Source organism: Phocoena phocoena, chromosome X (genome assembly GCF_963924675.1).
Source record: "Phocoena phocoena chromosome X, mPhoPho1.1, whole genome shotgun sequence".
Classification (NCBI taxonomy): Eukaryota; Metazoa; Chordata; class Mammalia; order Artiodactyla; family Phocoenidae; genus Phocoena; species Phocoena phocoena.
This window is the reverse complement of record NC_089240.1, coordinates 857,382-927,573: the sequence shown is the minus strand read 5'-3', so window position 1 is coordinate 927,573 and position 70,192 is coordinate 857,382. Positions and strand designations below refer to the sequence as shown.

The 70,192-nt window shown below is 54.6% G+C and overlaps 3 protein-coding genes across 3 annotated transcripts; all 3 read left to right on the top strand.

The window, feature by feature from the left end:
- The first annotated feature begins 7,067 nt into the window (after positions 1–7,067).
- Positions 7,068–8,129, top strand: P2RY8 (P2Y receptor family member 8). The gene has a single exon (XM_065901378.1). It carries the CDS (start codon positions 7,068–7,070, stop codon positions 8,127–8,129), a length of 1,062 nt encoding a protein of 353 aa, XP_065757450.1.
- A 6,249-nt stretch (positions 8,130–14,378) lies between these two features.
- On the top strand, positions 14,379–41,109 carry LOC136142635 (probable bifunctional dTTP/UTP pyrophosphatase/methyltransferase protein). The gene is made up of 13 exons (XM_065900919.1): positions 14,379–14,471; positions 16,026–16,157; positions 17,255–17,302; positions 19,295–19,359; positions 20,107–20,168; positions 21,624–21,732; positions 23,621–24,008; positions 26,770–26,932; positions 30,365–30,552; positions 32,768–32,903; positions 33,700–33,843; positions 37,127–37,249; positions 40,907–41,109. Exons 1-13 carry the CDS (start codon positions 14,379–14,381, stop codon positions 41,107–41,109), a joined length of 1,854 nt encoding a protein of 617 aa, XP_065756991.1.
- A 5,066-nt stretch (positions 41,110–46,175) lies between these two features.
- Positions 46,176–49,310, top strand: SLC25A6 (solute carrier family 25 member 6). Its single transcript, XM_065901031.1, has 4 exons — positions 46,176–46,425; positions 47,046–47,532; positions 48,195–48,335; positions 48,768–49,310. The coding sequence occupies exons 1-4, from the start codon at positions 46,315–46,317 to the stop codon at positions 48,923–48,925; spliced, it is 897 nt and encodes a 298-aa protein (XP_065757103.1). The 5' UTR covers positions 46,176–46,314; the 3' UTR covers positions 48,926–49,310.
- The last annotated feature ends 20,882 nt before the right edge of the window (positions 49,311–70,192 follow it).

Here is a 70,192-nt window from a genome sequence, read left to right as displayed (position 1 = left end):
GGATGGATGGATGGATGGATGGGTGGATGGATGGATGGATGGATGGGTGGATGGATGGGTGGATGGATGGATGGATGGATGGATGGATGGATGGGTGGATAGATGGATGGATGGATGGGTGGGTGGATGGATGGATGGATGGGTGGATGGATGGATGGATGGATGGGTGGATGGATGGGTGGATGGATGGATGATGGATGGATGGATGGATGGGTGGATGGATGGATGGATGGATGGATGGATGGATGGGTGGATGGATGGATGGATGGATAGATGGATGGATGGATGGATGGGTGGATGGATGGATGGATGGATGGGTGGATGGATGGATGGATGGATGGATGGATGGGTGGATGGATGGATGGATGGGTGGGTGGATGGATGGATGGATGGGTGGATGGATGGGTGGATGGATGGATGGATGGATGGATGGATGGATGGATGGGTGGATGCATGGATGGATGGATGGGTGGGTGGATGGATGGATGGACGGGTGGATGGATGGATGGATGGATGGGTGGATGGATGGATAAACAGCATGGGGTCCATCCACACAGTAGAATATGACTCAGCCATGAAACGGAGTGAAGCTCTGACACAGGCGACCACGTGGATGGACCTTGAACACACGGTGCTCAGTGAGAGAAGCAGACACCGAAGGACACACAGTGTGTGATTCCGTTGATAGGAAACGTCCAGAACAGGCAAATCCATAGACACAGAAGGCAGATTAAGGGCTGGGGGAGGGAGATAGGGAGTGACTCTTAATGGGGACGGGGTCTCCTTTCGGGATAATAAACACTTTCTAGAAACAGATAGAGGCGATGGTCCCAAAACCTTGTGAATGTGCTCCGTGCCACCGAATGGTCCACTTTAAACATAGTCACTCGCACGACACGTGAATTTGAACTTAGTTTGTAAACCTGTATCCATGTGCGCTGGGGCAGGGGAGTGTGGGGTGATGGCCGTGGTGTGCAAGGTTTCTTTTCGAGACAATGAAAATGTTCTGGGATCACGTGATGGGGGTGGATGCACATCTGCAAATCTATGAAAAACTGCTGCAGTGTGCGTTTTAAAAAAATTTTTATTTTATTTACTTATTTTTGGCTGTGTTGGGTCTTCGTTGTTTTGCACACAGGCTTTCTCTAGTTGCGGCGGGCGGGGGCTACTCTTCGTTGCCGTGCGCGGGCTTCTCATTGCAGTGGCTTCTCTTGTTGCGGAGCACGGGCTCTAGGCGCGCGGGCTCAGTAGTTGTGGCATGTGGGCTCTAGAGCGCAGGCTCGGTAGTTGTGGCGCACGGGCTTAGTTGCCCTGCAGCATGTGGGATCTTCCCGGACCGCGGCTCGAACCCGTGTTCCCTGCGTTGGCAGGCGGATTCTTGACCATTGCACCACCAGGGAAGTCCTGAGGTGCCCATTGTAAATGGGGGAACTTGATGATATATAACTTACAGCTCAATAAGACTATTAAGAAAAAAGAGACCAAGACGGGGGGCGGGGGGCCTGCAGGGGGGATGCACGGGAGCCCTGGACACCTGAGACGCAGCTGAGTCTGTGTCTCAGAACTGCCTGCGGTTTCCTGCAGAGAACAAGCCAGAACTTCCCACCCGCCGTCTCCAGGGCGCCTGCTTCGGGCAGCCCTGTGTCCGGTGCCTTTTGCAAGAGCCACCTCTGCTCGCTCAGCGCCTGGGGAGCGTCTGGCGGCCACCAGTGGCTGTTTGTTGCTCGTTTCACAAAATTTCCATCCTGTCACCGCCCAGACCTCCTCCAGGTCCAAACCACAAACGCCGTGGGTTTCAGAGAAGCCGGCATCTGTTAGAGGTGATTTCTTTATTAATCAGCCGTGATCTCTGCAGCCGGCGGCAGGCTGGGCTTCCGGAGCCCCAAGGGGGCTGCCTGCCCTCCCCTGAGATGGTACAGGTGAAAGCACCGGGGGGCCCACGGCGGGGGGAAGGCAGCAGCTACAGGGCTGCAGAGGGTGGCCGGAGCCTCCTGATATCCACATGGGTTTTCTGCAACCCATGCAGGGCAGCCGCGTGTTATGCAAATTCACACTCTTTTGAAGCTCCCACCTGGAGGTTAGGACAGATCAAAACCCCTGGGGGGTGGGGCTGGCATTCATAACTGTTTGAGCAGAAATGGAAAAAGGCCTCCCAAATGCCGCCCCGCCCTCGGAATTCCACTCGAGGGGGATGGGTTCCCTGTCTGAAGCTCTGTCCATCATCGATCTTCTCAGACCACCACCCCCATCCCCCGGGGACACACAGCAGCCTCCCAGGTCACCACCCCACCCCCTACCCCGCCTACCCCCCCCCCCCCACCCGTCTTCTGTAAATTATTGGCATCTCTCCCTTCCATGGGTCCCGCTGCAGCATCCACGGGAATCCCAAGAAGTACGGCTCCCTTTTCCTCCTGAAGCCGAGGATGGATGGAGGTGGGTGGCTGTGAGGAGGGGCCAGTACCCACCCCCCGCAATGACCATAGGATGGCACCTGGCCGTGAGCCAGCAGAGCAGAAAGCTTCCCACTCAAAGTGAAACTCAGGCCATTTTTAAGTGGGTTTGCGGAAGCTCGCTGTGCACACACTCACCACAGATGGCACGTCTCCTGCAGAGGAAGAAAGACCAGGACAGGAAGGCTTGAAAGGGGAGTTGCAATCAGATCAGAGTCGAAGCTGGGTCCTGGCCTCGCCGGTGGCTCAAGGACCACGTTTCCCGCTAACGGACATCCAGGGATGGACGCCCCTGTGACCATGTCGGGACAAGTCAAACTGCAGTGCGGATGGGAGCCGTGGGTGTCTTAGGGTCCTGATGCCCGGCTGAGCCCCACGCCCTGATTTCAGGAGCCCCGGCATCGTACACACTCGCGGTCAAATGCAGAAGGGACAGCCTCGGCCAACGGCAAAATAGCAATGCGGTCATCCCCGGCGGGATCTCGAGAAGAGAAGTAAGAGGTACGGTGAGAAACACAGACCTCGAAACCCCAAGCCAATGGCAGAGTTTCCTCTCGTGGGGTGTACGCTGGGCTCCAGGGAAAGCCCCCAGGCTGGCTAAGACCCGGCCAACTTTTACACGATGTGCTGTTTGCACCAGCTTGCAGCTCCGGTTTCCGAGTCCCAAACCCTCGGGGGCAAAGGGCTTCTCCAGGTGACCCCAGCCAGAGGGAAACTCTGGATTCAAGTGGAGCGAGTCAAAACCCAGGTGAACCCATCAGGGAGACCTAAGAGCCAGATGCGGGGTCCTGTGAGGTGCGGTGCAGGGAATACACACCTGTGACCACTGCCGTGTCACCACCACAGCTCACATGGTGCTGAGGTGCCTGCAGCCACGGGCTGAGGCCATCAGTATAACGTCTGTCTGGGTCAGTTCGGGCAGCTATCACAGAATATTGCAGACGGGGCAGCTTAAACAACAGACATTTACTTCTCCTAGTCCCGGAGGCCGGACGTCGGGGATCAAGGTGCCAACGGGGTCACATTGTGGTGAGGACCTCTTCCTGGCTTGCACACGGCCCCTTACAGGAACGTGGCATCCTGGGCGGATCCTCAGCACAACAGCACACCTAACGGTCCCTTACAGCATCCTTAAGCCATGTCCTTGACCCCCACCAGCTGTCCCCACCCCGTGGACTCCAGGTCAGGTGCCATCTTTGAAAGTGAGAAAACGTGCACGCCGTGCTTCTCTTTCTTTCTTTTGTGTTTGTTTGTTTGTTTTGTTGGGGTGTTTTTGTTGCTGGTTTTCCTACTTTAAGTGTTAAAGCTCTTTTGTCCAGCATTCGAAGAAAGAGAAATCCGGTGTCCTCCAGGTCGATAGGGCAGCAAAGCCGTCACCCAGACTTTGAAAACCAGCAGAAGTGAACAGTGAGCCGCCTTTGGTTTGCATTTACATAAGAAATTAGAAAGAAAGTGAAACGGGGACCCGCTGTGCCCAGAAGGCGGGGTGTAGGCAGCCCCAGGGATCCCTTGTCACCGCCGGGCCCGGGCCCTCCCTCTCTGCGGGTCTGAGGGGCCGGCAGTCAGGAGTGGGGTGTGCGGAGAGCTGGGTGGACTTCTCTGTCACGGGGGCGGGGGGCAGATCAGCGGGAAAAACAGAAGTTCAGGAGTGCGAGGCTCAGGTGCCAGCAGCTCAGAGCCCACTGGCTCCGGAGGGCATCCAGGGCATCTGCCCACACCTCAGTTATGCCCATATTTGCAGGAGGGACCCGGCGTGTTGGGACCTGGCATCGGCATGGCTGCCCAGCCCAGGGCTCTGGGGCTCTGGCTCCAGACTCTGCTCCGTGAGCTCTGAAGGGCAGGCTTGGTGCTCCACAGCGGCTCCAGGCAAAGAACAGGGGCTTTCGTGCCATGAACGTGGGCAGGAGACCCAGCCACTTGTTGCCAGCTGGTTTTGGTTTTAACGTTTCTGATAAAGCGTGGCGTGAGGACCCGGTGGGAGGTGTCGCCGTGGGCAGGGCCCTCCCACCTCTGTTATCCCGAGCGCTCTATGGAAGGGTCTGGAGATGCAAACCCACTGTCTCTTAACATGAGGGTCAGCATAAAAGTAACGAGCATCTCGTCATGGTCCCCCAGCCCCAGGAGGGCCCTCAGGACCATTGGCTCTGTATCATCAGTGTTCTTCGGAGGAACAGAAACCAAAGGATGGAGAGCTACAGAAGTATGTATCTATACACGTGTATATTCAATTGCATGTACATGTATGTGTACACATGTACCACTGCACAGATGTGTATGTATATCTATACAGACATCCTAAGACATGCATATATATACGCGCATACACACACACATACCCTATTGCATTTATATACATACTTATGTCTACATATATACACATAAATTGTACACACATACTTGTGCAATTGTATATACATGTGTATATATATACATACACATGCATGGATATGCCATAGGATATATATCTGTGTGTGTACACACATGCGCACACACACACACACACACACACACACATATATTGGGTTGGCCAAGAAGTTTGCTTCGGTTTTCCCATAAGACCTTACAGAAGAATCCGAACGAACTTTTTGGCCAACCCAGTGTATGCAGGCAATAGGGTTGTATGTGTAGACACGTGTGTATACATGCAATATGATATATATGCGACCGGATACGTGTGTATATACACACACACCCATACATACAACTATATGCAAGAGGATATATATATACATAAGTGTACATGTGTAGACAAACACACATGCCTATATTTGCACATATACGTACCTACAAATGTAAAATACAACATATACATAAAGACATGTATCTCCAGGAATTGGCTCACACTGGGTGTGGGGCTGGTGAGTCTGAAATCCGCAGGGCAGGGGGCGGGGCTAGAGACCCAGGCACCAGCTGACCCTGCTATCTGGACTCAGAATTCCTTCTTCTCCGGGAAACCTCAGCGTCTGCTCCTAAGACCGTGACCTGATGGGCAGTTTCCCCCACTCCTGTAACACATATTCCGATCGCATCCTCCTTTGCCCACAAAGAGCCCGTCCTATGCTTGGGAAAAGCCCTGGGAACTCACGGGGGGGGGGGGGGGTCAAGACAAGAACAAAGATGCCCCACACCCGCCCGGCAGCCGTTCCATCTTCCCCATGGTTTGCAGGGAATGGGCTGCCAGCCCCACGAGGTACCTGGGCCTCTCCATGGGCTCCTGTGTTGCTGTGCACTTCCCACGAGGCAAGGAGGCCGCTGGGGTTCCAAAACCACGTCTGGCGGGGACGGCGGGGACGTGGCACCTGGAAGCAGGTGCTTGCAAGACAAACACCGCTCCCTTCAACCGTGGTCCCCGGCTCCCTCGGCTGGGAGCAGCCCGGGGGAGGTTCCTCTGTGGGATCATTGGGGAGGAGCAGGGGATGCTCTGTGTGGTCTGCGGGAGGGAACCCCCAGGACCCCCCATCAGGGCCGGAGCCGGGCAGGGGATCCACTCCCCTTTGAAGTTTAGGAACGTGTCACCAGCACACCTCCAAGCCCCTTTTCTATCTTCATGTCCTGCTGGTGCTACCGGTGATGTCACAATAAGAGGATTATTGTGACATCACCGGGGAGGGAAGGAGGGAGGGAAGACATGGGGATGATGTCTCAGGGGCCCCAACATCCCCCCCCGCCCCAAAGGAGCAGCCACAACGGGTGCTCTGGGATCGGGGTCCCGAACTTGGAAGGGAGTGGAGCTGCGGTGTTGGGGTGATGAGCGGTTATGGGCCAAAGGCAGGAGGCCAGGCGCAGGGTGACAGTTACTATCCTGCTGGGACCACGACGCCAGCAGCACAGCACACCCGTGTGGTCGGGGAGGGCAGCCTGCGATACCCAGCACAGCCCTGGGGTGGGGGGACCCTGACTTCACTGTGTGCCAGTGAAGAAATTGGGGCTCAGAGCATCCGAGGGAAGCTACTTTGCAGGTTGGAAACAGAGTCATTCCCTTGGTGACTTTGTAACCTTGTACCTCGGCCTCACCGCCCTGCATCCTCATGGCCCCAGCATTGAAGCCTCCGCACCGTGCCTCACAGCACGCTCCCCATGCTTCCAAGTCACAGGAAGGAAGGAAGTTGCCAGGGGAGGGGCAGGAGTGCAGTGACCCAGGTGCAGCTGGGCTGTGGGCAGTTACAGGAAGAGTCCTATGTCCTCTGGCCCCAGCAGACCTGAGCCCACACCTGCTGCCTGCAGGGACAGGACACGGGGTCTCCACGTCCCGGTGTGGGGTCTCTTTCCCCCTCCACCACCCGGTGCAGGATGGAGGGGCAGGTTTGTGACCCCCATGCTGGGTCAGGAGCCTGGCAACCGGTGGTGGGTGTTTTCAAATGGTTCCTTGTAGCTTTTGTGGGTGATGCAGCCCTTGAGGATTTAGCATCTATTGGGTCTGGGATACAGGTGGAGGGCGGGAAGAGGGACCAGAAGGGAGGGAGGGCCAGCAGAGGAGGAACCGGGAGCTGCCCGCCCCTCGGGCGCCAGGGACCCTCCCATCTCTCCGTCCCTGTGCAGGCAGACCCCGTCGTCTGCCCGTCTCACCCCTGGTGCCCCTTTTCTCTTCCAGATCGGCCCCCAACCCCCGGCTCCAGGATGGACATGAACGTGACGCGTCCGGACAACGCCACCCTCCTGATGCTGCGGGACCCGGCCATCGCGGTGGTCCTGCCGGTGGTGTACTCGCTGGTGGCACTGATAAGTATCCCTGGCAACTTGTTCTCCCTGTGGGTGCTGTGCCGCCACATCGGACCCAAGACACCCTCGGTCATCTTCATGATCAACCTGAGCGTCACGGACCTGATGCTGGCCTGCGTGCTGCCCTTCCAGATCTACTACCACTGCAACGGCAACCACTGGGTGTTCGGCGAGCTGCTGTGCAACGTGGTGACCGTGGCCTTCTACGCGAACATGTACTCCTCCATCCTCACCATGACCTGCATCAGCGTGGACCGCTTCCTGGGCGTCGTGTACCCGCTGGCCTCCGCCCGCTGGCGCTGCCGCCGCTACGCCGTGGCTGCCTGCGCCGGCACGTGGCTCCTCCTTCTGGCCGCCCTGTCGCCGCTGGCCCGCACGGACCTCACCTACGCCGTGGAGGTGCTGGGCATCGTCACGTGCTTCGACGTGCTCAAGTCCAGCATGCTGCCCAGCGTGGCCATGTGGGCGGTGTTCCTCCTCACCCTGTTCGTCGTGCTCTTCCTCGTTCCCTTCGTGGTCACCGTGGCCTGCTACACGGCCACCATCCTCACGCTGCTGCGCTCGGCCGACCGCCACGGGGAGGCCCGGAGGTCCCGCGCCGTGTGCCTGGCGGCCGTGGTGCTCCTGGCCTTCGTCACCTGCTTCGCGCCCAACAACTTCGTGCTGCTGGTGCACGTGGTCAGTCGGCTGTTCTTCGGCCGCAGCTACTACCACGTGTACAAGCTCACGCTCTGCCTCAGCTGTCTCAACAACTGCCTGGACCCCTTCGTCTACTACTTCGCGTCCCGCGAGTTCCAGCTCCACATGCGGCACTACTTGGGCTACAGGCCCCTGCCCACCGGCGGCCCCGAGGGGCACCTCGAGAGCCTCGTCTCTGGACGCACGCTGTCCGTGCGCTCCGTGGAGGGGCTGGACGCCGCCGGCCGGCCCGGCGTCAAGCGGCAGGAGAGCGTCTTCTGAGCCGGGCGCCCCTCGGGGGCGGGGCAGCCGGGAGAGGGCGGCACGGTCCTTCCCCCGCCCTGCGACAATCCACCCGCGGTCCCTCCGGGCACTGGGATTTGGCCACGTGCCCGTGGACAGGCGACCTCGGGCCCCGTGCTCTGGGGGCCCATGGGTCCCTGCGACATCACCTGTTCCCCCCGACATCACCTGGTTCCCCCCGCCCCCCGGAGCCAAGCAAACACGGGGGCTCCCCGGCGGGGATCAGGTTCTCCTTAAATATCCCCAAGCCACAGCCCCCAGACCGGAAGGTCGTCCGTCCCGGAGGTGTGGACCGAGGGTCTCTGGGCGGATGACAAGTTTCTGAGTGTTCGCAGCTACAACTGCACCTCCCTGACCCGCCTCGGGGTGCAGCTTGCCTCGGGGGGCCCCCTCCGGCCCGTTCTCTGGCTCCGCCTCCAAGCTGAGAACCCCGGGCCACGGCAAGTCGTCCTGGGGGTCTGGAGAGGCTCCTGGCCTGACCCGTGGGATCCTTGGAGGACCAGGGGAGAGCACTGACCACACGAGCCCGTAGCAGGTCTCCTCAGCACCTGGGACACACCTGTACCAGCCCCACTACCTGGGCTGCTTTGGGAAGATAAGGGGCCCAGTCCCTGGACTGCCCAGGATGCTAAACCAGCAGGTTCCCGGGAGGCCGGGATTTGCCTGAAAGAACAAACTTTTGGGTGCTTGGCACATCACAAGGAGATGCACAGGACTGGGCTGTCTTGGGAAAGGAAAACAGCCCTGCAGCCTATAAGGTGAGACCTTGGAGGGGCTGGCAGGCGGGGGCTCAGGGACCTCCAGGGTGGCTTGGCTGTGGGGCAGGTGACGTCCCCTCCGTGGGTCAGAGATGCAGATGGGGGTTGTGAGCTGATGTTCTGGAAGCACCTGGTCACATTGGAAGAGAAGCAGACATACGTACGCTGGGGTGAACGGTGTCTCGCCAAAGTCCATGTCCGCTAGGAACCACAAAGTGTGACCTATGGGATCAGGGTGGCCCTACATCCAACGACAGGGTCCTTCTAAGGGGCAGAAGAGGAGAGACCCAGACACACAGGAGAAGAACCGGGAAGACAGAGGCAGGGACGGGAGGGACGCGGCGACAAGCCCAGGGAAGCCCAGAGCCCCCAGAAGCTGGAAGAGGCGGGAAAGACCCTCCCCTGGAGCCTCTGGAGGGAGCTCGGTCCTGGGACACCCTGACCTCAGACGTCTGGTCCCCAGGATGGGGGAAGATGCAGGTCTATCCGGGGTTTTAGCCTGCAGTTTATGGGAACTTGTTATGGCTGCCCTCAGACGTCTGGTCTCCGGGCTGGGGGAGGGTGCAGGTCTGTCCAGGGTTTTAGCCTGCAGTTTATGGGAATTTGTTACGGCTGCCCCAGGAGACACACACACTCTGACATTCTGAGACTGAGCCTCTGGCTCCTGCTTGGGTGGCTGCAGGAGGGCCCGGTGCCTGGTGCTGGCTCCCAGGGTGGGACCTGCTTTGTGGAATCCAGTCCCTCGGCTTGGAGGTGCAGCCTGGAGGGCCCCTTCACCATCCTCCACCCCAGGCCACGCAGCTGGGACACTCCACAGAGGACGGTGTCCGAGCCAGTGTCTGTGTTTACAGGGAGCTGAGAGCCACCCTCGGGAGCCTCAGAGGGACAGCCGGACATGCCCCTGGGGAAGGACTTGAGCCCATGGGCGGAAGGGACGAGAAAAAGGCACGTGTCCGGGAGCTGGATGGTCCGTGCATGGCGTGCTGTCCCCCCACTCTCCCCAACTGTCCCCAAGGCGAACCCTAGAAAGCCAGGGTTCGAGGGAGCCCTCGAGGGAGCAACAGTGAGGGGTGGAAACCCTGAGCCGGAGAGACAGTGGCACCCACGTCTGGGTGTGGGCTTCCAGTGTCTGATGCTACAAAAGTGCGAAAAACCTCAAACCACCCTCACAGGACGTTTTTCTGCTGCTTTGTTATTAAGCATCACAGTTTGAATTCAGAGGAAGCCAGTCTAGGTAGTAATACCCTCCCCCAGTGGATGTCACGTCCCTCCAGCCTTTGGGTCACAGAGGGCTGTGCCAGCCCTTATTTGGTTGGCGGCCACTCAGCCATCCAGGGCTGTCGACGCCCCCATGACTTCTGCATTCTAGGGGCCCCCAGTTCCACCGAAGTTCAGGAGGTCCGACAGGGTCTTTCGAATTGCTGGGAATTTCCATCCAGAACTTCAGGTGACCGTCAGCCTGTCCGAGAGGTCCGTCAGATCACCTGAAATCCCAGGGCAGGATTTGCCCCTCTTTCGGCCTTTTAATAATGTTGTGTGTGTGTGTGTGTGTGTGTGTGTGTGTTCTCCCCACACACTCCTTCAATCTGTTGCCCTCTTAAGCCTCCCGTAAAATGGTAACACATTCGCATGTACATAGACATGAGAAAAAAACCAAGATGTGATTCTGTGATTCAGCTCTTGGGAGGGTGTGGGAAGAAGAACGCAGAGACCCACATCCCTGACTTCTCCCCGTGTGCTGGGCGGACGGGTTTCTCCCTCGGACTCCTGAGACCCCTGCCTGACCAAGACCCTCCCATCTCACGACCGAGCCGTCCCATTACCCTCCCACCAGGCTCCCTGGAATTTCAAGGATGGCAGAATCATGGTGTTCTGGGCTCCTGGCGTGAACCGGGCCAGCAGAACACGAATGGGGCGCGGGTGGAATCCAGGATTGGTTGGGTGGGATGATGGGGCTTTGGCTTTGTTAAAAGAGATCCTAAAATGCTGAAGGTGTAAATGAAAATAGTCCTGGGCGGAGTTACGATGGTTGATGCTTGCTTTAAGATACGAGAGCAGATACAAGCATGCACATGTATACCTGCGTGCATACCCGTATGTGCACACTTCACACACGTGTACACGTGCATGCGCCCACGTCTTTGTGTGTGCACGCACGTGTGTGCATTTGTGCCTGCGTATTTGGGGACTGGATAAATGAAAACTACCAGAATGCCGATAGCTCATAATGCTTGAGCCTCGGTGAAGGGAACACAGGGTTTCATTATGTCATTCTCTTTACTTGAGCCTGTTTTAAAATATCCATGCTAAAAACAGGTGGTTTGTTGGAAACTCTCGCACGGAGACATTGATTTATTTTTTCTTCCAGCGTCCGATCTGTCTTTGGAAACCTATACGATTCTGTAATGCCAATGAGATTCCTTAGTGCTGTTAAAATACCTCTAGGGTAGGAGTGGATGTAAATAAACGTGCAGGGCGGGTTCCTAAATGGGATGAGATGTGTAAGATTACTGCTGTGGGACTCACCGATAAAGTCCACAACGGTGGCCCGGAGCTGGTGAGTTAGCCAGCAGGGAGTCGAACCCAGCACCTGCCTCAGAATCCCATCCCACACCCGTGGGGACCCAGCTTTGGCTGGTAACCCCTGCCGGACGTCCCTGGCTAAATCCCTAGTTTACAGAGTGTCCCGTGCCAACCACCGTTCCTTTCTTGCCTCCCTCGTCACCTTGTTGAGTTTGTCTGTCACCAAGACCTTCCTACAGCGTAAGTCAAAGCCATCAAGACATCCGTCAGCCTGCTCCCCTCCTTGTCCACAATCCTGAGAAAGATGGAAGCTGGAACATCTAAGGAAAATGAGAGGATCGCAGGCTGGATCCCAGAAGAGCACGGGGAAAACGGGAGAGATTCCAACACCGATCCCTCCTCGGAAACGGACCGATGTCGGTTCTTCGTTATAGCGGGGATGTCGGGTGTTAACATGACGGGGAAGGATGGGGGAGGCGGCTGAGGAGCCTCAGTATCATGCTGACAAGTGCCCTGTACACCTAGAACTTCCTCAGAATAAACCGTCTATTTTTGTAAGCAAGATGTTCGGCTTGTGCATTGAACTGAACAGGAGCCTTCAGGGCTGGTTCTGGAGATTCGGGGGGAATTGACCCCATCGGACAGTGATCCTTCATGAAATGGTTTTCCAGTTTGCCTTTGCAATACCTCCTCTGATGTCTTCATCCAGATAAAACTCAGTGACACCAGCATCGACAGAGGAGAACCAGTAAGGGGGCCTCAAGCTCGGCTGGAGGGCGGGCAGTTTGACACCTTTTCTGCTGTGCAATTTGAAAACAAGTATTTGTGCCTCCATCCTGACCTTTCGAGCTAAATATTCATTGTCACTGTCCAGGGGAAGATGATTCAGTGATAAGGATGCTTCCTGACTGGTTGAATAGTTACATTTCCTTGAAATGCCTAGAATTAGTAAGAAGAAGAAGAAAAAGAATTATTTCTAACCCCAGACATTTGAGGGAAACGTAAAGTTCAACCAATCAGGAAATGACTCCCCCCAAATGGGTAAAGTTTGGGGCAGGGTGAGTCCACACGGTGAATCAGAACTCACTGTGGAGGGGCTTGCTGGTGGGTGGTCAGCCCTCTGATGGGTTAACCAAGAGGGGGTTAGGGTGGGGACTTGGTGCACAGGGACCTGGTTTGCACGACCATCTGATGTCTTGTGCGGGATCAGCCAGCACAGAAGATTAAGGGGGAAAAAATAGGACATTACGATGCCATCAAAACATACATTAGGGGGCTTCCCTGGTGGCGCAATGGTTGAGAATCTGCCTGCCAATGCAGGGGAGGCGGGTTCCAGCCCTGGTCTGGGAGGACCCACGGCATGCTCCCACATGCCGTGGAGCAACTAGGCCTGTGAGCCAGAACTACTGAGCCTGTGCGTCTGGAGCCTGTGCTCCGCAGCGGAAGAGGCCACAGCAGTGAGAGGCCCGCGCACCGCGATGAAGAGTGGCCCCCGCTCGCCGCAACTAGAGAAAGCCCTCGCACAGAAACGAAGACCCAACATAGCCAAATAAATAAATAAAATTAAAAAAAAACATACATTAGGATGTCATGTTGATATATACCACATACCATGATATACCATATATATATACAGACACATGTACATCTACATAAACATAGGTATGTATTAGTTTATATATATGTGCTATGTATTAGTCAGGGGTCATTTTGGTTGTCACCGTGGTGGCGAGGGGTGCTCCTGGCACCTGGTGGGGGGAGACCAGGGATGCTCCTCCACAGCCCACAGTGCATAGGACGCCCCGTATCAGAGAGTCACCCAGCCCCCAATGTCAGTAGTGTGAGGCTGAGATTTCTGACTAGAATGACTCTATCTGTAATCTATCAATTATCTGTGTATCTATCTATGTATCCATCCATCCACCCATCCATCCGTCATATCTATTTGTCTCTATATTAATAAATAATCTATCTCTAGCATTTATCCATCTCGCATTTATCTAACATCTATTTATCTATCTACGATCTATGTATCTGTGGCCATCCATCCATCTAACTGCCCATCCATCCATTGTATCTATCAATCATCTATTCACCTTATCTATCCATCATCTATCTATCTATCTATCTATCTATCTATCTATCTAGTCTATCTGTGTATCATCTATCTATCTATAGCCCTGGCACACAACGAGGGGCGATTCGGTCCCCCAGTGGACAGGACATGCGCAGACGGTCGGTTGTCCCCAACTTGGAGGGCAGCTACTGCCATCTAGTGGACAGAAACCAGAGATACTGCTAAATACCCTGCAATCGCCCAGGGCAGCCCCACAAAAATGAATGACCTGCCCCCAAACAGCACTAGCGCTGAGGCTAAGTGCCGCATGCCCACTGCGCCCCGTCGACCCCATCTCCGCCCCCCACCGCGCCCCGGGGACCCCTCATCTCCGTCCCCCACAGCACCCGCGGGGACGCCTCCACCGATTCGCACGGACACTCCTTTTTTTTCCCCCATCGCCCTCTTAGTGCTCCCAAGGTGCCCCTTGGTCTCCGGGTTCTGAGGACCTGGAGACCGCCCTCGCCCCAGGCCCCCAGCCCGCGCCCAGCTCGCGTCGCCGGCTGCAGGACGCGGACGGGGCGAGCGTGGGGGCGGGGCTTCGTGGGTGGGGCGGGGCTTCGTTCGGGGCCGGCAAGGAAGAGGTCCGGATGCGCTTCCTCCGAGGGGGGGCGGGCCCTGGGTGGGGCTTCGTGGCGGGGTGGTGGTGGTGGTGGTGGTGGTGGTGGTGGTGAGGCCTGGGCGGAGCTCCAGTGGCCGGGGCGGGGCTTGGTTGGGGCGGAGCCGGGGCGGGGCCCGGGCCGCGGTGGTAGGCGCGCGTCGCTGGGCGCGCGGCCTGGGGCGTGCGGTTCCAGGCGCGGAGTCGAGCTAGGGTCGGGTCGCGGCGGCACCATGGTGCTGTGCCCGGTGATCGGGAAGCTGCAGCACAAGCGCGTGGTGTTGGCCAGCGCCTCCCCGCGCCGCCAGGAGATCCTCAGCAACGCGGTGAGCGGCCTGGGCCTGGCCTGGGCCGGGGTCTGCAGGGCCGGGGTCTGGGGCGGGCCTAGTGACCCGGGCCTAGTCACCAGGGGCCTAGTGACCAGGACTTAGCTGGGGGCGGGGTGGTGTCTGCAGGGCCGGGGCCTAGTAACTGGGAGTGTCCAGTGATGGGGGGGGCAGGGTCTAGTGGCTGGAGACGAGTGACCGAGGGTCCTAGTGACCTGGGCTTAGTGGGGGGCGGGGGCACGAGGGTCGGTTGATCTGCAGGGCCGGGGCCTAGTGACTGGGGGGGCCTAGTGTGTGGGGGTGTGTGCAGGCCGGGGCTTCATGATGGGGCCTCATGACAGGGTCTGAGGTCCAGAGTCTGCAGGGCCGGGGCCTAGTGACTGGGGGTCTGCGGTCTCTGCAAGGCTGGGGCCTTGAGGGAACCAGGGGGCAGGACCCTAGTGACCGTGGTCCAGGCCTGTGGGCCGGGGGGAAGGAAGAGTCTACCTGATCTGGGGGCCAGCGTCTTCCAGCCAGGGCCTGGAGACCTGGTGCCCTGCCGGGCGGGGTCTGTGGGGCTTCAGGCCAAGGCCAGGTCTGTGGGCCTGAGCCGAGTCTGTCCAGGAGCCGGGAGGGAGGGAGGGAGGGAGGAGGGAGGGAGGGAGCGGACAGAGGCTCCAGCGGAGGCTTGGTCTTGATGGGGAGGCCCTGCCTGGGGGGCAGAGTGGGCTGGGGTAGGGGTAGGGTTAGGTGCCGAGTAAGGGGTGCTGCCTGTACCTCCAGGAGGAGGACGGGCGGGTGCTGTGCTGTGTGGCGTGGGAGGGTAGGGGAGAGGGGAGTGGAGGGGGCCCTGGCAGGACATGGGCGGGGAGAGGGGCGGTAGGTGCAGAGTGAGGGGTGCCGGCTGGGGTAGTACAGAGCCAAGGGGGGCTCACAGTGTGGTCCAGGGGGACCTGGGGGTGCGGGAGGTCCGTGATGGAGGGGAGAGTGCTGGGATGCAGGGAAGGTAAGAGCCAGCTGGGTGCTCCGCGGGGTTCCCCATGGGGATGGGAGTTTTATCCTCTGTGGGGAAGACCCGCAATCCTGTCCCCATCCCACTCTGGATGTCGCTGTGTCCATGACCTGCCTTCCACAGGGGCTGCCTGGTCACAGGTGTTAGGGGACCAAGTTAAAGCAACCATATTCACCCTCGCGCAGCCCTAATTAGTGGCATTTTTGTGGCATTTCCTGCAGGCGGTGTCATTTCAGCAGTTTGACCTCTGTGGAGGCAAAGCCTTTGGGACTCTCTGGGAGCCCTTTGACCCCTCGGGGCTGCAGGCCCCAGCATCGCAATCGATACAGCCCTGCTGGCCTCTGCGTGTGCAGAGGTCTTCCCGCCAGCGCCCCCGGGTCCTCTGCAAGTCCCGCACCCCCTGCGGCCGGGGGCTGGCGCTGGGTCAGCATCCGATGCCTAGACCAGATAGTCAGGGAAGGTGGGCTGCGTGGGGAAAGGCCAGTTCCTGCAGAGCCTGCACATCCGTCAGCATCCTCACGTTCCTCCCATAAACCCTCCCGACCCCTTCTGTCCTGTTTCAGGGCCTCAGGTTCGAGGTGGTCCCTTCCAGGTTCAAGGAGAAGCTGCATAAGGCCTCATTCGCTACTCCGTACGCATACGCGGTGGAAACGGCCAAGCAGAAGGCCCTGGAGGTGGCCGGCAGGATGCACCAGGCGAGGGCTCCTGCTTCTGCTTCTTCCTGGGTCTCCGGCTAGGAGGGCATCTTCAGGTTTTAAACATACATGTTATAGATAAGTGCAGTCAGTCTCGCGTCTCTACGGCTGAGGGTCCTCGTGTTGAACACTGCTGTAATTTATGTGATAGTATCATTTGTAGAACGTAGCTTACCTCTTACTTTGCTAGGATGTGACATACTATTGCAGTTCATATCGTAGTATCATTTATGATAAAGAATTGATCTACCTGATCTATTACTAGGTGTTACGACGTCATATGCTATTGTAACTAATATAATAGCATCATTTATGATATAGAATTAATGTAGTTTATCTCTTACTAAGTGTTGCTATATAATATATTATGATATTTAATATAACAGCGTCATTTATGGTACAGAAATAACCTAGCTTATCTATTACTGTTACTATATAATATACTATGGTATTTAGTATAACAACGTCATTTATGATATAGAAACAATACAGCCTCTGCATTACTATGAGTGTTGCTGTATAATATATCATTGCAATTAACATAACAGTATGACTTACGATATAGAATTAACTATAGAATAAATGTATCTTATCTATTATTAGGTCTTATTATATAATATACTCTTGTAATTAATGTAACAGTATCATTTATGATATGGAATTAATGTAGCTTATCTATTGCTGTGTGTTATTATATAATATACTCTTGTAATTAATGTAACAGTATCATTTATGTTACAGAATTAAAGTAGCTTACCTGTTACTATGTGTTATAATAATACCTAATGGCAGTTAACATATATGACCCATATATTCAAGTTAATGCTGTAAGAAGTACTGGTACAAATAAATGAACATTGATGGACTGATTTCCGGCCGTGGCAAGGTTAGAATTTAAGTGCAGCCGGAGCAGAAGGTTGTGTGCAGGTTTCCAATGAGTGTCTTGGGGTCACGTCTTCCTTGCTTGGTGTGTCGAGGACACTGAAATCTTGCTTTCCAAAGTGAGACTGGATTCGCAAGTAAGCAGCGATGCTGTGTCACGTGCGTCATGGCATGAAAACGTGTCCTTTCTAAAGCTGAGTCTGGATTTCTTGCAGAAGGACCTGCGGGCCCCTGACGTTGTCATCGGAGCAGACACCATCGTGGTGAGTCTGCTTTCTGGCTCTCCGTGTGGCGGGCACGTCCTTGGGAACCGAAATCAAGGCCTCGGCAAGGCTGGTGCTTTCTGGAAGACCTAAGGGAGGATCCGTCCCAGGCCTCTCTCTCTCTCTCTCCCCTCCCCCGGCTTCTGGTGATTTGCCTGAAATCCCGGGCATCCCTGGGCTTGTGGCTGCATCCCTCCCATCTCTGCCTCCGTCTTCACATGCCTTCTCCTCTGTGTCCCAGTTTCCTTCTTCTTATAAGGACACCAGTCATCATGGATTAGGGCCCACCTACTGCAGTACGACCTCATCTTAAATTTTCTTACATCTCTAAAGACCCTATTACCAAATAATGTCCTGTTCACAGGGCCGGGCATCAGGACCTCGGCATATGTTTTGGAGGGAAACGGTTCTCGCTAAGATAGGGGTTTTGGCCACTGAGGGTTGGACTTTTTGGTGGGAGGTCACAGTGATCGGTACGGTAGCTCTGCCATGCTGGTGACAGCCCTCTGTCTGAGACCCTCGCTGGCCTGATGGCAGGCATCTCCCAGGGATGCTGGGCCTCATTGCTAGGGTACCATCATGGTCTCCAGGCGAGGGACCACCTGTTTGAAAGAGTCTGGAGTTACTGTGTGGAACAGGGAACTCTATTCAATATCTTGTAATAACCTGTAATGGAAACGGATCTGAAATACATATATGTACATATATATATATATATGTATACGTATAACTGAACCACTTTGCTGTATACCTGAAACTTACACAATATTGTAAATCAGCTGTAAAGAGTCCAGGGTCGGAAAATGCCAGATGGGGTGATCCCAGGGTCTGCCTTGCCCTCAGCGTGGCATTTGTTTCTCTGCAGCCCAGGTGGATGAGACCTACCTGTGTGCAGGTGACAATCAGACATCGTTTCTGGTTCATGGTTAAGGCTGCATGGAAGTAAAAGAGTGAACGGTGCAGTTTCTTCAAAATGTTAATCGAAGAATTACTACGTGACCCAGCAGTTGTGTTATGGGCTGAATTGTGTCCCCCAACCCGATTCCTATATTGAAGTCCTAGTGCCCAGGACCTCAGAACATGACTGTATTTGGAGATAGAGTCTTTAACGAGGGGATGAAGGTAAAATGAGGTCACTAGGGTGGGTTCTGATCCCACAGGACTGGGGTCCTTATAAGAAGGGGGGATCAGGACACAGACACACACAGAGGGACGACCCTTTGAGGACACAGGGAGGAGACTGCCGTCTACACGCCCAGGAGAGAGGCCTCAGGAGGGACCAGCCCTGCCGCCACCTGGATCTCAGTTTCCAGCCTCCAGGACTGGGAGAAATAATGTCTGCGTTTAAGCTGCCCCGTCTGTACTGCTCTCGGGCAGCCCCAGCTAAGACATCTACGCTTAGGTATATGCCCCAAAGAATTGAAAATAGGTGTTCAGACAAATATTTGTACGTGAATGTTCATAGCATTATTCGCAACAGCCAAAAGGTGTGAACAACCCAGATATCCCCCCCTCTGATGGACGGATGGGGTCCATCCACCCACTAGAATATGACTCAGCCGTGAAAAGGAGTGAAGCTGTGACACAGGCTACAGCGTGGATGGACCTTGAACACAGGATGTTGAGTGAGAGAAGCGGACACAGAAGGACACACAGTGTGTGATTCCATTGACAGGAAACGTCCAGAACAGGCAAATCCACAGAGACAGAGAGCGGGTTGGGGTGTCAGGGGCTGGGGAGGGAGGTGGGGAGTGACAGCTCATGGGGATCGAGTGTTCCAGATGATGAAAAAGTTCTGGAACTCAACAGCGGTCCTCGCCCAACCCTGGAAATGTACCACACACTTTAGTTCAAAATGGTGAAATTCATGCTATACACATCTCTCCTGCTTTAAAAAAATTAAAAATGTGAATCTAAACAGTGGACGGTGCCGCTTGCACAGACCAGCCCAGGGAGCGGAAAATGACGCTTTCCCTCCCGTTTCTCTTGCAGGCGGTGGGAGCGATGATCCTGGAGAAGCCTGTGGACAAGCAGGACGCCTACCGCATGCTGTCAAGGTGGGTGGGCCTTGGCCGTCCTACGGGGAAGTAGCCCTGCATCCGACAGAGCCTGGGCCCGGTGGAGGGGCCGGGCTTCCTCGGGGTGGGCTGTGGGTGTCCGTGCATCACCTCCCCCGTCTCCCACCGGCAGCCCCTCCAGGTCCAGGTCCGAGGATGGGCCGGTGCCCTCCAACGTCCGCTGCGCTGGCTTCGCCCTAACGGGCTTGTCCGGGAGCCCCGTGTCTGCCCCTCCTCACTTTCCTCATCCTGACTCCCCGGGCCTTGTCGCCCCAGGAGCCCAGTGCCCCCGAGCTCCCGCCATGGGAAGCAGGCCCTGTCCCTCTCAGCGTCCCGGAACCCTGCCCCCGGGCGGGAGTGGGGAGCCACACCACCGCCCACCTTCAGGGTCTCTTCCTGGCTCAGCACCCCCGCGTGTCTGCGCCCAAGAGAGCGAAGGGACCCGAGAAAGAGCCGCTGAGAGCTGCCAGGACCCGGGTCCTCCTGGCATGGCCGGAGACTCCTGTCGGGGCCCAGGTGCTCCGTCCTCGCATCCCGGGAGATGGCCCGGCCATCCCCCAGCCCCCACTCCGAGGGCACCGAGCGCCCTCTTGCCTGGACCTGCGCGCTTGCTGCGGGAAGGTTTCCCCGGAGGCCGCATGGCCAGGGCCGGCGGGTGGACCAGGGGCTCGCGCCCGGTGGTGGCAGGGATGGCGCTGTCTCGGACACCCCACACGGTCGCCTGCTGGGCCCCGTCGTGTCTTGCAGGCTGAACGGGAAGGAGCACAGTGTGTTCACGGGCGTGGCCATCGTCCACTGCTGCAGCAAAGGTACCACGGCCACCTCCGTCCCCGTCCCCCCCCCGCCCCCCCAGAGTCGGGCGTCGTGAAGGGAGCCTGGGGTCCTCGGGGACCCGGGTCCACGGGGGCGGCTCTGTCTTTGCTCCCCGTGACCCCGCCTTCTCGTCCTGCCTGGGAACGTCAGGGTCCCATGCGGAAATCCTGGGGTGCACCCTGAGCGCCCGATGGAGACCGTGCTGGGGGGCGGGGGCCGTCATAAAAGCCCGTCCAATGCGACCGGCCCAGATGCTTTCTTTGAGGTTTTTGGTCTGGAAGGTGGAGGAGTTTGGCCCCTGTTGGCGAGGGTTTTTTCTGTGTGTGTTTTGGCCGAGCCATGTGGCTTGTGGGGTCTTAGTTCTCCGACCGGGATCAAACCCGTACCCCCTGCAGTGGAAGCGCAGAGTCCTAACCACTGGGCCGCCGGGGAGGTCCCGATGGGCTTTTTTTTTTTTTAATGCACAATTTTTTAAAGCTGCTTAAAAGATATTTCAGGTCCAGGAAGGACCCTGAGGCTGACTTTGAGCTCTTGGGCTCCCCGAGCACATCCCACAGGTGGGTGACCGCGCACCTGTCTGATAATTAGTGATTGGGTTACTCTTACCTTCTTGGTCTGTCCTGGACTTTAACCTGTGCTCTTTGGGGAGAAAGCACTTGCTGGACAGTGTGGTTCCTTTCCCTGGGGCTTGAGACCATAGGCATCCATCCTCCCCCATCCTGGACACCAGACGTCTGAGGTCAAGGTGTCCCAGGGCCGCGCTCCCTCCAGAGGCTCCAGGGGAGGGTGCTTCTTGCCTCTTCCAGCTTCTGGGGCTCCAGGCATCCCTGGACTCGTGGCCACCTCCCTCCCATCTCTGCCTCTGTCTTCACGGGGCTTCTCCTCTGTGCCTGTGTCCCTCCTCTTCTGTCTCTTAGAAGGACCCTGTCATTGGGTATAGGGCCACCCTCCTCCAGGAGGACCTCATCTCAGACCCTTTGTTCCATCACATCTGCAGAGACCCTGTTTCCTAATAAGGTCCTGTTCTGAGGTTTTCAGAGGGTGTGACGTTTGGGGGCACCGTTCACGCCAGGACGGCTGGTGTGGAGAGCCCTCACAAGTGGCCGCCATGCATAGCCGCCGTACTGTGTGCCTGCGGCCTTTCCAGCCCCACAGCCGAAAGCCTCGTGTAGACCTGTGGTAACTCTACTCCACGACTCAGCACAGAAACCAGAGGCCCGTGTCATCCGGCTCTGCAGGCTGCAGCTTTTTCTCCTGCTTTCGCCAATTCTGTTGCCCTCTTTTCTGTTTTATTCTTTCTCTTCTCCCTTGTCTAAAAGGAACCGTTAACGACTGTGTGTGAATTCTACGCAAAGCTCAGGCCCACTCCCCCCAAAGGCAGCGGCTAGAACCTGGGGACGCGGGGGCCTGGCGCCGGCCACGTACCCTCACTGCGGGGTCCTTCCTTGCAGACGGCCGGCTGGACACGGAGGTCTCGGAGTTCTACGAGGAGACCACGGTGAAGTTCTCAGAGCTGTCAGAGGAGCTGCTGTGGGAGTACATCAACAGCGGAGAGCCCATGTGAGTCTCTGTTGGGAGCTGCGGTGCCGAGTCCCCGCTGTGGGCGGCGGACACACTGGGCGCGTGGCTCAGCCTGTGTTGGGGGCCAGGGCTCCTGACGAGCCCGGTGCCCCGGTGCCTGGACGGTGCTGGAAGGATGCCTTCTTGGGGGTCCCCGTCCCGTGGATGCTCCTACAGCACAGCCGGCCCTCCCAGGGCGCCACGCCCGCTCCCATGATGGTGGGGCAGCCGGGGCCGGTCCCTGGAGGGCAGAGGTCACCATGACCCCGATGTCACTGGCCGCCCCAAAGCGCGCCGGGTCCGGGCAGTAGTCTTCTCAAGGTCACGGAGGCTCAGCTCGTTCTGCAGCCTCGCTGGCTTCGCTCCCCACCCCCGCCGGGGCTGGGCTCGGTGCCAGCTGGTGGCTGCTGGCCTCGCCACGGGTCTGACGGTGCCCCGGGGACCAGCCTCCCCATGTATCTTCAGGAAGCGGCTCACTCCGGGTGCTCGCGAGGGGCCGGGCACTGACAGCCGTGGGGAGGTGAGCGCAGAAGCCCTGGGCTCCTGAGACCGAGGGTCCGAGCATGTGTTCTGCTGGTTAAAGCCGGTCTCAGGCCTGTTCAAGGTAAAGGCAGGGGAGAAGAGTCTCCCAGGGGTATTGATCTTGTGGAAGCAGCCCCAGCAAAGGAACTCCCCGACCGCCTTGTCCTTCTGGCGGGCGTGGCAGCCCCCACTGCAGGGTAGTGAGGGGTGTGCTGTGCGCCCGGCCCCGTTCTCACCATCTTCTGTGATGATGAGCCCTCACAGGAGCCTCAGATCTGGGGCATCCTAGTCTGCTTGGGGTCCTAAGAAAGCGCTACAGGCAGGGAGCTTGTAAACGAGAGACTTATTTCTCACCGTCCTGGAGGCTGGAGGTCTGAGATCCTGGCGAGGCCAGATTTAGCGTCTGGTGAGGCTGCTTCCTGGTTCATAGATGGTGACTCCTCGCTGTGTCCTCGCCTGGAGGAAGGGGCCAGGGAGCCCCCTGGGGTCTCTTTTAGAAGGACACTAATCCCATCCACGGGGGCTGCACCCTCATGACCTCATCACCTCCCCGAGGTCCCACCTCCTGACACCATCGCGTTGTGGGTTAGGATTCCGCAGGGCGCCAGGCTCTGGGTGGTGACGGCTGTCAAGAGCGGAGCTGCTGGGTATCGGGGTGTCTGATCAGGACAACACACCAAAACGAGAGGCAGGGTCAGGCCGTTCCCGCTGCAGCTGCAGCGGGACCAAGGGGCTGAACCAGAGGGCGTGCCAGCTCCCCCGTCCCCTTTCCCCCAGGAGAGGGCCCGGGCGAGGGTTGGGGGGTGAGCGCAGGCGTGAGGACCATGGGGGTGGGTTCACTGCCGGGGGGGGCGGCCCAGATCACTGCCGCTGTCGCTTTATGGAGCCGTGTCTGGCACAGCGGGAGAGGCGGGGGAGTCAGGGCGGAGGGAGGGGCTTCACGGGCCCCTCTTCCCCCGTAAGGAGGTCTCAGCAGTGGCGTCTGGGGAAGCCCTGGGCCGAGGACCCACATGAATGGACATCCGAGGGACGGGGATGCAGGTGGCAGGAGAGTACGGCCAGGGGCCTGGGTCCTTGACAGCAATCCCCCTCCCCTCAGAGAGCCTGCTGGTGGCCATGCGCCAGGCCTGGGGTGGGGGGCAGCTTCCTGAGTGGCCACCAGGTGCCCCTCGTCACGCCCCAGGGGCGGGACCGAGGGGTCACTTGGGATCTGGGCCTGGATGCCCCAGTGCACAGCCACCCGGGTCCAAGGTTGGCGGGTTCCCCTGCAGGGGTCCTGGCTGCAGGTCTGCTGACCCCAGGAAGGTCAACGTCGCTGCCATCTTCTCTACCCTCCTTCCCTCCCCGCTGTGGTTCCCCGCCCCAGGGACAAGGCTGGCGGCTACGGGATCCAGGCGCTGGGCGGGATGCTGGTGGAGTACGTGCACGGGGACTTCCTCAATGTCGTGGGCTTCCCCCTGAACCACTTCTGCAAGGAGCTGGCACGGCTGTACTACCCGCCCCGCCCCGAGGACCTGCGGCGCGTCAGGCACGACTCCATCCCCACCGTCGACACCTTCGAGAACCTGAGTGACTCGGAGGCAGGTGGCTCAGACCCAGGTCAGAGCGCCAAGGGCGGCCGTGGTGGCGAGCAGGTGGACGGAGACCGGTCACAGGCTCCGCGCACGCTGGATGCAGCCCTTAACGGGGCGGAGAGCCGGCCCCCGTTCCCCACAGGCCTCCTGGAGCTGATGGACGGCTTCAAAGCATCCAAGGTACCTGTGTGATTCATGACCACATGACCCCAACACAGGGGAGCCCAAAACCGCAGGCATCCATCCTCCCCCATCCCGGGGACCACAGCTCAAGGTGTCCCGGGGCTGTGCTCCCTCCAGAGGGTCCCGGGGAGGGTCCTTCTCGCCTCTTCCAGCTTCTGGGGGCTCCAGGCATCCCTGGGCTCGTGGCCACCTCCCTCCCGTCTCTGCCTCTGTCTTCCCGGGGCTTCTCCTCTGTGTCTGTGTCTCTCCTCTTCTGTGTCTTAGAAGGACCCTGTCATTGGATGTAGGGCCACCCTCCTCCAGGAGGAACTCATCTCAGACCCTTCACTGCATCACCTCTGCAGAGACCCTGTTTCCACATAAGGCCTCATTCCCATATTTTGGGGGTCAGGGCATGCACATATCCTTTTGGGGCCACCGTTGAGCCCATAACTGTGGTCTGTGCCTGGAGGGGGCAGGGCGGGGTCTGTGCGGGTGTTTGAAGGTAAGCAGGCCTCACGTGACCCCAGCGGGGGGCCACATTATGTCCCCAGCCCAGGGAGGTGGGGCTGGAATGCCGGCCGTGCGGCCGCCTCTGGGACCCTGCAGCCCTGCTGGCTGGGCAGCAGGTGGATTGTGGCCCCCAGGACACCAGCTGCCTGCAGGGCAGACCAGGTCAGTGTGTGTGTCCTCGTCGTCCTGTGGCCTCTGGATCTCGGGCAGCCGTCCCAGCCAGAGGGTGTCCTGGGCAGGGGAGGGGGCAGTGCTGGGCCAGCTCGATGCTTCCTGGAACCACCAGGTACCTTTGACCACAGGTTGCCCTGTGCCCACGAGCAGGTGCTTCAGGGAAGCCCCAGGCCCGGGGCCCGATGGGAAGTGGGTTGGGCAGCGTCCCAGCCAGCTGGCGTCCACCATCTCCCTGGCTCCTGTGGACGCACTTGTGCACCCACCCAGCTGTGACACGTGGCCCGGCCCTCCCCCTTCCCCACCAGGCCCTCTCCTGCAGCTCTGGGCTCCTGGGGGTTGGAGCAGGGGGCGGCCTTGCTCGCGCTGGGGCCCCTCAGGGGTAGCCTCAGTGGCTCGTGGAGAGACAGGACATTGGCTGGGGAAGGACCGGGGGCCTGACCTTCCCCCCCTCCACCCCGGCCACCTTCCTGTCACCTCCTCCTCAGGAGAGGGGACCTGTGTGCCTAGGACGGAGGTGGTTATGCTGCGTTGTAGGTCAGATTCTCTGATCCACCTGGAGATGCTGGCGCAGACAGCGCTGCTGCAGCCCGTCAGGCTGGCGCTCGGTGGAGTTGTGCTGTGCTTGCACGGTCTGTCGCTCTAGCATCCATCCATCCATCCGTCTGTCCATTTCATCTGTCTGTCATCTATATCATCAATCTATATATACTGTCATTATCGTCTGTCAGCGTACCTGTCATCTGTCCATCCGTCCTCTGATCTAGGTATAATCTATGTCCGTCGTCTATGTATGTCTATCGTTTACCTATATCTATTGTTACTATCATCTGTCTGCCTTCTGTCCATCCATTCATACATCCGTCTCCCTACCTATCATTTATCTCTCCACCAATGTATCAATCATCTATCCAGCTGTGTATCATCTGTGTCCATCTATATCTATCTATACGTATCATTATATATATATATCATTATCCATCTTCTCTGTATCCACCAATAATCTAGCTATCATTTACCTATCTGTATCTATCTGTTATCTGTATTTATCTATCTACATCATCGATGTGTGCATACCTATGGTTATCTATCTATATAACCATCATCTGTCTATCCATCCCTCTACTTATCTGTGTATAATTTATATTTATTGTCTCTCTGTAGCTGTTGTTATCATCCGTCTTCTCTCCATTGTTCATCATCCATTTTCCTACCATTTGTCTGTCTGTCTCTGTTTATCTATTTATCTATCATCTGTCTATCCACCTGCTTATCTGTCACGTCTGTCTGTCTATCGTCTGTGTCTATTATTATTCCTATCTATATATCCACCCATTTATTTATCATCTCTGTCTATCTGTATATATCATCTACATGTCTATTATTATCACCTGCCTACCTGTCTATCCCTCCATCCACCCATTTACCTATCTATCACCTGTCCGTATCTGTCACCTATCTACATACCTCCCCATCTGTCCATCCACCCTCGTGTGACACGCGTCTCCTTACAAAGGTCTCCCAATGGCTGACCATGCCGACCAAGCTGGGGTCTGCTGGGGGTCTTGGAGCAGGTGTCACCCACCCCCCGCCCCAGATCAGTCATGGTAGTTCTGGACGCAGCTCAGGGAGAGCCCTTTCCCGAAGTGCCCCTTTACTCGTCCCTGGAGGTGTCTGCGTTACGACGAGGTGAGAGTTCCAGGGAGGTTTACGGTGTCACGTGAGGGTGTGTCCTGAGCAGCGTGGAGCGTCTGTGTCCTGCGCAGAGGCCCCGTCTCCACATGGTGTCATCCTGAGGTCCTGGGACTTGGGGCGTCGACGTAGGAACCTTGGGGGGACACCACACAGCCCCTGACAGCAGCGCTTTGGTCTTTCTCCGCTTGGACAGTTTCTCTGCTTGGTGTTCGTCGACTTGGTCTTACCTGGAGCAAACCTTGTACAACCTGGAGCCTAAACCCACTCGCCTCTGCAGAAGTTTCCCTTGATGAGCTCGATGTTTTTGACCATCCTGCCGTCCCTCTTTGGAGTCCCTGGGAATAAAGAGCAACTGATAAGTCACGTTGTACGTCTAACTGTAACTGTTCTTCACGGACAGGTCCTGTTCACGGCTTGCAAGCTCAAACTGTTTGATGTGTTAAAAGACCAAGGCCCCCTGCAGGCCGTGGATGTCGCCCGCAAACTCAGCACCTGCGCGGGCAGGACTGAGCAGCTGCTGGATGTGTGCGCGGCCCTGGGTTTACTGGAGAAGACGCACAGAGGTGAGGGGCTTCCTGGGTGTCTTTCCAGCAACTGTGCCTGCGAGACCAAGTCACCAGGTGACAGTGGCTTCTGAGCCGAGGCAGGGAGGACAGACCATGCGTCATCCCTGTGCCCCAAGAATGCCCCAGAGGGTCAGCAGAGGATGGGTGGAAGGAGGAAACGCGCGCGCATGCGTGTGTGCGTGCGTGTGTGGTGTGTTAGGAGACAGGCTTCTTTATGGGCTCAGAGGGCCTATATCAGCCACGGTTCTCGAGAGAAACAGCCCATAGGGTTTGTATGTGTGCACAGCATAGATACCAGTTTATTCTTACTTATTTGTTTAGATAGGCAGACAGATGAGGTGGATGGATGGATAGATAGATATCGATTGATAATAGGGATGATAGATAGGTACGTGGATGGATAGCTAGATGATAGATAAACAGATGATACGTGGATGGGTGAATGGACAAATAGGTAATAGATGGGTGGGTGGATAAATGACGGCTAGATAGATTGTTTGGTTGATAGGTGGGTGCATGGATATGTAGATAGATAAGCAGATAGATGGATGAAGAGGTAGAGGATAGAAAGATAGCTAGGTTGATAGGTGATCCATAAATAGAGAACAGGTGGATGGATAAACAAATGGATGGATAGATAATAGGATAAGTAGATGGATAGATGATAGGTAAATAGATGATGGATGGATGGGTGGGTGGATAAATAGGTAGTAGATTGATAGATCAATAGATATAAATTGATAATAGAGATGAGAGATAATAGATGGGTGTATAGACAAATGATAGATAAATAGATGGGTGGATGGATAGATAATGGATGAATAGACAGATGATAAAAAGATAGATACTAGATACAGATACATACATAGATACACAAATGCGAGATGGTAAGTAAGTAAATAGATACATAGATGGATACATGATGACGAAGACAGATGATTAATAGATGAGAGAGATACATGTAGATGATTGATGGGTCATAGATGCATAGGTACATAGATAGTTTGATTGATAGGTGGATACTTAGGTATGTAAATAGATAAGTAGATGGATGAACAGGTAGATGATAGAAAGATAGATAGATAATAGAATAGGTATGATGGAGGCATAGATCAATTATAGATGATAGATGATAGATGATAGAAAGATAGATAGATAGATGATAGAAAATACATGATAGATGGAGGGATGGATGAATAGATAATAGATGGGTGGATGGATAAATGGTAGATGAGTAGAGAGATGATAAAAAGATAGATACTAGATATAGATACATACATAGATACATACACAAATGCTAGATGGTAAGTAAATAAATAGATACATGGATACATGGTGAAGACAGATGATTAATAGATGAGAGAGATACATGTAGATGATTGATAGGTCATAGATGCATAGGTACATAGATAGTTTGATTGATAGGTGGATACTTAGGTATGTAAATAGATAAGTAGATGGATGAACAGGTAGATGATAGATAGATAATAGAATAGATATGATGGATTGGATAGATAATAGAATAGATATGATGGAGGCATAGATCAATGATAGATAGATGATAGAAAATACATGATAGATGGAGGGATGGATGAATAGATAATAGATGGGTGGATGGATAAATGGTAGATGAATAGAGAGATGATAAAAAGATAAATGATCGCTATATAGATACATGTATACGTGCACAGGTGATAGATGGTAAATGAATAGGTGGATGGTAGATGGATGAATAGGTGATGTTGAAGATCGATGATTACTAGATGAGAGAGATACATGTAGGTGACTGATAGGTAATAGATGGATAGGTAGATACGTAGATAGAAAGACAGATAAAACGAAGTAGACGACATATGTGGTACATGGACGGATGAAGGGTGACGGTGTGGGTTTGCTGGGTGCACAGAGCTCTCGAGGGTGTTCTCAGAGCAGAGGGTGCTACGGATGGTCCTTGAGCAGATGGAGAGAGGCAGGGGCTCAGAAGACCCCAGAGCAGGAGACACAGCATCCCTTCTGTGGTGAGCAGGGAAGCAGGGTGCTGGCAGAAGCCCCCCAGAGCCACCCCTCATACGAGAGGCGGACAAGTACACGCTAAAGATTTGGGTCGCGGGATGCAGAACATCCCCCCAGCCAGAGCATCTTAGTAATGTTCACCTCCATTTAAAAATATATATATATTTATTTATTACGTTTGGCTGCATTGGGTCTTCGTTGCTGCGTGCGGGCTTTCTCTAGTTGTGGCGAGCAGGGGCTACTCTTCATTGTGGTGTGCGGGCTTCTCATTGCGGTGGCTTCTCTCGGTGTGGAGCACAGGCTCTTGGCGCACGGGCTTCAGTAGTTGTGGTTCACGGGCTCAGTAGTTGTGGCTTGCGGGCTCTAGAGCACAGGCTCAGTAATCGTGGCACGTGGGCTCAGCAGTTGTGGCGCACGGGCTTAGCTGCTCCGCGGCATGTGGGATCTTCCCAGACCAGGGCTCGGACCCGTGTCCTCTGCATCGGCAGGCGGATTCTTAACCTCTGTGCCACCAGGGAAGCCCCTCTCCTCAACTGAAAATAATGACCAAATGTGGAGAAAGGGTCCAAGGTCTGGACTTCCAGTCCCTGCTACCTGGCAGACACCCTGCAGGGTCCTCAGCTGAGCCCTGCCAGCCGCTCCTGTACCTCTGCACGGGGCCTGGGGTGGGGCGGGCGGGGTGGGTGCTGCCCTTCAGAGGACCCCAGGCCTCAGAACTCAGAGCGCTCGGTCATTAGGGAACACTGCTCAGCGTCTGTGACAACCTAAATGGGAAAAGAATTTGAAAAAGCACAGATACGTGTCTACACGCAACTGAATCCCTCTGAGTGCACCTCAAACCAACAGGACATCGCTCACCAACTGTGCTCCAATAAAAATAAGACGTTTTTAAAAATATATATTTATATAATTAAAGACAATAGTCTTTAAAAAAAAAACGTGTGAGGACTTCGCTGGCGGTTCAGTGGTTAAGGCTCCACGCTTCCACTGCAGGGGGCCCAGGTTCCACCGCTAACTAAGATCCTGCCTGCCGTGCGGTGCCGCCACAAAAAGGAAAAAAAGAAAATTAAGCAACAGTAAAAATTCAGTTTCCAAAACAAACAAACAAAGACAACATGTAAAGGGCCAAATGGGGCTTCCCTGGTGGCGCAGTGGTTAAGAATCCGTCTGCCGATGCAGGGGACACGGGTTCGAGCCCTGGTCCGGGAGGATCCCACATGCCGCGGAGCAGCTAAGCCCGTGCGCCACAACTATTGTGTGTGTTGCTCGAGGAAGAGCAACACCCTTGCGTCGTTCTCTGGGCCGCCTCTGGGCGTCCGTGCGCTTGGCACTTAGTCAGATAGACATCCTGATGACGCTGGGTGGTGGCTCACCCCGCGGTCAGCTGAGCCGTCACACAACGCCCCGTCCTTTCAGGTTACGGCAACACGGAGGTGGCGACCCTGCACCTAGTGTCAGACGGCGAACACTCTCTCCAGGGCCTGGCCGAGTACAATGACGCCCACGTCTGGGGCATCTTCACACGCCTGGGCCTGGCCGTGCGGGAGGGGGCAGACCAGACCCGCGGGGCTCTGGGGGCGATGGAGGAGGAACGCCTGTCCCAGGTACTGGAACCCCCGTGTTCCTTTTCACGCCCCGTCTGTGCTGCGAAAGGACCAGTGGCCATGGAAACATCTCAGATTCTGGCCGATGTGGGAATCCCTGCGGGAGGCCGCCGTGGCGGGGAGGGTGCGGCTGGCTGGTCACAGCTCCTGAAAAGAGGGCTTTTCTAGCAAGGGGCTGCCTTGAATCAAGGCACCGTGTTTCCTACGTGGAGTTGCGTTGCACAGACTCCTGGTTCTTAGCTCAGCGCAGGGTGTGCAAAGGGCTTCCCGGCCCTTCCCCCGCCCCCTGGCACCCCCGACCCCTGTTCACCGTTGTGTGGGAGGGAAGGGGTCTCAGAGGGTCTTGGAGGGACTTGGGTGATAATCTGAGGGTCGTGGGTGGTCTCGGGGGGTCTCAGAGGGTCTTGGAGGGTCTTGGAAGATCTTGGGTGGTCTTGGAGGGCCTCGAGGGGTCGTAGAGGACAGTGTCCTGGGAGATGCTGAGGTCCCCAGGCCCGAAATCTGGGTGAAATGGCAGCAGCACCATCGTGGCCTCAGGCAACGAGTCCGGCCCCCTCGGGCCCCGGTCTGCACCCCCCGCCCCTTGGGATTTCAGCTGACTCCCTGCCCATCCCTCGCCTCCTGACCACCCTCAGGAGCCCTAAGAGTGTCAGGCCCAGGGCGGGTCCCCTGCGCGCTGGCCTCCTTCTCTGCCCCAGGGACTCATTCCCTCCCACCCGGGTGGGGCCCGAGCACACATGGACCCCACCGGGGAGCTGGGCAGGGAGCCCTGGTCTCTGTAAACGATCAGATCAGATCATCCTCAGTGAGGTGACAGCTGAGGGGGCAGGGGGTCGTTACCCCCTAAGTCCTCCTGGTTTGGTCCAGTGAGACCCGAGTGGGGAGTCGGCAGTCTCCCAGGAGGAGATCCCCTGCAAACTGGAAATCAGACCCAGAGAGTGCGCTGTGTCAGGGTGCAGTGGAGAGGCCCTCCTGGCAACGCTCCAGCCTCACCGCCTAGGTGGACACAGTTCAGACCCAGTGCCCCCTCCCACCCTGCTCTACCCAGGCCCCTCCCACCCTGCTCTACCCAGGCCCCTCCCACCCTGCTCTACCCCGGAGCCATCCCCGCCCTCCTCTACCCCGGAGCCATCCCCGCCCTCCTCTACCCCGGAGCCATCCCCGCCCTCCTCTACCCCAGGCCCCTCCCACCCTCCTCTACCCCGGACCCCTCCCACCCTCCTCTACCCCAGGCCCCTCCCACCCTCCTCTACCCCGGACCCCTCCCACCCTGCTCTACCTAGGCCCCTCCCACCCTGCTCTACCCCGGACCCCTCCCACCCTGCTCTACCCCGGACCCCTCCCACCCTGCTGTACACCGGACCCATCCCCGCCCTCCTCTACCCCGGAGCCATCCCCGCCCTCCTCTACCCCGGAGCCATCCCCGCCCTCCTCTACCCCAGGCCCCTCCCACCCTCCTCTACCCCGGACCCCTCCCGCCCTCCTCTACCCCAGGCCCCTCCCACCCTCCTCTACCCAGACCCCTCCCACCCTCCTCTACCCCGGACCCCTCCCACCCTGCTCTACCTAGGCCCCTCCCACCCTGCTCTACCCCGGACCCATCCCCGCCCTCCTCTACCCCGGAGCCATCCCCGCCCTCCTCTACCCCGGAGCCATCCCCGCCCTCCTCTACCCAGACCCCTCCCACCCTCCTCTACCCCGGACCCCTCCCACCCTGCTCTACCTAGGCCCCTCCCACCCTGCTCTACCCCGGACCCTCCCCGCCCTCCTCTACCCCAGGCCCCTCCCACCCTGCTCTACCCAGACCCCTCCCACCCTGCTCTACCCAGGCCCCTCCCACCCTGCTCTACCCCCGGACCCCTCCCACCCTGCTCTACCCCGGACCCCTCCCACCCTCCTCTACCCAGACCCCTCCCACCCTGCTCTACCCAGGCCCCTCCCACCCTGCTCTACCCCGGACCCCTCCCACCCTGCTCTACCCCGGACCCCTCCCACCCTCCTCTACCCAGGCCCCTCCCACCCTGCTCTACCCCGGACCCCTCCCATCCTGCTCTATCCCGGACCCCTCCCACCCTCCTCTACCCCAGACCCCTCCCACCCTCCTCTACCCCAGACCCCTCTCCATGATCCCTGCGGAGCTCCCCACCCACACGGATGCCGGGTGGAACCTCATACCGGGTGCAGGACGGCCTGCGCTCCGGGTGGGTCTCCTCAGACCTGCTTCCACCACCAGAGCAGGGAGCTGACGCTGCAGTTCATGAGGGCCAAGCACAGCCTCAGCAAACTGACCGCCCACCACGTGGCCACGGCCTTCGACCTGTCCCGATTCGCCTCTGCCTGCGACCTGGGAGGTACACTCACCCCCCCACAGGAGTCGGGTGCAGAGGGCTACGTGCTTTTCTTCTTTCGTATTAAATCTAGGGCACCTTACCTGCTAATGAGACTTGCAGAATGGGTTTATCTCTACAAACCATCTGAGGACCTAAATATATCCAGGGTGGGTGCGGGGGCTTGGGCTGATATTCCCAAGTGCTAGGAGGTCCCGGGGATGGCCCAGGACCCCCGTAGAGGTTATGGGACCCTTCCTGGTGGCTGCCAAGTAGGGGAGGGGCTGTGGAGCCCGTCTGCTGCCATTGCGTCAGGTCTAATTATGCCACACACACCCTCCACCCCATCCCAACCAATCCTTTCCCCAGGACAGTGGATGGAGGAGGAGTAGTTGCCCTGTCCAAGGGGTGTAGTGGGATTGGTGTCCAGGAGGGCTCCTGAGCTGCCAGCTTGCATTTCCCCACCCTCTGCACACCTGTCCTCCTGGTGGTCCAGAGTGGCTGCTGTGGCACCAGCCATTGCGTCTGCATTCCCGCAGCAGAAAGGGGCAGGGAAGAGTACGACTCCCTAGAGCTTTGCTGCCAGGATTCCCCACGAGTCTGTGCCCACCCCACTCACCTGCTCTGGGCCAGCACCCGACCACGAGGCCCTGACTTTGAGACACCAGTGATCTCCCCACTGGCTGACCTCATTTCAGGGCACAAGCCTCAGGCCGCATCTGAGAGCATCATTTTGGTTTTGCCAGAGCTGAACTCTGGAGACACTCCAAGGGTTTCACACATGCCAGGAGGGTCCAGAGTCTGCCTTTGCTTCTCGCAGGCTGCACGGGCATCCTGGCCTGCGAGCTCGCCCAGGAGTACCCGCGTCTGCACGTGACGGTGTTTGACCTCCCAGAGGTCACTGAGCTGTCTGGGGGCTTTCAGCGTGGCGGACGACAGACAGAGCGGATCCGCTTTGTGCCAGGTTAGCGTGGTTTCGTGTCCACCAGGTGTCAGCATTTGGGTGACCTTATTTATCTCGTATGCAGAGCGGGTGTGTGTGTGTGTGTGTCTGTATGTGTCGGTATACGTGTGTCTGTGTCTGTGTGTGTATCCATCTTTCTCTGTGTTTCTGTCTGTATGTCTGAGTGTACATTTCTGTTTGTGTGTTTCTGTGTCTGTGGGTATGTATCTGGGTCTGTGGGTATGTATGTGTATATATGCACATTTCTGTGTGTTTCTGTGTCTGTGTACATGTATATGTATGTATCCATGTGTCTGTGTGTAGCTCTGTCTTTGTGTGTCTGTGTATGTATCCACGTCCCTGTGTCTGAATGTTTGTATCTGTGCATCTGTGTATCTGTGTGTATTCTCTGTGTGTCTGTATGTGTCTTATATCCATGTTTCTGTGTCTGTGTGTGCATATATACTGGTGTATCTGTGTGTCTGTGTGTGTCTCAGTGTCTCTGTGTGTCTGTATGTGTCTTATATCCATGTTTCTGTGTCTGTGTGTGCATATATACTGGTGTATCTGTGTGTCTGTGTGTGTCTCAGTGTCTCTGTGTGTCTGTGTGTCTCTATACATGTATGTATCTGTGTGTCGATGTGTTTGTATATGCGTATGTGTCTGTGTGTGTGCGTGTATCTTGGTGCGTGTTTGCACATCTGCACACAGGGGCACATCTGCAAACCCTGAGAACAGGAGTTTGAAGTTCTCAGCGAGGGGAGTAGCCGGGCGGGAGGGCAGGTGGGGATGGGCACGGGCAAGATCGGCGTCTGCAGATGTCGACCAGCGACCCAGGCCTCACAGGGAAGTGACACGGGGGCTACAGCAGGAGGGCCTTGGGGTGGATGTGAGGAAGGACTTCCTGGCGGGACCGGATTGAAAGGAAACTCTTGACATCTGGTGACTCATCCACACTGCGGCCCGGCCTGAGGGTGGATGTGCTAGACAGGCCTGTGCCCCACGACCACCTGATACTTTCCTACTTAAAAAAAAAAGAGCCAGTCACCCTGCTGTCACCCTGCTGTGGACTGAATTGTGTCCCCAAGTGCCTATGTTAAAGCCCCACCCCCAGTGTGACTCTTATCTGAAGGTAATTAAGGTGAAGGAGGTCACAAGGGTGGAGTCCTAATCCAGCAAGACTGCGTCCTTAGAAGGGGCACCAGGAACATCTATCTATGTATCTATCATTTATCCATCGTCTATCTATCTATGTATGTACCGTTTGTCTATCATCTATCCATCCATCCTCTATCTTTGTATGTATGGTTTATCTATCTCTTTATCATCTATCCATCCATCCACTTATTTGTCTATCAGTGTATCTATCCATATCTATCCATCTATCATCTATCTATGTATGTATCATTTATCTGTCATCTATCCATCCATCATCTATCTGTGTATCGTTTATCATCTATCCATCCATCCACTTAGTCATTTATCAGTGTATCTATCTGTCCATCCATATCTATTTATCCGTCTATCCATCCAACTATTATCTATGTATGTATCATTTGTCTATCTGTCCGTCCATCATCTATCTACCTGTGTATCGTTTATCTATCATCTATCCATCCATCCACTTATTCACCTATCGGTGTATCTATCTGTCCATCCATATCTATCTATCCATCCATCTGTCATCTATCTGTCCGTGCATTATATCTACCATCTAGCTATCTATCCATCCATTCGTCCATTTATTCATCTATCATCTATGTAACTATCAATGTAGCTATCTATCCATCCGTCTTATCTATCTTTTATCTACCTGTCTTTATATCACTCACCTATCACTTATCTATATATCTGTCATCTATTATTTACCATCTATGCATCCATCCACCTATCATTTATGTCCTATCCTATTTATCTATCTAATATCTATTATCTGTCTATATCATGCATGTATCCATCCATCGTATCTATTCTATTATTTATCATCTATTTATCTATCACGTCTATATCTGTCTCTCCATCCATCATATATATTATCAATCTATGTATCATCTGTGTATCTATCATTTATCTATTATCTATCTATTCAATATTTATCGATCTATCAATCATTTGTCTACCTCTGTCTTTATATCAATCATTTATCTATCATCTATTTACCTCTCTCTCTATTATTTATCATCTATCTTTCCGTCCATCCATTTACCTACCATTTATCTGTTCTTTCTATGTATGTATGATGTATCTATCATCTATCTCTGCCCACTGTGAGGACACAGCGAGTAGGCCACTACCTACAAGCCAAGCAGAGTGTCCTCCGCAGGAACTGACCCTGCCAACACCTTGATCTCAGATGTCCAACCTCCAGACCATGAGAAATCAACGTGCGTTGTTGAAGCCCCTGTCGGTGGGACTTTGTTGCTTCTGCCTGAGCTGACAGAGACACACCTCAAAGCTTCAAATCTAGGAGCAGCACGATGGAAGCTGTGCTACTGATTCACCATGTATAGGAAAGAGAACCACGAGAGCAAAAGAAAAAGAAGTGCATGTTGCCCATCTCTGTGTAGCTGTCTGGGGCCACCCGGTGTAGACTTGTCTGCACCCCCGTGTTGACTCTCCCTTCATGCCAATTCGAAGTGTTTTCTTTCTTGTTTTGTTTTGTGTGTGTAAATGTGAGCTACATCTAACCCTTTGTGGAACGAGGCAGGCTTAGGAGTAACAAATAGCAAAGGTGTCTGTGTCCACAGTTACAGATACACATTTGGTAGATGCAGGGACAAATGACCCCAAACTGGGGGCCTAACATGACCCGAATCCATCCTCCTTCAGTTCTGGAGACCAGACCTCTGAGGTCGAGGTGTCCCAGGGCCGCGCTCCCTCCAGAGGCTCCAGGGAAGGGTCCTTCCCGCCTCTTCCAGCTTCTGGGGGCTCCAGGCGTCCCTGGGCTTGTGGCTGCCTCGTTCCCGTCTCTGCCTCCGTCTTCACGGGGCTTCTCCTCTGTGTCTGTGTCTCTCCTCTTCTGTGTCTTAGAAGGACCCTGTCATTGGATGTAGGGCCACCCTCATCCAGGAGGACCTCATCTCAGACCCTTCCCTTCATTTCATCTGCAAAGACCCTATTTCTAGAGGGCCTGTCCCCAGGTCAGCCCTTGAACGTCTCTTCCTTGGAGAACACAGATCTCCCCACCGCAGGCAGCGTCTCTTTTGGTTTCATCCCTTGTAGAACGTGGTGCAACTCCTTTCCGTCGGGTGCAGGACCAGTTCCTGTGGCCCTAACGGTTCAATGCCATTTGTTTTTAAACCAGGTGACATTTTCAAAGACAGCCTCCCGGAAGCAGATCTGTACGTCCTTTCCAGAATTCTGCAGGACTGGCCGGATGACAAACTCCACAAGCTACTGAGCCGGATCTCAAGCAGCTGCAAACCAGGTGAGACCACATCATGTACTTGCCTTTTTTAACACATAAAGACAGTTTCCAATTTTTAAAAAAAGCGTACATTTTATAGAGGAAGCTCCCCGTCCTCCAGCCCGCCGTCTGGTGCTCAGTTTACCGGCTCCCTGAGGACGTACCTGATTCTCGGGTGTCAGTGATGCGTTTCGGAACTTTATGGCGCCAGCGTCTGGGGCTTGGGCTTGTGGACGCCCCCCCCCCACCCTAGCCGTGTCCCTCCCCGGGCCCCGCCGGACTCAGGGTCTCCCTCCTCCGATGATGATTTTCCAGGCTGCTCTGTGGTACCCAGCCTCTCCCCACGGCGCTCGGGGCCAACCTGGGTCATCGGGCTCGTGGAGTCGAGGGCACCAAGCCACCCGGGCCCCTCCCTGGGTCCCCACGTCCAGCGGTGCAAGACGAGCTCTCTTTCCACGTCCTGCGACCCCGGCGCCTCCCGGGGCACCTCCACTGCCTCTTCTGTGTGGTTATGAAACAAAATATTCCACAATCCGGGGTCATCTTCAACACCCAAATGCTCCTCCTGTTCTCCACCTCTCAGGAAAACGACCCCCATTCCCGATCTTTTATTTGGGACAAAAGCCAGAGCAAGGGTCGAGTCCATCAGGCGATGTCTGCAGGAAGTCACCACGTGGCAGCCGTCCTGGGGCCCCGTCTCCTATAGCCGTGACCTGTTCCCAGGACCCGTACGGTTCAGTACGACTGCAGCCCCTCCCCTGGGGTCTGAGCCCTGCAAGCTGTGATGAGCACCTCCATCTGGGGTACCCAAAGGGCTGTTTCTTTTTTTTTTTTTTAGTTAGATTTATTTATTCTTTTTTTAGAGTATAGTTGCTGTACAATGTTGTGTGAGTTTCTTCTGTACAGCAAAGTGAATCAGTTGTATGTATACATACATCCCCTCTTATATTTTATTTAACTTTATATTTTTGGCTGCGTCATGAGGCACGTGGGATCCTAGCTCCCCATCCAGGGATCAAACCCACACCCCCTGCATTGGAAGCGTGGAGTCCTAACCACTGGACCGCCAGGGACATGCCTAGGAAAATATTAATAAAAGCGTGGAAGGCTAAGTAAATTTTTTAAACGAGCCAGTTTTAGTCCCCCAAACGACAGTGTAGTTAAGGCATTCTTGTTGGTCCCTGTAGCACGATGAAGAGGGTCCCCCCCCAAATTCACGTCCACCTAGAATATTATTTGGAAGCAGGGTCTTTGCTGATGTGATGAAGTGAAGGGTCTGACGTGAGGTCTTCCTGGATGAGGGTGGCCCTAAATCCAATGACAGGGTCCTTCCAAGAGACAGAAGAGCAGAGACACAGACACAGAGGAGAAGCCCCAGCAAGACAGAGGCAGAGACGGGAGGGACATGGCCACAAGCCCAGGGACGCCTGGCGCCCCCAGAAGCTGGAAGAGGCGGGAAGGACCCTCCCCTGGAGCCTCTGGAGGGAGCGCGGCCCTGGGACACCTTGACCTCAGACGTCTGGTCTCCAGGACTGGGGGAGGATGGAGGTCTGTGGTTTTAAGTAGTTTGTTCCGGCCGCCCCAGGACACCCACGCAGCCCGTGAGATGCAGGTTTTCGTGTGGCCACAGGGGCATCACACGGACATTCGGGGTACCCTGCCCAAGAACGTGGCCCCAGGAGGGCCGGTTCCTGTTTGCTCCCTGCTGTGCCCCAGCCCGAGAACAGAGTCCCCACATAATGGATGGAACACAGTTGAGAAGGAAGGAATCACAAAACGGGGGTGCCCCCGGGGGCGAGGAAGGGCCGGGAGATTTGAGAGCTGGATTCTCACCCGCCTCAGAGACAGGCACTGAACCTGGGGACAGTCAGTTCCAAGTTGCCTTTATACTGCGAAGGGTTTTGGGGGGCGGGGGTGGGGGCGTGGGCATGGGTGTGTTGCAGCTTAGACCTGCTGGCTAGAACCGCTTGTTAAATGTTCAGCACTCCTGCCAGCCAGCTCATACCAAGCTGTCAGCGTGAAATTGGCAGTGGAGGAAATCCTTAGAGCTCAGAAATTGGCAGGCACGGGGAACCAGGGCTTCCCTCCACCCCCGTAGCTGGGATTGCAAAGGTTGCCTGCACCCTGGGGACCGTGGGGGTCACAGATAAGGATTGAGCGTGACCTCCTGGGAATTCCCTGGCGGTCCAGTGGTTAGGAGTCTGCGCTTTCAGTGCCGAGGGCGCGGGTTCAACCGCTGGTCAGGGAACTAAGATCCTGCCAGCTGCACGGCAAGGCCAAAAAAAAAAAAAAAAACCCCTCAATATAGGGCTTTTGGAGCCGCTGAGTTAATAAACCCGTGTATCCATGAGTCTGAAAAACATAAAAACTGACAGAATGAGCACACCATATGATCCCTTTTTTTTTTTTTTTTTTTTGCGGTACGCGGGCCTCTCACTGTCGTGGCCTCTCCTGCCGCGGAGCTCAGGCTCCGGACGCGCAGGCTCAGCGGCCATGGCTCACGGGCCCAGCCGCCCTGCAGCATGTGAGATCTTCCCAGACCGGGGCACGAACCCGCGTCCCCTGTGTCGGCAGGCGGACTCTCATCCACTGCGCCACCAGGGAAGCCCGATCCCAATTCTTTTTATTGAAGTATAGCTGCTGTACAATGTTATATAAGTTACAGGTGTACAGTATAGTAATTCACCATGGTTAAAGGTTACACTCCATTTATCGTTATTATAAAATATGGACTCTCTCCCCTGTGCTGTACCATACATCCTTGCAGCTGATTTTATACCTAATAGTGTGGAGCTATGATCCCAGTTTTGTTAACTTCATGTTTACTTAAATGCCTAGAACCCAAATGAGATTTTGCACCAAAATTCTCCCAGTTACCGTCACCGGCAAGCAGAGCTGGGGCTCGTGTGCCGCCACCTGCTTTGTGTCTTTTCTCGGGGTCTCCCCCGGTAACCCAAACAAAAGGAAGAAGCAAGCGTGAGCTACCTCCTGCCCCTCTGCTTTCTGTCCCAAGGCTTATCTTCTCCCGGCTTGGTTCCCCCTTCTTCACAAGCACTTCTGAAAATACATACACAGAGAGCTGGACAGATACAGGTGTGTGTACACACACACACATGCATACTTTCTGCTTCTCAAGGCTCTCATGTAGGTTGTTCCCACCAACAGTGCAGCTCCGCATATAAACACCACTCTATATGAAATAGAGAACCAACAAGGACCTACTGTACGGCACAGGGAACTCTGCTCCAGTATGTTGGAATAACCTATAATTGAAGAGAATAGAAAGAGTATATATTTATATACATACATGTATAACGGAATCACTTGCCTGTACACCTAAAACTAACACAACGTTGCAAATCAAGTGTAATTCAAAAAAAAAAAAAGATAATCTCGCTGAACCAATTAAATGTCAGAAAAAAAAAATCGTGCTCCTGGCACCCTCGTGGCCGGTGCCATCCCTGTGCCACGCAGGTCCGCCAGGGACACTGCTGCCAGGGAAGTCCCGATGCAGTTCATTATGGCATCAGGGAGGCTGCAGCTGTGTCCCTACATTCAGAATCCCTGCCGTCCATGTCTTCCTGCAGCGAATCCCTTCAGTGGGGAGCCCGGGGCACCCGCAGCCTGGGTCCTGAGACTCTTCCGCCACCCTGTCTCTCTCTGTCTCTGGCTCCCCAGGCGGTGGCCTCCTGGTGGCTGAAGCGGCGGCAGAGGAGGAGGGGGCGTCGCGGAGCCCCCGGCTGCGGACCCTGAGCGCCGGGCAGCCCCGGAGCGCCGACGAGCACCGGCGCCTTCTGCAGCGACACGGCTTCCGGGACGTGCGGGTGGCGCGCGCGGGGGACCTGCTGTGCGTGGTCCTGGGCACCCGAGCTGCGCCCTGAGGGTCACCGGGAACCCGGCGGGCCCAGCACCCGGGAGTGAAAGGTCCCTGGAGAGCAGGTGTCACCGGACACATTAAAGGAGGCGGAAAGCACGGCTGTCTCCGCGCATCTGTGACGCGCCCGGGTGGTGGGATGCGCGGGCGGGGGGGGGGACCCCGGGGCCGGCGAGGGATGCGCGGGCCAGGCCAGGTCCCCAGGTGATGTCAGCATCTCCCTCGCTCCCTCTTAGCTGGTAACTAGATCTTGGCGCATCTAGACCCTACTTCCCAGTGTTTCACTCCTATTTTCAGTGCGTTTGTCCTCTGCCCTCCCGGCCGCGTGCACCTTCTCTTACCTTCAGGGCGGCAGAACCTACCTCTGCCCCCGTCCATGGTGAAACCGCGTACAGGAGCTCACGCGGTGGGAGGTTTATGGGGTCAAGATGCTTGTTTACTTCAAACGTCCTCCAGGTACCTGGGTGAGGCTAAGTGTCTCTTCTCTTAATGACTAGGCGAGTACAGTGGTGACTGCGTAGCAATGTATACGTTGTCTGTTACGTGTACACCATTATTGTTAGAAAAAAATGCCCCGAATGTCAGATGGGGTCCTTTCAAACAGGCCCCCTGTGAGTGTTGACATTCACCTGTGCTTTCCAGCTAAAACCACCACAGACTCTTAGATACATAACTTCCAAGAATAGAGACGTATGTATAATTTTCTAGGTGTAAGGATATATTTTAGGGGCTTCCCTGGTGGCGCAGTGGTTAAGAATCCGCCTGTCAACCCAGGGGACACGGGTTCGAGCCCTGGTCCGGGAAGATCCCACATGCCAGGGAGCAACTAAGCCCGTACACCGCAGATACTGAGCCTGCGCTCTAGAGCCCGTGAGCCACAACCACTGAGCCCGTGTGCCACAAGTACTGAAGCCCATGCACCTAGAGCCTGTGCTCCACAACAAGAGGAGCCACCGCAGTGAGAAGCCCGCGCACTGCAAGGAAGAGTAGTCCCCGCTCGCCACAACTACAGAAAGCCTGCACGCAGCAACAAAGACCCAACGCGGCCAAAAATAAATAATTTTTTAAAAATCCTTTTAAAAAAGAATATATTTTATATATTTAGAGCATATAAACTATGTATGTCATATATAAATGGGTAAGTATATATTTGTAACATATATACACACACAAAGTATATAATTTTGGACGGATTCCAATTTTTAAAAAATCACAGATTGTGTCTCCATGTGAGACAAAGACAGAGGAGGGAGGAAATGAAACACTGGCTATAAAGGGAGCTGTGCCATCCCGATGGAGTGCCGGCAGCTCTCCTGAGTGAGAGGGACAAAGGAGAGGGGTCACGGCCCCTCCATCCGTCTGGCCCCAGTGTGGACCTGCAGCCTCAGTGAAACTGCAGCTAGGGTCGCAGGAAACCGCCCACCCGGGTCCCCTCTGCCCGCCCGTCCCTTCACCTGGGCAGGGCGGTACTTGGCTGCTGGCAGGGCCACATCCCCTGCGCGGTGGACCTGGGGTGACGCCGACCCTGTTTACCGGGGGCCACTCCCTTCCACCCCCTTCCTACCAGGGAGGAGAGGTGAATCCCTGCAGGTGACCCTGCCTCAGCCAAGGGCGCCGTGTTGCAGCAGGGCTGGGTCCCCAATAACAAGCGACGGGTACAGGGCATGTGGAACGCCCGTGCTCTGGCCGGTCAGGGAGCCAGCCGTCTTGACACTGGGTTTGCTAGAAGAAACTGCACTTGTAACCAGAGGTGTCAGAGCGCCTGCCTCGGCCGGGGGAAGGGGGGGTGGTACCCGACACTCCCTTAGTCCTGGCTACTGGGAGCGCTGCGGGCTGTGGGCAGGGGGGCTGCTACAGGCAGGGCTCTGACCCACGACTGTTCCCCTAAACCAAGGATGCGCCCGAGGGCCACGCCCAGTTGGAAGAGTAACTAACGGGCAGATGACGCTTGTGGAAGCAACGAAGGGCCCATGGCTTCCTTGTACCGCTCCCTCTCCTTGTGTTGGAACAGGTTGCAGTAAGAAAAAAAGATAAGAAACTAAAAGGTGAGAAAAGAAAGTGTGACTTCCACACAACCTGTCTCTTCATTTCTTAGAAATACATGCAAAAGCAGGACTTTTAGGGAAGCTGGCGTAAAACAGCACACAGGCGTGGCTGCCCGCACGTGTCTGTGTCTTTAAATCAACAGGGATTTCTAGGTTGGAATTGCCCTGGACCTGACCCCCGCCTTCCGGGTCACATTCATTCATTCATCCATCCATCCATCCATTCACTCAGGAGATGTCTGAGTGCCCACTGCAGACGGGGCCTGTCTGGATGCATCACTGGGTGACACCTCTGTCCTCTCCACTTGTCTGGGGTGGACGGGCAGTGGGCGTAGGGGACGATAAGGATGACACCCGAGACAGCAGCGTGTGGTCCCCCCCAGGTCCCCCCTGCAGGGTCCCTCCACCAGGCAGGCACCTTCCCTGAGCAGCCCCTGGCCCCTCACCAGACCAGTTCACTTAAGGGCCACCCCCCCCCCAATGCCACCCTCATCCCTTCTGTGACTCACTCTGAGCCGTCAGTGGAAACCCGATCATCTTTAAGCACCTCCTCCATTACTTTTCGTTAGGCCACCCGTTTTTCAGATACCCAGCTTCTAATACTGTCCAGGTCGTAGTAAGACTTTGGGGCAGCGTGAGGAAGGGGGGGCCACACCTCGGCCTCCCCACCCCTGCCCCTGGGGATCCTAGGACATAACCCCTTCCTCTCCCCGCCGCAACCCCACCTCTCAGCCCCCTTTCTCCCTGTCCAATCCCCGGTGCGCAGTCTACCTCCTTCACCAGGTACACGGTATTCTTGTGCGTGGTCCTGCCGCCCTCCCGGGTCAGCCCCCCTGAAGCACGAGGGCTGGGTCAACCCCGCTCAGCCCCACCCCGACAGAGGCACATATGCACTGGTTAGACAGATGGGTCTGCGTCTAAGACCCGCATGAGATGCTTTTTAAAGAGAAACGCGTTCTGAACCCCAGTTAGCAATGGGGAAGAGGTCACAGCCATTCATTCCTCCCAACAGCGAGGTGCTGACCTGCGCAGGGGGCGGGGGGTGGGCGCTGGGAATGCAGGTGGGGCACAGGGAGGGGTGTCCCTTGCCTGGGGGAGGGGAGCGGGTCGCTCAGAGGTTAACCGCTCCCACCGGGGCGGGAGAGGCTCTCCAACAGAAGCGCCTACTTCCAGGGCCTCACAGCCGGAGCCTGCAGGACCAGCTTCGGCTGGTTGGCCCCTGTCGGCCCCTGTCGGCCCCTGTCGGCCCAGCGGGCAGTGATAACCATCACAGGGTCCCTGCATGCCCAGACAGGTGGCTCCCGCGTACAAATGCAGACAGGAGAGATGCTTTCTTCACCTGGGAGTGCCCAGACGGAGCCATCACCCTGGCCCTGCCCAGAACCCACGGCTGCCCTGTCCTCTACCCCAGAGTCCTGCGGTTGCTCCCAGCGGGAGCCGGGGGCCCCCCAGCTCTGTTCTGTCCCCCAGTCCCGTGAAGCCTCAGAAAGCGCCAGAACATCAAGCCCCCCCCGACACACACACACACACACACACACACACACACACAAAATCCTCGCCCAGTGCGTGCCCTGAGCCGCCCCACCCTCTGCAGCGGCACCAGCCTCAGGTCCCGCCTCTTACCTGCTTCTCCACGGAAGTCATGAGAGGGCAGAGCAAGGCCCTGCAAGGACACCGGGGACCGGGGAAACGAATGGCAGGCTCTGGGTGCCCTGGGCTCTGGTGGGCCTGCCCCTGGCATCCATCCACCCAGCGTCACCGGCTGGAGGGGATGCAGGAAAGCCCCTCATGAAAATATGGGGGGTGGAGCAAAGAGAAAAAAGAGGAAGAGAGAAAGAAGAAACAGGCAGGGAGGGAAATAAGAAATGAAAGGACGCAACCTTGCACCAAGAAAAGGATACTTTCTTGACCTGGGTGCTGAGACACCATTGCACTCAGTGAAAATTCACAGAACAATACACTTACGACTTGTGCCATTCAGTTATAATTCAATAAAAAGTTCACAGCATTTCAAAACACCTAGGTCTCAGGAGACTTCCTGGGGCGGAGGGGGGGTAGATGTGCTCCTGCGGGTGACATATGTGCCTGTCTGCGTGTGTATGCAGGTGTGCGTGGGCATGTGTGGGCACGTGGATGCATGTGTGAGCGTGTGCGGGCAGCACATGTGCCCCTGTCGCTCTGGGAGCCGCCACGTCGCAGCGCGCGGCATGGCAGAGGGACCCGAGTCTGAGGCCCACTGAGCCCCGGGAGGGCAGGGCCTAGGGAAAGCGGCCGGGTGGGTGGAGAGGGACCCCCCAGTGGCCGGCGCGCCCAGTGCACCGGGAGTCTCGGGGTCAGGGTCGGGGGACCCCACGGCAGGGCGGGGTCCTCCGGGGGCGCTCCTACGGGCGGACCCGGGGTCTACTGGGCAGGGGACAGGCAAGCCCTCGAGAAACCAGGCCTGGGGGGCTCGGAGCGGCCTCCTACTCCGGCCCTGACCCCGCGAACTGTCGCTCCTCCCGCGGGGCGATCCCTGGGGTCGCGGCCGGGACTCGGGAGTCTACAGAGGTCATTAAGACGAGTCCGGGGTCGCCGCCGGTCCTCAAAGGTCAGCGGACTTAGACTGGGGGTCGCGGTCGGGACTCGGGAATCACCGGGACGACCCCAAGGGTCCGAGGGTCCGATGCCGGGGCCGGGGCAGGATGAACATCGGGCGCCGGACTCAGCGACCCCTGGCCTTCCCCTTGCGAAACCGCGTCTATCGCGTAGCCCTGGCCCGGCGTGACCTTCATAAGGTCAAGGCAGCCGCCGCGCCCCCCAGCCCGCAAGGCGCATGGGCGGGGCCCGGCTCCCTACATGCCCCGGGCGCGGCGAGCGGGAAGGGGAGGGACATCGGCGGCGGTGCAGCCAATGGGCGCGGCGCTCGAGGGCGTGGGGCGGGGCGCAGAGCTGCTCCCGGCAGCCCGTGGGGGCGAGACGAGCGGGAAAGGGCGGGGCTTGCGCTGTGGCGCAGCCAATGGGCTTGGCGCGCGGGGGAGCGGGGCGGGGCGTGGGCGCCTTAGCGGCTGCGCGGTGGCCACCCCGTCTTTTCGGTCCCGGCGGCGGCAGCGCAGATCAGCGGTGCCCACACTCCGGCTCTCCGCGCCTCCCCTCCACTCTCTTCCCGCAGCGTTGCCCGCCTCGCCACCATGACGGAACAGGCCATCTCATTCGCCAAGGACTTCCTGGCCGGAGGCATCGCCGCCGCCATCTCCAAGACGGCCGTGGCCCCGATCGAGCGGGTCAAGCTGCTGCTACAGGTGGGAGCCGGCTACGCACACGCGGACGCCGGGCGAGGTGCGAGGGTCCGGGGCGCGGGGACAGCGGGCCGGGCAGGCCGCGTGCACCGGAAGCGGGAGGCTGCGCCGCTTTGTCCGCGCGCCGCCGGCTTCCGGGGATTGCCCGGGCGCGCGTCACGTGGGCGCTATCGCCTGCGCAGAAATGGGGCCGCGGGCGCGGACGCGCGTGCGCACTGGGCCTTGCGGCACAGTTCGGGGAACGCATGCGCATGGAGCAGCCGCGTGGAACGGCCCCACGGGGCGAGGGCCGTGACCTTGGGTGGGTCACGAGGGCAGTCGTGTCTTTCGTTGGACTTACGTTCTTTTCTCCTTTTTATTTCCCTTTTGCGGTTCTGAGTCAGAATAAGCTGTCTTTTTTGCGGGACTGTTAGAAATGTAGCGCTAACGCAAACGTCGTTGCTAGTTTGTTACACTTGTAGGGACCAGTAGTGACCAAAAGATGGTTTTTTTCTGGTAGGACGTTTGGCCAGCTTAAAGGCCCCATGCACATGTTATCTTACGAAGACAGCACCTTTCGTTGGGGGTTCTTGGGGGCGTCTGACTTAGGCCCTCGTGTAAAACTCCTGTCTCTCTGCCCCCAGGTACAGCATGCCAGCAAGCAGATCGCGGCCGACAAACAGTACAAGGGTATCGTGGACTGCATCGTGCGCATCCCCAAGGAGCAGGGTGTGCTGTCCTTCTGGAGGGGCAACCTGGCCAATGTCATCCGCTACTTCCCCACGCAAGCCCTCAACTTCGCCTTTAAGGATAAGTATAAGCAGATCTTCCTGGGGGGCGTGGACAAGCACACGCAGTTCTGGAAGTACTTCGCCGGCAACCTGGCCTCCGGCGGGGCGGCCGGAGCCACCTCCCTCTGCTTCGTCTACCCCCTGGATTTCGCCAGAACCCGGCTGGCGGCTGACGTCGGCAAATCCGGCACGGAGCGGGAGTTCAAAGGCCTGGGAGACTGTCTGGTGAAGATTACCAAATCTGACGGCATCCGGGGGCTGTACCAGGGCTTCAACGTCTCTGTGCAGGGCATCATCATCTACCGGGCCGCGTACTTCGGCGTGTATGACACCGCCAAAGGTGAGTGCGCTCTGCTCTCGGGGCTGACTGGACAGGTGCTGGGCGGGGGGCTTCAACAGCAGATGTCTGTGGACTCCCAGTCCTGGAGGCTGGAATCTGAGATCCAGGTGTGGGCAGGGCTGGTTCCTCCCGAGGCCTCTGTCCTGGGCGTGTAGATGGCTGTTTCCTCCCTGTGTCCTCACAGGGTTGTTCCTCTGTGTGTGTGTCCCAATTTCTTCTTATAAGGACACCAGTCCTATGTGACCAGGACCCACTCTGATGACCTGATTTTTTTTACTTTAATTATCTCTCTAAAAGCTTTTATTTCCTAGTACAGTTACACTCTGAGGTCCTGGGGTTTGGGGCTTTAGTACATCTGTGGGGAGGAGACAGTTCACGCCCTGTAAAGTAAGTCACCCTGGAGGTCGGGGCCCAGGCCCGCTGGCACCTTTGCAGTGGAACGGGTGTGAAACCTTCCACTTCCCAAGGCCCGCCTGTTTCCCTCTAGAGAGGCCCCTGCCGCCGGGTACTGGGTTGGTGTCTGGGGCCATCCTCCCAGCCTGCAGGTGGCTTCCCCATCTCTGGCCGGTGTGCTGACCCCAGTGTGACCAGTCTAGTGTCACCTGGTGCTGGGATGCCCGCGTGGAGATCCCTGGGGCCTCACGCTCACGGTGACCCCGCAGGCATGCTCCCCGACCCTAAGAACACGCACATCGTGGTTAGCTGGATGATCGCGCAGACGGTGACGGCCGTGGCGGGCGTGGTCTCCTACCCCTTCGACACCGTACGGCGGAGAATGATGATGCAGTCGGGGCGCAAAGGAGGTACCGTCTCCGCCCTGCTCCGGGCCGCCCGTGCTCTGGGGGTGGGGCATCGCTGAGTGGCCTGGCGTTCGGCCCTTTGGAGGTGCACAGCCAGCACGTGAGGTGCTCCGTGCCGGGCGGGGGGGGGGGGGGGGCGGTGCAGCATTTGGTCCCAGAGGGAAGTAGCTGGGCTTCGTGGGGGAGGCCTGGGCCGGGTGCCTGCCCCCTCTCTGCCCTTGATCCTCGGGTGTGCTGGGCCCTAGGGAGGCTGGGGCTCGAGTTTGTGTTCGATCCCCACCCAAACTGGGGGTGTCCAGAGCTTCCTTTTCCTGCGGTCGAAACGCCTAGCCACCCAGGTGGTGGCAGCTGGGGCCCCGCGTCAGCACCGTGTCTCTCCGGGGCCTGCTTCGCGCCTGTGTGATCCTCTCCGTGACCCCCGCCCTCTCCCCGCAGCCGACATCATGTACAGGGGCACCTTGGACTGCTGGCGAAAGATCTTCAAGGACGAGGGCGGCAGAGCCTTTTTTAAGGGCGCCTGGTCCAACGTGCTCCGCGGCATGGGCGGCGCCTTCGTGCTGGTCCTGTATGACGAGCTGAAGAAGGTCATCTAGGCGCCCTGCCCACTCGCCACAGCGACCAACACCTCCACATAGAGGAATACCTGTTACGGACCATCGACCTTCGAGAAATTCCAGTGTCTTGGCGGAGGGCTGGCGCGGCCCCGCAGAGGCTCCTCGTGACCGTTGGCCCTGGGTCCATGTATTGATTACGGGGGGAGGGTAATCGTGACGTCTTCGTGGGTCCACGGGCGGTGAGGCCCCTCTACCCGCCAGACCTAGATTCCAGGTGCTTGTAGGGCCGACTCGTGTTTAAGTATTTATTTAAGAAAATCTTGTCTCCATTTGTACTTAAGCACTGTTCTCTTTTGCACAGCCGAATACTTAGTTATGTTCTGTGTCGGGCGTTCTGCTGCGAAACACAATAAAATTAGGACACGCGGACGCTGGCTTTGTTTCTGAGTCGAGCGGCCTCGTGGGGTGGGAGCAGGAAACAGCAGGGTCTCAGGCTGGGGAGGGGGAGGCCCTGGCTGCCCGTCTGTGGCCTGGCCTGTCCCAGGGGCCGCCCTCGGGTGCTGAGGGGAGCATGGAGATGCGGGGACCCTGGGGCTTCCTAACCTGAAGTTCCCTTCCCCCAGTACCCGCCCTTCCAGGGTTTAACCACAGAGGAGCCCCCCAGGTTGGTGGCAGCTGTGTGTCCCGTGGGCCACCCCTGCCCTGGGCTCACGGGGGAATCCCTCGCAAGGTGAGCACGTGCACCCTCTCAGGTGTGCCTGACCCCCAGCCCCAGGCAGGCAAGCATCCTTCCCCCACTTGGAGCCGTATCTGCAGGAAGCCTGATGTCTCCAGCACGGAGCGCCTCTCCCAGGCTGGCCCCAGGGTCCTGGTACGTCAACATGGGGGAATGGGGTGTATTCTGGAGCTTGCTCTGGGTGTTCTCAGGGTCTGGGACTGTGCCTGCGGGGTCATCACCAGTCTGAGGCCTCACGGTCGCACACAGAGCCGCCCAAGAACAACTGTCCCCTGGGTCCACGTGGAGCTTCCAGCACCAAGTGACCTTGGAGAGGTCAGACGGGTCCGCTGCAGGGGCTGGAGAGGGGAAGCCAGCTGCAGGCCACAGCAGGACCGCCCCGAGGCCGGCTGAGTTCATCGGAAAGCAGAGCTTCCATCTCCAGCCCAGGGTGAGGTCGGTCAGAGAAGACAGGCTGGAGCTGGCTTTCCCCAAGGTTACCTTGCTGGAGCTGGGTGAGGGACAGAACGGCACCGGCCTCCACACACCCCCGTGGGTCCCGCCAGCCCCGGCTCCACAGAGGAGTCCCGAGGAGCAACCTGGGCTTTTGACCCGCCTGTGCCCCAGCCCTTGGGGTGGAGTCACTTAGAACTGGGACATCGTCTGTCTACCCAGACCTGTGCTGACTGCCGGGGTCACACCTGGGACACGGTTCCACCCGTGTGCATTTAGGCCCATAGACTGTGCGCCATCCTGCAGACGCAGTAGGGGTGCCTTCCGCAAAGCTAGCAAGTCTGCATCTGGTGTTGGGGGTGAATTTTTTGCTACAGAACTTGACATGTTAAGTGTGTAAACTAAGGGAACGAAATTAGAGGTCCTCCAGGGAAGCCTTGCCTCTTGGAGACTCGGGTTCCCATGGGCAAGGCTGTGCACGTGGGCTTCCTTTTCTGTGGGCGTACAGGTGGGTGTCTTCACTGCCCACCACAACCATGTCTGGACGCAGGGCCACACCTCTGCGCCTGCGGGCCCCCGAGGCCCACAGGCCATGCTGCCCTGACACCCCCTTTCTTGCCGCCTTGACGCCTGTCTCCCGTGTGCCTTCCCTGGGGTCGCACACGTAGCCAGGGGAGGGGTGTAGACACCACCACCCCCGGCCCCGTGTTGTCACGCAAGTGATTTAAGGGGCTTACAAAGGGGAAATGCAGCAAGAAAACACTTCAAGACAGAGAAACCAGGCAGGCAGGGCCCCTTAACGGACTTGGGAAGGAGCAAACCCAGTGGGCATGTGGGCATGTGAGCACCGGCCAAGTCCAGGAGGCTGGAACGTGGGGCTCAGCGGCGCTGGGGGGTGATCCCCACTTCCAGGGGTCACGGATGAGGAAAAAAGCCGCGACATGAGACATGAGCCCAACACATGTTTTGTTCTTTCTTCCTCGAGGTGACCCCGTGTCAACTGCACCGGGCTTTCCCATCCCTGACCCCGCTTGAAACATCCACGACCTGCCATGACCAGGCTGTGCGCCCTCTGCCTGGCGGAAAACCGGGCCTCTGCACCAGCTTCATGTTTCCCCCAGAACCTGCACCTCGGCCACTGGACACTCCTCCTGGCTGTCTTGGTCGGGGTCCCAGGTCATCTGCGGGGTGCGGGAGGCGAGGTGAGTAGCAGAGCCACAGTAGGGGCGAGTGCACCCTGGAAAGCCCCAGGGGCAGGGCCAGCGCAGAACACACGTCGGCGGGAGGCTCCCCAGGGGCTCCCGGACCCGCATCTCGGGGTGACCGCCCGTGTCACAGGACCGGAGCCGGCTCCTCCCCTGCCCATCACGTTCTCAGGCCACCCTCCAGGGCCAGCAGTGCCCTGCTCCCTGGGTGGGGCTGCAGGCACCTGGCACCACATGTGTCCCCCGGCGGGAGACACCACGTACCGTCCTTCCGTTCTGAAGTTTGCCATTGATATGGTCTTTCATGCGAGGGATGGGAGGGAACAGCTTCTGCATCACCGAGAACCTCGGAGGAGAGAGAGAGAACCTGTTCTGAAACCCGCACCCACCAGCGGCGGGGAGACGCGGCGTCCACTAGGGCCCCAGCGAGGCCCCGATGTAGTAGGAGTCCAGCCTCCTTTGGGAGGGGTCCCTGCAGGAGACGCGCGGAAATGAGAGAGCGGAGCCCTAGCAGAGCTGCATCTGCTCAGTCAGCTGCGCCGCACCCACCCTGGCCCCTCTCCCGAGACCCCATCCTATCACCATGGCAACCTCCCCGCCCCCACAGCCTCCGCGCCGAGCCGGTGGTCCCCTCCCTGGGGCGGCGCCCCATCCGCTCCCAAACCAAGCCCCTGGGCGGGGCGGCTCAGCCTGAAGCGGCTGGGAGGGGTGGGCGTGAAGCCAGCAGACCGACGAGGCAGGAGCCGGACCGGGCGGGGCGGGGCGGGGGTGGGGGGGGCGGGCGCCGGCCCGGGCGGGGCCTGTGCCGGGCGCACCCTTTCGGCTCAGCACGCAGGCCTGTGGAAGGGACCGCAACCGGCCTGGCTGCCGCTGCCGCGCGCCTGCTGCCTGCCGGGCTGGGGAGGGGTCCCGGAGCCCCGTCCGGAGGAGCTTCCTTTTCTAGGGTCGTTCTTACGGCTGCCCCAGGGAACCAAGATGGCCGCCCAAGAGGGAGTCCGGCCAGCCCCGCCTTGGGAGACAGGAAGATGCCTGGTGCTCACAGGGACCTGGAACCCCAAGCTCCTTTTGCGTCTCAGCTCAGGCTCTTGGCATCCAAAGAAAAATATTCTTTCTAATCACTGGAAGGTCAGTATTCGTGGTGGCCACCGCCGGTGAGGTCAAGAAGAGTGGTGGCATCTCGGGTGTCAGAGGGACGGAGGGGACGGCGTCGGGGTGAGGTGTGAGGGAGCGAACAGCGCGGGCTTGTGGGGACCGGCAGACCCCTACACAGGTGCTGGGGAGGGAGGGGCCCGCAGGGTGCTGCACGGGGGATCCGGCTTCTTGGGTTCCGCGGGCGGCAGGGACCAGGTGGCAGAAACCAGGCTCTGGTTGGCAAAAGACCGCTGGGGCGACGAGAGGCGGTGGCCTGCGACTGGCGGGGGCGCGTCCCGCAGCCCAGACGCACGGGCGCACGGGGCGGGGCGGGGGCGGCGGAGAGTGGGCAGCGCGGGCTGCGTGGCCTGCGGATCGCACTCCAGAAAACGACCGCGCAAACCAGGGGCCCGCGGGCTCACCTGCAAAACCGGAGCACGAGCCCCATGGCCAGCAGCGTCCCCAGCGCGATCAGCAAAGACGTCAGCCAGACGGGGAGGCGCGCGCCCTCCTCACACACTAGGGAAGAGGGGCGGGACGCGTCGGGCAGGTCCCGGGAGGTCCGGGGTCAGCACCTCCACGGGGGCTCGGGGAGGAGGTGGCCGGCACTGGGGGCGGGGGGCGCGTCCAGGACCGCCGTCCACCTGGGGACAGCGGCCACCTGCGCACCGGGCCGGGCCCCGCGGGAATCCCTCCCAAGTCGCCAGAATCCCGATGCCCCCCGACCACCGACCGACACTTGGAGTTGGGGGCTGGTAGCGCCGACCCCTCGGATCAATTCGGGTCGCGGGCGGGGTGAGGGGGGGTCAGCCACGCCCATCGGGAGGGGCGGGGCCGAGGTTGGTCTGTTCCCCACCTCCCTCCCTCCCTGCCACGCTGCGTCCTGGGTGCGCGCGGCCTTAGTTCTTGAATTTAATGTATGGATTAAACATCATGGATTTTTCGCCTCAATTTCGATTCTAGTTTTTAACTGCATTAAAAGGTTTGTCTTGTAACTCAGAGTGTTGGCGATAGCCGTCTCCGCGCGCCTGGCGCAGTGCCATGGAACAGCTTGGACACACCATCACAGACGGGAGGGAGGCGGTTACAAGCCCAGGGGCGTCGGGAGCCCCCAGAAGCTGGAAGAGACAGGAGGGACCCTCCCACTCACCGAAGTGTTGGGGGACACTCCACGGGCCCCAAGGTTTGTAATGGGAGAAGGTGGCATCCCTGGCCCTTACTTGCACCGTGTAGGTCCCAGGATTGTTCATCTCCAAGAAGGCTTTATAGATCTGCAGTTTAAAAGAAAGTAGAGGGAAAAAAAAAAAGAAAAAAAAAGAAAGTAGAGGGGAAAGTCCATTCCCAGTCCGTGGCGGAAGAATGGGGCCTTCAAGGGGTTGAGTGGGTCCTCCCCACATTCACGTGTTGGGGTCCTAACACTCAGCGTCTCAGATGACTTTATTTGGAAATAGGGTTGATGCAGATGTGATGAGTTAAGAGGAGGTCGGATAGGGTACATTGGACCCCTAGCCACTATGACTGGTGTCTTTATAAAAAGGGGAAACTCGGAGACAGACACGTGCATACACACAGGGAGACACCTTGTGGATATGGAAGGGATACGGCCACAAGCCCGGGGATGCCTGGAGCCCCCAGAAGCTGGAAGAGGCAGGAAGGACCCTCCGCTGGAGCCTTTGGAGGGAGTGCGGCCCTGGGACACCTTGGCCTCAGACGTCTGGTCTCCAGAACTGGGGGAGGGTGAATGTCTGTGGTTCTCAGTCACCCAGTCTACGGCTGCCCCAGGGAACTAAGATGGCCACGCAAGAGAGAGCCCGGCCAGCCCCCCTTGGGAGACAGGAAGATGCCTTGTGCTCAGAGGGGCCGGGAACCGCAAGCTCCCTTTGTGTCGCAGCCCAGGTTCTTGGCATCTAAACAAAAATATTCTTTCTAATCACTAGAAGGTCAGTATTCGTGGTGGCCACCACCGGTGAGGTCAAGAAGAGCGGTGGCTTCTCGGGTGTCAGGCAGAATGGAGCCTGTAGAACATTCAGTGGGGTCCCCCCAAGAAGAGTCGTACCCCCAGAACCTGGGACCTTATTTGGAAACAGGGTCTCTGCAGAGGTGATGCAGTGACTAAGGGTCTGAGATGAGGTCCTCCTGGAGGAGGGTGGCCCTACATTCAATGACAGGGTCCTTCTAAGACACAGAAGAGGAGAGACACAGACACATATAGGAGAAGCCCCGGGAAGACAGAGGCAGAGACGGGAGGAAGAGGCAGAGACAGAGACAGAGAGAGACAAAGGAGAGACGGGGCCATGGGGTCTGTGGCTGGTAGTTGCGGTACGGAAGCAGCTGCCTCTGCAGGTTGGAGGCAGTTAGGTAGTGAATTAGGGCGTGGTGACACTCCCACCGAATCCTGAGGGATTTGGGGGCCGGGGGGTGGACCTTTAGGGCAGCACCAGGCAGGTGATGGCATCCGGTCTATGGACCGGGGAGCTTCATCTCAGAGTCACTGGGCAGTAATAGACATAAGGAGCTTGCGCTTGGGATGCCAGGTTGGGGCGGGGGCGGGGGACACCCACCTCCTCTTTGTAGGGGAGCTCCGTACCCTGTAAGAGAAAAGCAGAGCATGGGTGCCTGACCCCATCCCCAAGAAGGGCCCTCATTTGTCAGAGCATCTTCAGGTTTACAGAAAAATCGAGGATAAAATAGTCAGTCATTGAGTAGAAATAATAAATAGAATACTTCTTTACACAAAAATAATAAATAAAGGTAACTGAGTATAACATATCGAAGAACTAAAAAGTACCTGGGGGAGGGATAAATTAGGAGTTTGGGATTAACAGACACACACTACTATATATATACAATAGATAAATAACAAGGACCTACTGTAGAGCACAGGGAACTCTACTCACTATCTTGTAATAACATATATATATAACTGAATATATACAGTTAATATGTGTATGTAACTGATTCACTTTGCTGTGACCTGAAACTAACACAACATTGTAAATCAACTATGTTTCAATTAAAAACAAAGAGTTTTTTAAGTACCTAGTCTTTTATTAAAAAAATAAAACCGATAGACTTGATTTTTTTGAGCCGTTTTGGTTAACAGAAAAATTGACCATACACTAGTTGAGTCTAAATAATAAATATAATACATAAATCAGTAGATAACAATAGTAAATGTAAGTAAATCGTAGAGTATAAAATACCAACTACCTCAAACATATTTGGTCTTTTTAATCAATAGACTTGACTTTTTTTGAGTGGTTTTGGGTTTACAGAAAACTTGAATATAAGCAGTAATTGAGTATAAGTCATAGGTATATAAATACATTGACATAATGAATAAATATAAGTAAATAACTGAGTATAAAAATACCAATGAGCTCAAAACTGCTTATTTTCTTTTAATTTATGGACTAATTTTTTGAGCCGTTTTAGGTTTATAGAAGAGTTGAGTATGAAATAATCAGAACATGAATATAAATAATAAATATACACAAACAGGTAAATACACATAAAAGATAAATATAAGTAAATAATTGAGTATAAGAGGCTGATTAGTGCAAAAATATTTGGTCTTTTAAATTAATAGATTTTTTGAGTAGTTTTAAGGTTGTGGAAAAATTGAGTATAAGCAGTAATTGAACATAGATAATAAATAAATGTAATAAATATAAGTAAATAACTGAGTATAAAATACTGATTGACTCAAAGTGCTCGGTCTTTTTTTAATTAACAGATTTTTTTGAATAGTTTTGTGTTTATAGAAAAATTGAGTAAACAGCAAGGTCCTACTGTGTAGCACAGGGAACTATATTCAATATCCCGTGACAAACCATCATGGAAAAGAATATGAAAAAGAATGTATATATGGGTATAACCGAATCACTTCGCTGTATAGCAGAAATTAACACAACAGAGTAAATCAACTATACGTCAATAAAATAAAAAATGAGTACAAGCAGTTTATTGACTATAAATGCATGAACAATAAATAATTACAAGTAGACAATTAAGTACAAAATACCACCTAGCTCAAAAATAGCTGGTCCTTTTTTTTTTAATCTATTGACTCCATTTTATTGGAGTCTTAGGCTTATGAAAAAGTTGAGCGTAAAGTATAAATAAATGTAACACGTACAGAAAAATAAACATAGTCAATAACTATGTCAGTCATTGAGTATAGAATACTGGTGATCTCCAGCATATTTTTTTAACAGTAGCTTTATTCAGGTATGATTTGCATACAGCAAAGCACACCAGCAGAGCATATAATCTGCTGACTTTGGCAAACGTGTGCGTGAAACCGGCACGATACAGGAAACGTGTCCATCACCCCCAAATTCCCTCCAGCTTCTCCTCCATATGCCCTCCTCCCTGCGCCCCTGCCCCAGCCCTCAGATCTGTCCCTACAGAGCACCCTGAGTTTTCCTGTGTAAATCGTTTCTCTTATGACACTTTTAAACATACACACGGGACCCTCCAGTTCTTGGTGGCTAGGATTCCACTGCGTGGCTACATTTTGTTCATCCCTTCCCTAGGGTTGTGTCCTGTTTAGGGACCATTATACACGTAGGTGCTACAAACACTTAGGTCCCATCTTTGGGGGGCTACTGGTTTCATTTCTCGCAGGGGAATTGCAGGCTCTGTGACATACGGTCAGACAGAGTTTCACCAAGTGGCTGTTTCAACCTTTTGCTCTTTTTCTGTAGGGTTATCTTCTGCGTGTTGACAGGTAAACATCCCTCCTCTACCCCAAACCTGACGAAAGTATGCAAGCATTCCCTTCCATATTCTGATTCCTTTCCAACGTCAGCGGTGTCACTCAAACGGCCAAATACTTGGAGTTTTGCTAAAGCTCATTTATTTTACAGTTTCTCTGTTTTTTTTGTTTTGAATGTTTCACCTACCCCCAAAGCCCCGGAGTCCAGGGGGATGTAAGAGTATAAGAGATGCCCACCCAGGAAACCGCTTACCTTCTGTATCTGCAGTTCATACTTGAAGTCATCATTAAGGTGACTCCTCACTTGCCACTGCATGAACAAGTAGCTTTGGTTACACCACTTGCTAGTGATGTTGGGAGCATCTAATACCTCTAGGGAGAAAAAAAACACTTTTATGAGTAAAGCACATGAAAAAAGAATTTCTTCCCCCCCCCCCCCCACGCCCGGAGATACTTTTAAAAGAGGCCTCCTACAAGCTGGGGGTGTGGGGGGGGGAAAGAGAGGAAAATGTCATTCCAAGGTTAAAAATTATCAAGAGACAGAGACAAGTGAGAGAAAACTGTTGGGATGATTAGGGTCACTGAGCCTGCGGACCAGCTCAGACACTGGCCCGGGGACCCCTCACCCACTCGGAGGCCCTTGCAAAACTTTCTTCTCGTCTGTGCAGGGACACCCCTCAGAGCAGCGCTGTTCTTTTCCCTCTCGGCGATTCCAGGCCCTGGGGCTATGCTTGTCCAGCAGGGGGAGCAAAGAGCGGTCCAGCTGCAAGGTCCCGCCCTCCTGCCCACTGGACCAATCGGCTCTGCTCAGACCCCAGCTCCAGGGCAGCTGGCCCCTCCCCGAGCTGCCCGGGGCCAGTCCCGCCCCCATGACTTTGGCCGCCAATCCCACTCCCAAAAGTTCACCCGGAATCTTCTGCCCCCGCCTTGGACTCTGACCGGGTCCCACCCCCTGCTTCCTTCTCACCTGCCACCCCCAGCGTGGGACCCAGCTCCTCCAGGGCCCCCTCTGTGGGCTGTCCCAGGGCTCCGCCCTTTGCCCTCCCTGGGGTGTTGTGCATCCCTGATTCCGGCTCCATCAGTTTCCTGAGGGACGGCGTCTAGGTCTACAGGTCTGACCCCCCGCCAGGACCCCACTGGTGTCTGCCCAGGCTCACCATGGGGTGGTCCCCAGTCCCGGGTCCCCCCACTGATGTGCACTCAAACCTCCGGCCACCTCCACTCTCACTGCCACAAGGGCTGGCATCACCCCGCCACCCCTGCTGGGAACCAGGCCGTGGACACCCCACGTGGACAGCAGGGCTGGGGCCGGAGCACAGTGCGGAGTTGCGGGCGGGGCTCCACGTGTAGGGCTGCACTCGCCCAGGGGCGCGTGGTGTGTGAGGGACGTGGCCTCAGAGTGAGGTTGGCTCCGGGCCGGGGGGACACCACAGACAAAGGCAGGAGCCCCATCCCGGCTTCTGAACCGGAGGCCCCCATCTTCTCCCCTTTTGCACCCACCTCTCCGCTCATATGCTTCCCTGCTACACGTGGACCAGCCAGGGTGATGAGGGGCCAGGTTTCATGGGGCTTGAAGCTGTCCTAGTTTGGGGGGCAGTGGGGTCTAATTTAAAGTAAAAAGTATTGACAGAGCTTTGCTAAGATGGGTTTTGTGTTCTGAAAACCTGCCGTCGATAGATTCAAACAAAAAGAACAACTATTTTTGAGCTATTTTTGAACACAGGGCCTGGAGAGGGGCGACCCGTGTGAGACCCCCAGCCTCACGGTGCCGCTGTCCTCGGTGGATGGGGGGCACAGCGCCATCTGCTAGGTGTGTTCTGGAAATGCTTCCTTAGGTCCAGGGAACACAGAGCAGCTGCCGTGAGCTAGGTGTCTGTGTCTCCCCCGATTAACGTACGGAAGCCCTGACGCCCAGTGGGACGGCTTTAGAGGCAGGGCCTTTGGGACACAATCGGGGTTAGATGAGGTCCTGAAGGTGAGGCCCCCATGATGGGATCAGTACCCTTATAATCAGAGCAAGGGGGTGTGGGATGAATTGGGAGATTGGGACGGACATACGTACACTAAGATGTGTAACACAGATACCTAATGAGAACCTGCCGTACAGCACAGGGAACTCTACTTCGCGTTACAGCAGAAACTAACACAACACTGTAAAACAACTCTACCCCAATAAGAAATAAGAATAAAAAAGAAGTGGGGGAAGAGGCACCAGAGTTCGCTCTCCACTGTGTGAGGACACAGCAAACACGGAGCCACCCGCAAGCCAGGAAGAGGGTCTCGCCAGGAACTGACGTGCCCACGCCCCGACCTCCGACTCCCAGCCCCCAGGACTCTGGGAGAGGAGTGTGAATCTAAGCGCCCAGCCTGGGGTATTCGGTTTCAGGACAGCAAGCAGCATCTGCACGGAAGTACGGCACACGAAGCAGGGTCACATTTTCTTACTCACCTATTTTGTCTAGTCTATCACTCGTTTCAGAGCAGGGGATTTTGGAAACACTGCTGGTGCCATTCACCAGGAAACGCGTCTGATCCTTGGATAACACAGAGATGTTGTGAAAACGGCACTGGACGTTTGTCCCTTGCTCATCTGCTCTGTACTGGGAGCACGGCCACTTCTCATAGGAGCTGTGAGGGGTGGGGCTGCGTCATGAGCGGCCCTGAAGCCCCCACTCCAGCCCGGGGGAGCCCCGGCAAGCCCAAGGTCACACCTACTCCAGGTTCTCCAGGTAGAGATTGTACTGCACGTCCCTCGGGGCCTCCCGGCCCACCGCCCAGCGGCACGTCAGGAAATCCACGTCGTGAACCCAGCAGGTCAGGTTTTCTGCAGCCGCCCTGGGATTCCCTTCTGGGCTTGCAAAGAAGAGGGGGGGGGGGGGAAAAAACTGAGTCCCGGATAAACACCAAGGTCCTGCTGTAGAGCCCAGGGAACTATATTCAATATCCTGGGATAAACCATCATGGAAAAGAATATGAAAAAGAATATTTATGTATAACTGAGTCACTTTGCTGGGCAACAGAAATTAACACAAGGTTGTAAATCAACTATACGTCAATAAAATTTAAAAAAAAGTTTTTTAAGTGAGTCTCTTTTTAGCGATCCTTGTGAATTTTCTCACGCGGTTCTAAGAAATAATAGAGGGGCTTCCCTGGTGGCGCAGTGGTTGAGAGCCCGCCTGCCGATGCAGGGGACACGGGTTTGTGCCCCAGTCCGGGAAGATCCCACGTGCGGTGGAGAGGCTGGGCCCGTGAGCCATGGCCGCTGAGCCTGCGCGTCCGGAGCCTATGCTCCGCAACGGGAGAGGCACAGCAGTGAGAGGCCCGCCTACAGCAAAAAAAAAAAAAAAGAAATAATAGACACATCCATGTAGCGCTTACCGTTTCTGCAGTGGTAACAACTCCCGTCCCTGCAAGGCTCCCCGCCCATGGCCTGCCCCCCCATGACCCTATAAACCCTCACCGGACCCCTCCTGCCCCCAACCCTGCCCACCTAACCCTAAGCCTAAGAAACGCCCAACAGTCTTCTGGAACTTTCTTTCTTTCTCTTACTAGCTACTCCTCAGCTAAAGTCCATTGCCATCAGAACCCTATTTTTAAGAAGTAACATATTTTGGATGAAACCTGGATCAGCTAGAGTCACGGAAGACATTTTTTTTTTTTTTGGCGGTACGCAGGCCTCTCACTGTTGTGGCCTCTCCCGTTGCGGAGCACAGGCTCCGGACGCGCAGGCTCAGCGGCCATGGCTCACGGGCCCAGCCGCTCCGCGGCATGTGGGATCTTCCCGGACTGGGGCACGAACCCGCGTCCCCTGCATCGGCAGGCGGACTCTCAACCACTGCGCCACCAGGGAAGCCCCATTTTTTTTTTTTTTTAATGAAAGGGGAAAAGAAAAATCCAACAACATAAACTGTATTTCCAACAATTTGGAGCCAGAGTTTATCTTCCTCGTTTTCCCATTCTCAGAAGAGCACAGTTTTGTGATATTCCAACTTCCTGACAAAGAGCACAGGAGGTGTTCAGACTTGCTACTGGTGTTCTCTCTGTCCACACCGTATATGGGATCAGACAATCTGTTTGCTTGGCATGAGGAAAATGATAAAACTCTTTTCTCAAACTAAAAAGACAAAACAAAACAAAAAAGCAAAAACACAAAAACCAACAACAACAAAACTGCTCTATGTTTCTACAGCTCCGTTCATTCAGGCAGGTGCCGTGTGTGAAATTGCGTGAGACCCTCCGAGATGGTCTTTTTTCCACGAAGCTATGTCCCTGGAGACCCATCCAAGGTAAAAGCCATTATTTTGGTATTCAGAGCACTAACGGATGATTGAAAGCAAAGGACACCCTGAAAGAGCATCTTCCCCTCACCTTGACTAGGATACTGAATCCACGTGCAGAATGGCTGACCTTTGGTCACCTTGATGCTGTAGTTTGTAGCTTGGCATGACAAGTCAGGAATACTGCAATACGTCCTTTTCTGTGCCTGAGAGAGACAGAGCAACCTATTATTGCTCTGTCTCTAATTATTATTACCAATCGCAATTAGGGGAGAACTAATAAAACACTGAGACTTTAGATTTAAAAAAGAAAGAAAGAAAACTATAGGTTTTCTTTAGTTTTCCTCAACATCCAAAGCCAGAGTCTTGCTATTCATGCAGAGAGAGAGAGAGGGAGATGAAAATGAGGAAATCACTCACCAAAAGGAAAAAACTATCCTAGAAGGTTCTAAGACAGAGTTGGCAGAATGCCTTGATATTTTGAGAAGATATTTAGCCATTTGGCCAAGAATGTGATGGTAAAGGAGTGAGGGACAAACTGGGCAAACAGATAAAACCTGAAGGAAATGGAAATTATTAAATTTAAGAGAAACAAACATTTGTGTAAGACAGGAAAGAAAAATCCCCATTAACCACATGGCTTAGGTGTGAATAGTGTTTATATGGTTATAATAAACTGAATATTTGTCGAGAGAGGAGAGAGTGTGAGCTGGGGATGGCAACTGCTGGGGAGGTGAGTTGTGGGTGTAGGAAATAGAGAGTGAAGCCTCCCGTCCCTTAGGAGAAAAATCAACACATTTTGGCTAAACTGAATGAATCAAGAACTTGTGTTATAGAGAGATGCAGAGGTCTAGAACAACAGCAACAGGTGTAAAAAGGTAAAAAGTGATGTCTCACTGAAAAGTTGCTATTTTGTTATAACGAACCCCGTACGACTATTTTCCTCTTTAAACTCTGTGCAGGTATTGCTTTGATTTGAAAACAAAAAACAGAAAACAGGAAAAGAGGGCTTCCCTGGTGGCGCAGAGGTTAAGAATCCGCCTGCTGATGCAGGGGACACGGGTTCGAGCCCTGGTCCGGGAAGATCCCACATGCCACGAGCAACTAAGCCCGTGCGCCACAACTACTGAAGCCCGTGTGCCTAGGGCCGTGCTCCGCAAGAAGAGAAGCCACCGCAATGAGGAGCCCGCGCCCCGCAACGAAGAGTAGCCCCCGCTCGCCACAACTAGAGAAAGCCCGCGCACAGCAACGAAGACCCAACACAGCCAAAACTAAATAAATAAGTTAAATAAAAAAAAAATTCTCGGTTCTTCTGCAACATTTGTTCTTGCAGATAGAGTTTAGGGTCAACTGGCCAAGCTCCATTAAAATCCCATAGGGGTTTGTCATGAACTGGATTGTGCCCTACCCCCCCCGCAAAAAAAATCCCTCATATATTGAAATCCAAACCCTTAATGGAAATGTATTTGGCATTGGGGGTCCTTAAAGAGGGGATGAAAGTAAAATGAGGTCACTAGGGTGGGTCCTGATCCCTTAGGACTGCTGTCCTTATAAGAAGAGGAGATCAGGACACAGACACACACAGAGGGACGACCACGTGAGGACACAGGGAGGAGACGGCCATCTACACGCCCAGGAGAGAGGCCTCGGGAGGAAACAGCCCTGCCGACACCTGGGATCTCAGATTCCAGCCTCCAGGACTGGGAGAGATACATGTCTGTTGTTTACGCCGCCCCGTGTGCAGTGCTTTGTTACAGCAGCAGCCCAAGCGGACTAACATAGGGTGTGATTTGGATTGTACTCAGTTGAGAGTCATTTGAGGGAACCAAGGTTCTTCCCAAGGACGCGGACAGGTGCGCCTGCTCAACGGTTGGCATTCTCACCACGGCCTGCCCATGGGGCATGTCACAGTTCTCACGCCCTCCGAACCCTCTGACACAGGAGTGGATTTGAGTGGGGGGCAGGGAATGGTGGAGGGGGACAGTGTGTCCCGAGGTCTCACTTTCAACTGGGCTTGGCTCTCTACCTGCAGTATCTCAGCCCATTTCCACACCAACCCTCTCCGGTGGGTACCATTCTGGATGTCTTACAGATCAGGAGCCCTAAGCCGCAGTGCCCGTAAAGGACCCCACATTCCACAGCTGAGCCCAGGAGTAGAACCCGTGTCTGTGATGCTATGTACAGGGAAGACGGTTTACCTTAGTGAAAGCTTTTGAATTGATGAAACACATAATTTCGGAAACGTTTCCATGGAGGTCCCAGGTCAATCTTTTTCTTTCTGGCTCCATCCTTAGGTTCTTAATTGGTGGGTCTGGATCGGAAATGTCTATAGGGTAAGGGTCTGGAGAGAGGCACACAACGCTTAAATCTGTCCTACTCAGTTACCCCTTGGGAAGTTGAGTTCCACACGGAGAAGTGGTTGCCTGAAGCAAGTAGAGGCCCCGAATCCGTAGTACCTTAGTGAGCTCACCAGCTCACCCTCCCAACAATGGGGGAAGAGAGTCAGAAAAGCAGATCACTGCTGCCGTCCGCGTTGATGGGAAATGTACCTTTCTTAACCATGTATGTCAAAGAAGGTCGTTTTCACTGAAAACCAATTCAGGCTGAGAGAGTTGGCCCAGTGTCTGCTCTGCAGACTGAGAATTCAGAATGCTTTGCAAGTTGCAATAGAAATTTTAATGTAGGGACCTCCCTGGCGGTCCCGTGGTTAGGACTTCGCCTTCCAAGGCAGGGGGTGCGGGTTCGATCCCTGGTTGGGGAGCTGAGATGCCACATGCCTCGGGGCCAAAAAACCCAAACATAAAACAGAAGAAGTATTGTAACAAATTCAATAAAGACTTTAAAAGTGGTCCACGTCAGAAAATCTTTTAAAAAAAAGAAGAAATTTTAATGTGATATATTAAAAATATATAAAAATATATAAACTTATATACAAGTATATATAATGGAATATATATTTTCATAAAGTAGGAGACCTGATCTTTACACGATGATATTTATGTTCTTACACAGAGTGCCAGAGGAATTCTCATCTTCTTGGAAAACCACCCAAAATGCGTACATCTAAATACATTTTGAAGTGTAATCAAAGCACATATATATTCGTATGATGCCGTCAGTGGGGACGGAGGTCAGAGTTTGCAGACCAAAGGATTCCACGTGTTTTATCAGTGACTTGCTTCATGAAGCAGTCACATAGGACCAACAACTCAAAGCTATAAAGGTCCATCAGACATTTCTTCAGCTGTTATCTATGACCCCTCATTTAGAGGATTTCACAGAAATGACTGTTATAAACCGCAAGCACTGTGATCAGTTATCAGGATCAACAACCTTAGTTTGACAAGCAAGACCAAATCCTATGAATATCCTGGTTTCTGGCATTACGGTCTCCCAACCTATAAGGATAATTTATTCCTTAAAAAACAACTTCCCTAGGGAAATTTCTTACAAGTAAAAATGTAATTTTCCATGGATTCTTATGCCTCAGAATTTATATTCACTTCTTCCAAAACAACAGTAAATAGCATTAAAACAGCTATGAGTGATGCTGTAGAAAATATGAGTTTTAGCGTATTTTTATTACATTTAAGTTTGTTTTTAATTTTTATAGCTTTATTTACAACTCTAATTATTTTATTTTTTTTCTGTTTTGTTTTTGGTTTTTTTTTTGCAGTACGCGGGCCTCTCACTGTTGTGGCCTCTCTCGTTGCGGAGCACAGGCTCCGGACGTGCAGGCTCAGCGGCCATGGCTCACGGGCCCAGCCGCTCCGCGGCATGTGGGATCCTCCCGGACTGGGGCATGAACCCGCATCCCCTGCATTGGCAGGTGGACCCTCAACCACTGTGCCACCAGGGAAGCCCACAACTTTAATTATTTTAAAATTAAAAATTTAAAATAATCTAATGTAAAATGTACTTATATAAAATTATATATATTTATATAAATAAGTCCATATATATTTAAATCACATAACAAGGGAGTTTTCTGTCACTATGTTTTCCATAAAATCGACCTGTGCTCCCTTAGAGTGGTTATTATCTACCCAGTTACAGTTGTGCTCACAAATAAAAAAGAACTTTAGGGCTTCCCTGGTGGCGCAGTGGTTGGGAGTCCGCCTGCCGATGCAGGGGACGCGGGTTCGTGCCCCGGTCCGGGAGGATCCCACATGCCGCGGAGCGCCTGGGCCCGTGAGCCATGGCCGCTGAGCCTGCGCGTCTGGAGCCTGTGCTCCGCAACGGGAGAGGTCACAACAGCGAGAGGCCCAAGTACCACAAAAAAAAAAAAAAAAAAAAGAACTTTAATGCAAACAGAAGAAAGTAAAAGCAAATCTGTAAAGACAAAATGAAACAAAATCAATGCAAATACACATAAGAGTGTTTACTGCAATATACTCGTGACCCTCCAGTACTCTGAAAGAAAAGGGACATAGTGTTCTCAACCCTAGAGCTTTTGAAAAACTATAGATGGTGGGAAATACTCTTCCAGTCATGATAAAGTAGTCTCAGCTGTATCTCTCACCATAAGCCCCTAGAAAACGGCCAAATATATAAATCAACTATTTTTAGACTTTCTGAAAACTAAGACAAACAATTCTGAGAGTGTATTTTGGGGTGGGAGACATTCACAATCCAATGGGACAAGGTGGAGATTCCTTGCTGAACACTGAGAAGTCAGTAAAGACCCCAGAAGAGTCATGCCTTTGTTGTCGGAGAGAAAAAGCTAAAGGTGACTCACCTTGAAAAAGCTTCAAAACAAGGTGACCCACCAATAAAGGAATGGCCTGCTGAAACAAAACTCACCATCTTTAAAGAAGGCAACCAAAGCAGACCCTCACCAACCCATCCTTCACAATATCCAGCACCCAATAAAAATTTACTAGACACGCAGAGAAGCAGGAACGTGTTGGCTGTGACCAGAAGAAATATCAGGTCATAGAAAGCGTCCCCTAAGGGGCCGATGATGAAATTAACAGAGATGTCCATTAAAACAACCACTGTAAATATGTTAGAGGACGTGAAGGAAAACATGAACACTATTCAGTGAGCAATGGAAGATATAAAGGAAGAACCAAACAGAATTTTTAGACGTAGAACATATAGCATCTGAGATGAAAAAATTCACTTGGATGAACTGGAAGACTATGGAAATGATCTACGCTGAAGCCCCCAAAGAAAAATATCTGAAGAAATTGTGGCCAAACGTTTTCCTAACTTAATGAAAATTATAAACCTACAGGCCCAGGAAGCTCAAAAACCGTATACCTAGGATACAAAGACACACAGGTACCAACAAACACAAACGCTAAGACGCATCGTCCTCAAATGCTTTTTTAAAAAGTGGTGTCAAGAAAATCTTAAAAAACCGACGGAAAAAAGACACCGCACCTATCAGAGAACAAAGATAAGAATTTCTGCTGATTTCTCTTTAGAAACAATGGGAGACAGAAGGTAACAGAACGACTTCTCCCAATGCTGCAAGAAAACAGTACAGATCCTGGTCAACCTAGAATGTATATCTTAGCGATAAATGGAAGGTGAATATAAAGACTTTTTATAGTGACAAAAAGTGAAAGGTTTTTTTTTTTTTTTTTTGTATTTTTGTATTTGTTTGTTTTTTTGCCAGAAGAGCAGGTCTGTAAGAAATGTTTTCAAAAAAGGCTTTTCTGGCTGAAGGAGAAATCAGCAGATGGACACTCACGAAGGAATGTGGAACCAAGGTGAGCAGAGATGCAACAAAACCATACCAGAAATAGTAGAAATGTAGGCAAACATGGAAAGCTTTCCCATTTTTTTAAGGTTTTAAAAAGATAATTCTTTAAAAGAAAATATTGTATTGTGTATTGTGGGCTTATAGAGATGTAGAAGTACATGTGTGACATGGCATAAAGGATGAGGCAGGAAGTAAACGTATACTGTTTTGAGATTCCTATGTTCTATGTGAAGTAGAATAACGTTATTTGAAGATAGTGTGTACTGAATGAATCATCCCAGAGGAACCGCACAAGCCATGGAACAAAGAGGGCTAGCCCAAAAGCCAATGGTGGAGAAAAACACAAAAAACAAGAAAAGCACTAAAAAAGTAACTGAAAAGAAGTCAGGAAAGGAGGGGCGGAAAAAAGAAAAAAGAAAAACTGAAAAAAAAAAAAAAAACCAGCAAACAAGTAGCAAAATGGTAGAATTAACTCAATCATCTTAATAAGTTCATTGCATGCAAATGGTCTAAACACTCCAGTGAGAAGGAAAGTTTGTCAGACTAGATTTTAAAAGTACCCCACAGTATGCTGTCTGCAAGAAACGTACTTTAAATATAGTTTAAATGGCAATAATAGGAAAGCATATTTTATGCAAACTCCAATTGTATAAAACCTAGGATTTTATCCCAGGATTTTATTTCCGGGGGTAAGAAGGGACCATTTCAAGTGATTAAACGGCCAATTCATCCTAATATGTGTGCTCTCAACAGTCATTTTGAAAATACATGTGGCATAAGCACCACCTCCGTCTCTAATAGAACAGATAGACAGAAAACGGGAGGGATATACAGGACTTGAACAAAATATCAACAATTTGACCTAATTGACATTGTGGGGACATTCTAACCAATGACGGCAGGGTGCACATTTGTTTTTTGGGGGCGGCGGGGGGCGAGCCACACGGCTTGCGGGATCTTAGTTCCCTGACCAGGGCTGGAACCCGCGTCCCCTGCAGTGGAAGTGCAGAGTCCTAACCACTGGACCACCAGGGAACTCCCAGGATGCACATTTTTATCAACTACAAACAGAAGATTCATCAAAATAGACCATGTACTGGCATGGGAAGTGTCAGTCCTTTTAAAAAGGTTTAAATCATTCACTGTGTATATATTCTCTGACTACAATTCTCTCTTGATTAAATTCAAGATCAGTGTTCTAAGATCTGGAACACACCAGATATTTGCAAACAAAACGACATACTGATAAATTACCATATGCGTCTTAGAAGAAATCACAGGAAATGTAGAACATATTTTGAACTGAATGAAAATGAAAGAAAAAAAAAGTGCGATGCAGCTACAGCAGTGCTTACAGGGAAATTTATAACATTACATGTTTATGTTAGGAATAGAGTTTAAATTCAAGAATCAGTTTCCACATGAAGACGTTAGAGAAAGAAGAACAAATTAAATTGAAAAGAAATTAAACCTAAAGCAAAATCCCTAAAAAAAAATAAAGGGAACAAAAAAAAAATCAGTGAAAAAGAAAATGGAAAAACTATATAGATTGTCAAGGAAACCAAAAGCTGGTGCTACACAAGAGACAATATAATTGAAAAACCTCTCTCTCGCTACACTGATCAAGAAAAAACCAAAAAAAGACCAATTTTAGGAATGAAAGAGGGGACACTGATACACATCCTGAAAGACATTGAAAGAAGAATTGGGGGTAATTTGAACAAAAGTTATGCCAATACCTTCAACAATGTATGACATGAACCAACTTTTTGAAAGACACACATTAGCAGTACTGACATAAGTGGCAAACCCGAATAACCCTGTAAGTATTAAAGGAATAGAATATATAATGAAAAAGCTTCCCCAAAAGAAAGCATCAGGCACAGATGGCTTTGCGGCTGAATTCCACCAGCAGTTTAAAAAAGAAATAGTAACAATGTGCAGAAACTTTCCAAAAACAGAGGAAAGGCGGGAAACATGTTCTGACTCACTTTATGAGGCCAGCGTTATCCTGATACCAAAATCAAAACGTTAAAAGTAAACTGAAACCCAAAACGCCTTATACTCCTGGACACAAAATTCCTTCACAGAATACTAGCCCATAAAATCAGGTAAAGTACAAAAGTGGTAACACCTCCTGACTCAACGGATTTACTCCAGGAATATTATAAGGCTATTTTAACCATCACTATATAATGTGCCCCTTTAACAGAAAACTGGTGATCTTATCACTAGAAGCAGGAAAACCTTTTGACAATGTTTAACACCCCTTTGAGACGAAAAACTCTCAGCAAACTAGACAGGGACGAAAACGTCCTTCCCCTGATAAATCTATGAAAATCCTGGCGCTAATTCAGACTCAGTAGGGAAGGACTAACCACTTCTCCGTATGATTCGAACAAGACACCGTGTCCGGTTTCAACGCTTCTATTCCACCGCGTCCTGTACCCACGGCCTCTCTAATGCACTTTGACCAATGTTGTAGTTTTAGGGCGCTTCGGGGGGAAATGTTAGAACGGTACAACATGCTCCCTGCTTCCTTCAGCGTTTGGCTCCTAGAAAGCTACTCACTTCCTGCCTGTGGTAAGTGACCCCAGAATACCCATGGGCCTGAAGCCATCACAAAGGTGGCAGCAACCTCGGCCCAGTACAAGCGGGGCAGACAAAGACGGGAAGCGGGGGTGGGAGCCTCAGGCATGGAGAAAGCCCCTCCCCTTCCAGACCTCCTGCATCTCCCGGGCCCTCTGGTCACCAGGTGCGGCCACGTGACTGACTTGGAGTCCAGGAAATGGACAGAAACAACGTGTGGTCCTCTGAGCTCAGACCTCTAAAAACTCCCGTGTGATCCGTCTACAAACTCCTCCCAGGAGATGATGGAGCTTCCCGGGTCCATCCGTATGTAAGGATCCCGGGTCTGTACATGGAACAGAACCACTTGGGACGGACTGAACTGTGTCCTTTCCCCAGCCCTCCCCAAATCATGCTGGAGTCCTAACCTCAGAATGGGACCTTAGCTGGAAATAGGGTGAGTGCAGATGTAATTAATTAAGATGAGGTCCCGCTGCCATACTGTGGCCCTAACCCAGTCCGAC

What these genes read in the sequence shown, in the direction of transcription:
- P2RY8 (XM_065901378.1), top strand. Translation starts at nt 7,068, where the DNA reads ATGGACATGAACGTGACGCGTCCGGACAACGCCACCCTCCTGATGCTG.
- LOC136142635 (XM_065900919.1), top strand. Translation starts at nt 14,379, where the DNA reads ATGGTGCTGTGCCCGGTGATCGGGAAGCTGCAGCACAAGCGCGTGGTG. An exon ending in CGTCCACTGCTGCAGCAAAG is followed by an intron (nt 20,169 to 21,623) that starts GTACCACGGCCA and finishes CCTTCCTTGCAG; the next exon opens with ACGGCCGGCTGGACACGGAG. An exon ending in CTCAAGCAGCTGCAAACCAG is followed by an intron (nt 37,250 to 40,906) that starts GTGAGACCACAT and finishes CTGGCTCCCCAG; the next exon opens with GCGGTGGCCTCCTGGTGGCT.
- SLC25A6 (XM_065901031.1), top strand. Translation starts at nt 46,315, where the DNA reads ATGACGGAACAGGCCATCTCATTCGCCAAGGACTTCCTGGCCGGAGGC. An exon ending in CGTGTATGACACCGCCAAAG is followed by an intron (nt 47,533 to 48,194) that starts GTGAGTGCGCTC and finishes GTGACCCCGCAG; the next exon opens with GCATGCTCCCCGACCCTAAG. An exon ending in GCAGTCGGGGCGCAAAGGAG is followed by an intron (nt 48,336 to 48,767) that starts GTACCGTCTCCG and finishes CTCTCCCCGCAG; the next exon opens with CCGACATCATGTACAGGGGC.